The following is a 72,089-nucleotide window of genomic DNA, read 5'->3' as shown; positions in this document are numbered from 1 at the left end:
TCTAAGACAACATGAGATTATTGAAGTGAACGGCAAACGTCCACCATAAATCACTTTTTTTCTTTTTTCTGTTTGCAGTTTCCAGTCTATAGTGGAGCTTATATAACCTTGTAGCAAAATGACAAAGCGGTACATTTATTGTGGTGTTTGCTCAGGAAAAGTCATTTTCTTTCAACCAATCAGCAGAGAAAAATAACAATACATGCAGGATTATATTATAATGACATGCACCCATTTTCCACCATTTATCTTCTTTTGTACCAAGTGTGCAACAGCCCATTCCAGCCGGCAAAATATCATTCTATTAAAATCATTTTTCACCACAAAAGCAAAAGAAAACAGTTTTCTTTTGCTTTTGTGGTGAAAAATGCCGTTTTAAAACTCCCGGTACCGGTCCACAGGACACTTGTTGCCTTGTAGCATATCCGTACGTGTCCTGAGTTCAGCGTGTCAAAAGAAGCCCTACAAGTCTACATACACACAGACCTGCATGTACTGTGAAAGAGTAAATGGCTCATTAAATCAGATATTGTGTTTTGATTGCTTCGTCGACACAATTAAGCAATTAAAAAGATAATGCGTCATTTACGGTAACAATTTCATTCCAGGAGACGGTGAGGATATTATAAATAAGAGTTTGCATTAGACTATCGACCAGAAATTAGCGCACAAATGTGGAAATTGTGCATGCATAGAGTCCATTTGTGATTTAAATTCAGTGAGTTTAATTGTCTAAGTGACATGATTGGGCCAGCCAAGTGTCAATCACAGTACAAACAGTACTGTTGCCATTGGTAACTGGGCTTTCACTTCTATGTATAGTGCTTTTCCACCCACAAGGCACTCAAAGCACTTTCACACTGATCCCTCATTTACCCACTGATGATGCAGCATCAGAAGCAACTGGTTGTTCAGTATCTTGCTCAAACACTTCAACATGGTCACAAGGGCTGGGGATTGAACCCTCAACCTCTGGGGTGGGAGATCAGATGACCATTCTACCACTGAGCCATAACCCCTGCGTGGTCCTAGTGCTTGTACATTGTTTTTGTACGGGAAAAAACAGCCGAACAACTGCCTAATATGAAAGGCCCCGTGTCCTCGACCCGTAAATTACGTTTATGAACTGTCGTCTTCTAAGATGCAGTGGTGGGTAGTGACAAAGTACTTATTAATTTGTCAGTTTTATTTACATAACTTTTTCAGGTACCTGCACATTATTTATGTTTTTTTTTTTTTTAGGGGGTGCGGGGGTACTTTTACACCCTACATTTCAGAACTGATACTGTATCGGTACTTTCTACTCCTTAAAAAGGACGTTTCAGAATATGCACATTTTTAACTCCACTAATACTCACTACAGTTGAATTAGTACTTCTACATTTACCAGAGTCATTTTCTTTTACACACTCATTGATACGTCAACTACTACTAGTACAGTAGTACTGTCTGAGTACTTTTGGAGCCTCTGCTGAGTTGGACAAGAAGCCATGCTCAGCCAGTGGATGACATAATTTGGTTTATATCGCCCCCTCGTGGACGTAAAATGCACACCTAATTTTGCTTTAAAATACTATTGTTGCTCTATCTGGATGTTGCAAGATATTATTTACACCCGAAGGCCATTCGAACCATAACCATAAGTCTCTGTAAAGACTGTGGTTTATATTGAGGAAATAACTTTGAACCCCTTTCTTCCCAGTTTTCTGAATTACATTTATATGCTGTACTGTGCACGCCTTATATCTTGTAGTGTTCATGTATATTGGTGTTTTCAATAAAGTAAAAAAAAATAAAATAATAAAGGACATACAATGCATCACGTCAACTATAACGTCACCACAGAAGGGCTCAAAGGGAGGGCAGTGTTTTACCTTGGTGTGTCTCAAAATAACGGAAGGTCTGGGGATATGAGAGTATTTGAGCTCCATTTTTGCACAAAACTCCTCCTCCTCCTCATCCTCCAAGCTGGAGGAACGGCAAAATGGATCATCTTTGTCCTGAGGGTTGCATGTTGAGTTAGTTCCATTTGTTTCTTGTGTGGAGAAACAGCCAATGGTCCCTTGACACTTCTGTTGAGGTGAAGGAGCGTTCGGCTGGGACGTCACGGGGTCATGAGTTCGACACTCATCAGATTCTGGAGCAAGAGCTGGCTCGCTGTTAGAGTCGGAAGGGTAGCCGAAACAACGACCTAGAGATGGGCATGGAAGTCCGTGCATGATGGGAGATGGATGCTCGATCCAGTGGCCCAAGGCGTGTTTCTAATGTAAGGGTGGCAGTAGCTCATCTGTAAATAAAATTAAGTCAAATAAAATGCCAATGATGTTGCAGTGATTAACTTGCCTGAGTTCCATGCAGGCCACCAGTTCAGCTGTGATAGGCTCCAGTTAAGATGGTGTAAATCATTGTTATCCAGGCTTCCTCTAATGATATGTGAAACAATACCTGCCAAACTACAGTTAAATTGTATTTAACGTTTTAGTACAAAGTATTTGCATTCACAATGATTTGCTTGTTTTTAAACTTTTATTTTGGTACAATTTTAAAATACATTTTCGTTTAATCTTTACCATTTTATTGAACTTTTAAGTGCAATCCATTTTCATTTAGTCATTATGAAATATATTTTTCCAATCCTATTTTAAAGCGTAGTCTGTAGTGTTAATATTCAAAGCGATGACATTAGAGTAGCTTTAAGTATTAAATATACTGTACATTTTAGGAATCATGTTTGATGAACACTACTACCCGAGTGTATTTTGCTTTTGGTCTTGATGGTGGTACTCCAAAAAGTTTGACAACCATTGGTGTAGCAGTTCACTTGCCTGACTTCCTGGCTTGACTGCGGACCAATTCAGGGTGTAGCCTGCCTTTTGCCCAAAATCATCTGGATTAGGCTCCAGCTCCCCACAACCCTGAACAGGATGCGTATGCACTACATAATATAAAATAAAAATAAATAAACAAATAAAATAAAAGGTGTGTCTAGCGCTCTACATTGGCCTGTTAATCCAGGATGGTCCTCGGATGGCTATGAGGTTTTTCTCCCAGGCAGCTGTCCACTTGTCCCTTGGCAGATTTGCCATTCGTAGGGGTATCCGGATGCCACCTAGTCCATCATTCTCTCAGTTTGGTACATCAGGAACATTCCCAACCATTAGTACGAAAGTAAGAATCCCACATCCTGTCATGTCCTCTCAGAATCTTGGTTTGTGTGTGTCTGTGTTTTCGTTTACAAGTTTCTTATTACTCCATCAGGTAGTTTCTGTTCTGTTCGGACAGTCCGGCAAAGACCACGTGGTTCCACACATGGAGGGGGACACTCCGATTACCGTCCGATCTGGGGTCAGTTGATAACATGCTTACCCTGCACTTGGACAGCGGTAATAAATGATTCATCCGACCGCAGAGCAGTGCAAAGAAAAGCGTAGAGGTTATCATAAGGTTACAGATGGTTGAATATGGAGGCGGACAAGGGGCCTCCGGTTACAGGCGGACTAGGTAAGTGATAGGCAGAAAGAGAAAGGAGAAGCGGAATGGAGCTTTCCTCGTTTGGTGGCCCGATTACGCAGTGTAGCTTTTCAACAACAGACAGACATGAGGTCATGCATAAAAGGTACTTACTCATATTGATGTTAAGGGACAAAAGTGCTGGGAGATGCTGCCTGTTGTCACTCAGCTGAAATGCAAAACAACAAGATAAGATTGATTGAGAAGTTGATTGATATGCTGTACTCCTATACTCCTACTATTGTTACTCCACCTTTTACTCCTTCTACTCTTCCACCTTTCTAGTACTACTCCTACTCGTAGTTCCCCTATTACCCATTGTCCTCCTCTCCTCTTACTAGAACTGTTAGCACTGCTTCTACTTGTTGTAGTCCTCCTACTACACTTTGTCCTCCTCTTCCACCTCCTTCTCCTCTCTCTACTACTACTACTACTACTAGTAGTACTCCAGAAACTTCAACAACTCTTTGGCCTTCTCTTACTTCTACTTATTCTACTACTCGTCGTCTTACGACTACTAGTACTACATCTTGTAGTACTCCTAACTACTAGTACTACATCTTGTTGTACTCCTAACAATCCTCCTCTTACTACTACTACTAGTGGTAGTACTTCTACTCCTACAACACTCTTCGTCCTTGTCGTCCTTTTCCTCCTCCGCCTCCTCCACTTACGACCACTACAAGTACAGTAATTCTCATCCCCCTACTAACACTGCTCCTTCTGTGCCTTCCACTACTCATTACTAATACTGCTCTTACTCTTAGTAATACTCCAACTACTCTTCATCCTTATCTTTCTTTCACTTAACATCCTACTAAAACTCCTTCTAGTCTTCATCCATCTCTTACCGCTACTGTAGCAGCTTCTACAACTCCTCGTCATTCTTCCACTACTACGACTCCTTTGTACTGATTATGATTCTATTACAAAACTTCGTCCTCATGTTGACAAGAACAACACAATCAGTATGGGGTTCCCCATAAATCTGAGCCATATCAGCATCAGTAGTTAGTTCATACTTAGCACAACTGAACTACGGTTTTTGTGGGACTTGTCTGACGTCTGGTGGTCAAAGTGAATACTGCAATGACAACAAGGGGGGTCGTCAATTTGAGGGACTGATTCAGCTTTTATATTTTCCAAATGAGGACGATAAACGTCTGTCACGATATTTAGTAGTCACCGTTGAACCCTCTTTTCTTTAAATTATAACGATAATGCTGCATTTTTCAATGGAGTCTGTCACCGTGTTTTATTTGTCATTGTTCGTCGTAAGATAATTACTTTATTTTTTCATTGTCAACGTCACCGAAGCGTCACTCGACTGTGGTTAGCCACACATGAAAGTCAGATACTGCAGCATAACCGGTAACATGCTACACTGCGTTAGCGTTTTGATTTCAAAATAAAGCACAAGTGGTTTTATTACAACAAAAAAGGACATTTTCAAGTAATATAACACTTTGAACTTCGTTACACTATTGGACATGATATGACGAAACAAAACAAAAGGGCGCGGATAGGCTAAAGTAACGTGGGAACGCGGCGCTTGTTTTTTTTATTTTGAAAATTCCTACTTAGGAATTCTATTTTTTCTTCGTTAACTTGACAGACGCGGAGCTCCGCGGGAGAGCGCTGTCCAAAGGATAATCGCAGGTGGCGAGCCTGACAAATTGGCAGACGATAGAAACATGCGTTTGAATGCCATATAAACAACAACAAAACATTTGAATTTACCTCGGTTATTTATCGCCCTCGCTCCTTGAATGCTCAACAATGCGCTCGCCGGCTCGGTTCGTCGCCAGCTGGGCTCCCACCATCCACATCCAACACCTCCTCCTCGACGTCGTCCTCCTCTTCCTCTGTTGCACGCTGACGATGATTGACGGGGCCGAGAACCAGCGGCCCTGCACGGAGGTAAGCGATGCGTCTTTATTCACGTTAATTCATGCTCTATTCGCGCTTAATCGCTCACCCATTCCCACATTTCATTGCAAGGCTGTGCACTGATTGGGCTCCGTGTGACGTTCAATAATGTCCCTTGAGGAGGAAAAAAAAATCACATTTCCCGTTTTTCTGAGGTCTGAAGTTGATAACAATAACACAGAGGTGTCCAGACTTTTTCTCTCAAGGGCCACTTTTTAATTCGTTCTGTGACCACACTTGTCACTCAGGTAATTCTTTCATATCTAAAAACAAGGTTTCCTATTGAAATTAATAGATAAGACAATCTGTTCTGTTTAGCAAGCTGATCATTTGAATCAGGTGTGTTGGAGGAGGAAAACATCTAAAACATACAGGATAGGGGCCCTCGAGGACTGTATTTGGACACCCCTGCTCTATATAAAACCAAAAATCTCTTCTTTCGCCGTTCCATCCAGCGTAGAAAGTAAGTTCGGCTGTACAATGCAGCCAAACGACATGGGTAATGTCAATTGCTAATTTTGGTATATGCCACAGGCTGATAATAAATAAACAACAGGGGCTGCAAATGGCCCCTGGACCCTAGTTTGGACACCACTGCCAGAACATGACTCATGACTGCTTCCTTGCTCCAGTGTGTTGAACTTGGGCCACTGTGTGCTTATCAGTTTCCTGCATGGACTGTTTTTCCCTGTCCAACTGCTCTGGATCAGCTCAACACCTCCTCTGAAGCCCACACTGGTTTTGCACTGGTCCCTGAGACAGAAGGGCAGCATTCCTGAAAGCAATCACTGCCTGCTAGGGCTGAACAATTATGGACTTAAAAATAAAAAAAGATTTCCGATTAGAATCGTCCGCCGCTCCTTCAATGAAAAGGAAAAGCAAAAGACATTCAAAATGAAATCTTTTAGGGTGTTTTCGGGCTTCATTCTGTGTTTTTAAGATATAGCCTTGTCTCTGTTTTAAATAATTGAAAAATGTGGTCGTGCTACTCCCTTTTGGTTGCAAAGTCCTCGTACAAATTCAAATCAGTGACAGTGCAAAAAACTGCCATCTTAATCATTTGTCGCCATAGATGTGAAGGCGGAATGCTGTGCTTCAAGACAAACAAAAAGGAGTGGTCATTACTTGTAGCGCGAGTTTGTCTCGGTGGAAGCGCTTTGAGCTTGTAAACGCAGTTGCTTCATCTTTTATTGTTCAGTAAACCAAAAAATATATAAAAGGGTTGAGGGGGCACTGGAAGGTGTCCTTTACTCTTTGCCCCATTAACCAGACCCCAGACACCTCATTAGGTACATCAAAAACATAATCATGTTCAATTTTGATGCGGTTTTATCGTATGCCTGGGTTATTCTCAGCATTTCAGCTCTAATCAATATGCTTTCATAACAGACAAGGCACATCGCAATATCTAATTTGATGCTGGTATGTCAATGCTGTACTGTAACAGAATGATACAGTTTGTACATTTCAATATCAATATTTTACCTCACTTTAATATTGATATTTAATGTTGGTGCATCAAAACGATGATACAGAACCTCGTGATATCAACTTTGAGGCCAGTGAGTCAACACTGTATCATAACAGACAAACATAAGATGCATTGCAATATCAGTATTTTGTCCCACCAGACACGTTGTGACTCATGATGTCATCATATTTGCTGTTTTTTGGATACTGTATTACAACACCGTGATACATTGTAATATTGATATTTTGTTGCACCCCTATTGATAAAATTTGATAATCACTGCTGGTGTAGCTATTCAGAATTGTCTCAGATAGATAACGATACTTTACAGCGTGATAACAAATGTTAAGCCGGTTAATCAAGACTATATCATAACAGACATGATACTTTGTGATATTAGTATTTTGTCCCATCCTGAATATTGATCTTTAATGCTGCCGTACTGGAACTGTAATAAAACAGACAATGATACCTAATGTTCTGAGTGGATGTGCTCTGTTTTTGTGTTGAGTCAGGGTGTTTTTATTATTTTTATATATTTTTTTTTTGCAGGAGGACTACTACTTTGAGTACACTGAGTGCCACAGTTCCGGCTCTCGGTGGCGGGCGGCCATCCCGCACAACCCCGGGGCCTGCGTCGGCCTGCCCGAGCCGGTGCGCGGCACAGATTGTAGTAAGTCACTGGCATGTTTTGTTGTGCGTCCATCTGTCTGAGATGCATGTGTATGTGTTGACACCTCCTTATCGGCAGCCCAGAATTTTCCAAAACGCATCCCGACAGACTCTATTTGGAGCGTTTCCAAAGCTAGAGGCCAATGAACGCAGAACTAAAAAGAGGAGCTGCTCTCCTCTTCGAAGGGAGATTTGTAAAAGGAATGGGACTATTTTATGATAAGTATGTCAACTAATTGTCAGTTAATTTGAGATATTATTTATATTACGAGAATGATTTTATGTATTTTTGAGATAAAAAATCATGTATTCTCAAAATAAAAAGATGTATTTTTTAAAGTAACAACATTCTGAGATTAAATTAATATTCGGAGAATAATTTTTTTTATAGTTTTAATTCATACTTGGGCTAAAAAGAAAAAAACCCAACATATCTTAGATATTAAAGTCATAATGTTACCGAGACTGAAGTCATATGTTTTATCGACAAAAAGTCATGTTTTCAACATTAGCATTAATATTAATAGTTTTCTATTAATAGAATAGTTTTAATGTTATTAGAATAAGAATGTTTTATTTCAGGATAAAAGGCTATTACTTCATTCAAAAAATAAACACAGTGATTACAGCATATGTGGGAAATGATGAAGCCGGAAATAAAGCTTGTTAAATAGCTCACCAATCTTGTGAGACCAGTTGTTAGACATGGCCTCTAACAGGTTTGTCCTGTGCTGCATCAACACTGCTTCACTCCCTCCAACGTTTGTTTCTCCTCGCAACCGCACAGTGTGTTATCTATACGGATTTAATGAATGCCAGTAAAAATGAAGTTCACGTCTACGCACATCCTAATCCTTTGCCAGCCAGCACCAACAGTACGTGTGACATCTTGGTAAAAAGTTTTTGTCATCTCATAATCTTTTGTATTGTGCATGTAGCCTTTTCGTGCAAAGCCGGCGAGTTCCTGGAGATGTCGGCCCAAGAGTGCACCCGCTGCGCGGCGGGAAGCTACTCCCTGGGCAGTGGCATCCGTTTCGACGAATGGGAATCCATGCCGGCGGGATTCAGTAGCCTAGCAACCGCCCTAGAGGTTGGCGACCACAGAGACGGGGACCTCACATGCAACAGGTGACGCATGGGTCAAACTGACCCGTTTAAAAAGAAAAAATGCAATTAAAATAAAAAAAGATCTCATGCTGGCCTTATTTTTGTTTTTTTTCTTCTAAATGAATTTTGAAACCTTTGAAAAAACCTACAAGCACATTTCGAATCGATAAATCTCTATCGTAGGTCAGTTTTAATCATTAAACACATAAGAACATACTTTTCAGGAAACCAATTCCTGCCACGTCATTTCTTTTTCAATAGTTACATTGTTTCCTATGTAGTAATATTGTAATTTATAGATCATCAAAATAATGCAAAATAAAATAAATGAAATATTTCACTCTGTGTAGTGAATCAATATATGACTGGATATAAGTGTCGAGTTTCCAAATTATATTTTTTTAGAGGCTTCTATATTTAACCCTCCTGTTATGTTGTGGGTCAAAATAACCCGCTTAGAAATCTGTGAAAAGAAATGTTCTGAGCATGGGATCTAGGTGGTTGCAAAAATTCTAAAAATATTTTTTAAAAATGTATAATATGGGAAAAGAACAAACTCAAGCCCATAAGAATACACTTAAAAAATATATATTTTCTTGACATTTGTAAGCTTTACAACGGGTGATTTTGAATTGCAGCATCGTAGGAGGCTTACAGTAAATGCTTAAATTCTGCCTTACAACATTTTTTTAAAACTTTACTTGAAATAACGTATTGGATATCAACATTAATTTGTATTTAAAAATTAATTTCTCCCTAATTGATTAAGAACATATTTCATTTCAAATTAAAAATACACACCATTTGCTTGGCCAACATACAGTTGGCTTGTTGCATGCCCACTGTAATGTGCCAAATTCAGACTGTATTAAACAATCTATGCATTTCCGGTATATTTTATTCATGTGAGCTGTGACACTTATAATCCAGTGATAATTCATTCATCTCCCCCCTCCCATACCCTCATGTCTCCCCAGCTCTTCTTGGGTGCCTCAGGGAAGCTATCTGGCGTCCAACCGGGACGAGTGCACGGTGTCGCTGGTGTACTCGGTCCACCTGAAGAAGCAGGGATCTGTCACTTTTGAGTACCAGTACCCGGACAACAACCTGCTCTTTGAGTTCTTTGTGAGTAGCAAACGCACACATTTTGTGCATTAACATTTGTGCTCAAGGGCCACATTGGATTTTTATGAAGGACAGATAGGCCAGCTCCTTTGTTGATGAGGTTTTAAAAAAAAAAAAAGGATTAACCATACGTCAAAAATATTTAATTCTCATTTTGTATTATTTATAATTAATTTAATTATAATTAACCATTCATTTAAAAAACAAAATACTGTCAATGTTTTTATTTGTATAATTTTCATTTTATATTATGAACACAGAATAAATTCACCAATTTTTAAATTATGGATTGCAGATCCAGAATGACCAGTGCCAAGAGATGGATCAGGCCTCAGAAACTAAATGGCTTAAACTCACCAACCAAGGAGAGTGGGCTACCCACACGGTAAGTTGAAACATTAAACGCGTACCGATTTTTAACATCTTAACTGATTTTGACAATGTGAGACAAAGCAATACACGATGAGGAAACTGTCAACATGTGTGCATACTGCTGTTATAGTGTTTGGTGTACTCAAGTGACTCAATTTCCTCCTCAGAACACACATCAAGGAAAAATCCCAGGAAGAGGAATCACTCTAAACACAATAGAAGACAAATTGCTCAGGATAATCTTTTAGAGACATTCAATAATCAGGTTTTTGCAGATTTTGATTGGAAGGGGGTGTCCATAGTCAAAATTGACCAGATTATCTGCACGTGTGTACCTCGGGGTTTCCGATCGTAAATGTCAGCCTGGACCATTTTCAGAGCAGATTGGGGAGGATAAGTCAATTTTAACGCACCCCACACCACAAAGAATTCAGGATAATTTTTCAGAGCAGTGATTCTCAAAGTGTGGTACCGCAAGTGGTATGTAGCCTCCCTCTAGTGGTATGCAAAAGAATCATTCAATTAAATGTGCAAAGTGTGTGTAATTGTTTTAAAAATCCTGTTCAGTGCAATTGTTAAGTATAGTTCAGATTAACTTTTAAGAACAATGTATTTGCTCAAATTTGTCTCACAGATGATTTTTTGTTTTGTTTTGTTACTACGTTCACCAGGTGAACCTCCAGTCTGGCACAAACATAATATACTGGAGGACCGGTGCCATCACGGTGGGCACTAAATCAGTGAAACCGGTGTTGCTGAAAAACGTCCAAATCGAAGGTTTATCTTTTATCTTCAACTTTTCCTCTTGGAATGATCACTCAATCAAATGTTCATCCATTCCCCATGTACTTTTTTGCTCCATCTCCAGGTGTGGCCTACACATCCGAGTGTTTCCCTTGTAAGCCGGGCACGTTCAGCCGAGTGCCGGGATCCTCCACGTGTGAGCCCTGCCCTCGGGATACCTTTTCGGGCCACGGGGCGAGCTCCTGCTCCCCCTGCGACACGACCACTCAGTATGCAGGTGGACACACACGCACACACGCACACGCACACACACCCACACTCATGGACACACAGCGCCTGATTTGCTAAAGGTGAAAATGGGTGCAAACTTGATTTCTTATGCTAACAGATGTGGAAGCTGATCTACTAACCGGGAGCGCACAGGTTTGCGTTTACTCAAAACGCTTTAAATTGCAGTGCTGTTCAGTTTTGCACGATCTGTTAGGGCTAGATGCAATGTGATTTATCAAACCTGAGACCAATAGGCCTGACTGATTTAGCATCTTTAATTCATTGACTGCCAGCTGCTTTTATTGAAGCATTCCCCATATTGCAAGCCGTTTTTGAGCACTTTTAAGACCCACAAAATATTAAACAAGCTGAGAAGTGACTATTGTTAGCAAAAAATATATTTTTGGATATACTACTAAGAAACGTAATGTCATCAACACTAACTCGCTGCATGGTCATCAGTGGCACGGACATCAGTGGCTTTTTTAAAATTTATTCTTTTATTTATTTTTTTGTACAATGTTTTCATCATACACACCAAGAACTGCTTCATCTTTTTCACAATCGTGACACATACTCTCTTTATACCGCACATATAAAGACTCTTTTTGAGTGGGAGGTCCCTAAACATGTTGTACTTCCAACATGTCGGCATTTCTCGCCCTCATAATCAATATGACAAGCTGAGATTCCCCGTCTTAGTCTTTATCTTCAACTCAAACAATGTGCCGATGTGAAATTCAAAGTGATGCAATGCCGCCATCTACAGGAGGCGGGGTCAAACAAATTTTTGTCGTGGGCCACATCGTTTTTTTCGTTTTCAGAGGTCCGTTATGACTGCGAAAGCACATATGGCACAAAAACTTACTCACAAATGTAGCCGTCGCTGGCAGACTGTTGGATCCCTTTTATCAAATAGAAAAGTCCATGGAAGTGAATGAGTTGATGCTGATTACTTGTGTCATTTTGCAGATGAAGGATCTGGAAAATGTAAAAACAGACCTCCATGTTCCAAGAAAGACTTTTTCAGCATTCACACGGCATGCGACAACTACGGGAAGGTGAGGAAACCTGGCGACCCTTAACCAATCACCTTCTGGAAATCCTCACACATTTTACCCTGTAACTGCAGACGCAGGTGCTATACAAGTGGATCGAGCCTAAGGTCTGCCTGGAGAACTTGCCCGGAGCCGAGGCGCTGCCCCCCGGTGGCGAGCGCGAGCCCTGCCCTCCTTGCAACCCTGGTTTCTATAACAATGCCACGTCCGTCTGCTTGCCCTGCCCTGCCGGGACCTACTCGGATGGAATGAAACGTACCATGTCACCATCGCTTGTATTGCTTCCTCATGCCTTTTCCACTTTTTGTTCATCTGTTCACTTTTGTCTCACTCGTCAGCGTGCCAGCAGTGCCCGGCGGGCACCGAGCCCACCCTGGGCTTTGAGTACAAGTGGTGGAACGTTCTTCCCGCTAACATGAAGACGTCTTGCTTCAATGTGGGCAACTCCAAGTGTGACGGCATGAACGGTGAAGACAGAAAATAACTTTTTTACTTTAACTTTTTTTAATCCACTGTCTTTTATATAGAAAAGCAGAGCTATCTAATAGATTGTTTAATTTTTTTCAAAGATAAAAAATGCAATTAAAAGCATTTTAATATATTCTTTAAAAATAGATTTCCTCACATTTTATAATTGGACAACATAACGGGGCTTGAATCCAAGATATATTGCATAATTCTATACATTGGGAGGGTCTTTCCTGCTCTGACCTCAACCCCATCAATCACTTTCGACAGAGCTTGTGAGCCTTGTGTCCCAATATTTTTTGTCTACATAGTTTGTATTTTGACAAATGGGTTTGAATTTTGAATTGAGTCAGAAACCTCATTGTGTCTTCTCATCTTCCAGGCTGGGAGGTGGCCCGCGATCACATCCGGAGCGGGGTGGGAAGCTCGGATAATGACTATCTCATCCTCAGCATCCACATTCCCGGCTTCAAGTGAGCATGTCGCACTTGTCACTCACTGTCGCGTCTCCGCTTGTCTTGACTCTTTTCCTTCCTCTGACTTCCACCAGGCTCCCGACGTCCGTATCCAGTCACACAGGCACAGAGTTTGGCCGGATTACGTTTGAGTTTGAGACGCTGTGCAGCGTTGACTGTGAATTCTACTTTATGATGGTGAGGGGAAACTCCTCTGTCAGTGTACATCAGGCATGTACAAACGTGTGCTTTTCTGCAATGTCGACTTGTTTTATGTATATATATATTTTATTGAAGGATGTGAACCGGAAGAGCACCACCGTGGTCGAATCATGGGAGAAGAGCAAAACAAGACAGTCGTATACACACGTCATGACCAAAAACGCCTCCGTTTCCTACACGTGGGCGTTCCAGAGGACCAACCAGCCCACCGGCGTAAGTCGGACAATGCTGATGTGCTGGATGACTTTCAAAGGCCCACTTTAACTGCCTCATCATTGTCTACATTGTTTACTTTTCAATGGAAGCCTGCTTAGGCAGTGAACTAGCTGAGACAATTTAAATGCTTTATCACCATATTAATTAAATTAAAACTGCTGATATGGCTACAATACTATTGAGAGAAAAAACGTTTTTTTGACTTGTGTTTTTTACTGTATTTAAAATTGTTGACATTTATAGCCACTACCATACTATTTCCATTCATTGCATTTTTGTATTTACTGTGTTATTCATCTTTTATTTAGTTTATTTTGATTGATTGATATTTACTTTTAAAACTGCTGTTAGGTACTTTTTATATTTAGTTTTTTGTATTTAATTTAATTTATTTGGGGCTTTTTAAATTGTGCTTATTTTCATTAATTACAAAACTGGTGCTATAGCTATTACTTTTTTGTATTTTGAATGTATTCTTTTTTTTATTGTATAATAACAATACATACTGTACACACATCGCACAAACGCTTGTGTGTGTGTGTTGTCCATCGCGTAGGTCCGTCACTACGTGAACGATGTGGCACGCATCTACTCCATCTGGGTGAGCAACGCAGTGGACGGGGTGTCGTCCGAGTGTCGCGCCTGCGCCCTCAGCGAGCAGCAGTCCAGCTCGGCATGCGTGCCGTGCCCACCGGGTCACTACATCGATCCGCAGAGCAGTCGTTGCATCGAATGCCCTCCCGACACATACCTGCTCCCCCAGTCCACACTGGGACCCGACGCCTGCAAGCCTTGCGGACCGGGCAGCCAGAGCAGCAAGGTTGGTTGAGAAATTGGTTGTCCCTTCATGTGAACATACAATGCAAACATCTGTTTACATTTTAAGACATGTTTGTGCTTACACAGTAAGCACACAATTAGAGATGCAATGATTACTTGACAAGCAATCGATTGCATTAATCGATAATTATTTTTGATAATCGATGAATAGTTTACCTTAATTTCCTGACTACATAGCTCACCTGATTCAAAGCCACAACAGCTAAATTTAGCCATACAGCAAATATGTCCGCCGGTGACGGACCAACCCGTCACTGATGGATGAAAAGCCATTGCTGTCATTTTTAAAAGGTGTCCCGTCATTTGTTAATCGTCAGTAAAACTGGTGTCCATCAGTGACGGACTGACAGGCCGGTCCGTCAGTCTGACGGAATGCCCACCTCTGTCACTTTGTCGCATAAGCACATATTGATGACTAAGGCTCATCCACGTTTGTCCCTGACATACGTGCTTTGTGCTTCAAATTCTGTTCCAGGACCACCGCTTATGCTACAGCGACTGTCACTTCACGCACATGGACGGCAACGTCACCATGACCTTTGACTTCAGCCCACTGGGCTCGGTGGGAACACTGATGAACGGGCCGAGCTTCACCTCCAAGGGAACCAAGTACTTCCACTTGTTCAACATCAGCTTGTGCGGAGGACCGGTGAGAGAACACGACAGCGCGTACATGCTCGCCCTGTGAATCTTGGACAAAACATTATCCCCCCCATAATTTAAAACAGTCCTCTTCTGTTTTAGTAAAATGTGTGTGACATGCAGCATGTTCTTATATTTTGCAAGGGAGTGACTGCATAGGCCAGGAGTATTTCAATAAAAATTGCACAGGGCCACAAAGATTTTTTTTATTGGGTCAAAGGTCAGGCCACGTGTTATAATAAATCCTTCTCATTCAAAACAAAACAAAAACACAAACTAATATGCAATATCATTTCCATATTGTGTCTGAGGTGTCTAAACCTGTCCTACTTCGCTCTTCATAATCGGCATCACACGCTGAGATTCAATCCCTAATCTTTATCTTCATCTGAAAAGCTGTGCTGATCTCAAATCCAAAGCGATGCAATGCCACGATTGACAGTGATGTATTCATCAGCAGTTTACAAGCTTGATATTCACAAGATGGATTTGACCCACTTCCACATCTAACGAATGAAAAACATATCTGACTAATACCGGTATATTATTCGTTCGTCAGTTTTCTAGGATTCTAGTTGCCAAAAATAAACGTCCACGGCAGTTAATGAATTAATATCCTCTCTGCACTCCCCCCTTAAGGATCATCTGGCCTCGTGCAAAGACAACGTGACCGACCTGTCCGTCAGCGATTCTCTGAGCGAGCGCAGCGACGGTGGTAACGCTGTCAAGACCTTCATCTGCCAATCAACCATAATCCCAGCTAGCGGAAGAGGCTTCAACACGGCGCTCACCTCGCAGTCCATTAACCTGGCTGACACCTTCCTCGGTGAGCAGCAGAATACACGATGTACGGAACCGCGGCTGGCCGTGATGTACATGCTAATACTTGATCTCATGTCGAACAGGCGCAACGGTGGAGAGTACACATGCCGGTATTAAGGCAAGACCGGAGCTGTACCCCCACTCCTCCAACAAAGTGCCAGATGTCAACTTCTACTTCCGGTAAGCCTTTTAATCACGTTATTCATAATTTAAAAATAGAAATGATTATTCCTCAAGGAACAACGCTCCCTTGAGAGTGTCGAATCCGATCCATCTTAGGTACAAGCACATCTGTTTCAAAGTTCTTCTTGATAAAGGCATTCTGATTAAGTTGAAGTACAAAAAAATATATAAAGAAGAGAATTACTTGCATTTAGTAAAATCACAAATTTTTGTCTGATGAAAATTTGCTAGCTTAATGCAAGACACAGTCTAAAGTGCCATAGACGGGCTAATGAAACAAGCATTGATGTTGCAGTGTTATAACACTTGAAACATTAGAAGTGAATCTCTTCTGTACTGTAAATTGTTTATTTTGTGCACTTGTCACTGCGACTGTCTGAAATAATATTCTGCGTCCCTTTGAGCCAATGAGAGGTGGATTTCAATGAATAAGATTATCAAAACGTAAAAAATTAAAAATCATACAGATTTGTTTAACATACAGGAAAATCCTTTTCAGAAGGACAATTTCCTACTTTTATTTGAGTTAATTGAAAATCATTTTGATTTTCATATGCATTTTCCAAATTTGTCAATGATGAATTTTGATTTTTGTTGTTGAAGTTGTTAGCTGTAAACTGCAATAAGCAAAACTCTGACACATACAACCATGAAATAGAGAGAGTCTAAAATCATCAATCCCCTGTTTTCTCAAACGTTTTTTTGCTACCCGGCAGTCATGTTGAAAATATCTTGTTTGCTGTGGTGTACCTAATGCAGTGACTGGAAAGCTGATTTTGCATTGAAAAGTGCTCGTCGTATTTGTTGCCAAGGTCTTTGGAGCCCACCTCGTCTTGCGACTCGGGCCGCAGCACAGTGGTGTCGGTCCGCTGCAATCCCGTAAAAAGTGCCAAAGGAGAACTCTCAGTGCCCAGGTAAGAACGTCACCATGGCTCACTTACAAAATTCCAGTATTTTTTTTTTAAGTTGGCAACTTTGCATGGGAATTAAGAGGCTTCTATGGGAATAAATTGATGCTCATTTCCCAGTTATTTGCCATGGAACGTTTCAAATCTGGAAAAGTTAAAAATAAATTCCCCATCTTAGCTTCCCATGAACAGTTCCCAGAACTTTACGTAAATATACCGTCAATGTTCCACCTGTGTGCGGCCCTTGCTGACGTCACTTGTCTGTTGCAGTACGTGTCCCGCGGGAACGTGCGACGGCTGCACCTTTCATTTCCTGTGGGAGAGCTCCGGGGCGTGTCCCACGTGCACCAAGAGCGACTACCACCGCATCGAGGGAGCCTGCAAGGCGGGACAAATGGTTTGTGGAGTCTGTCCAGTCCGAAGATATTTTCTTTCCGTTATTTTTACACACCATCCAACCATTTTTGGAGCGCTTATTCTCATTGTGACATGCTGTTGGCCAAAATACACCAAGGATCAGGAATTATAGTCTTGACAGTCTTTAAAGGCCTCTATGTTATGACTGCATGTTTTCATACCATATGAGATTTTACTGTACTATCTTTCATATTAAAAACGCTTTGGTGTATTTTGGGGGGCTGGAACGGATTTGTATCATTTCCATTCATTTCAATGGGGAATGTTGATTTGGGTTTGAGGTAAGCGATTAAAAAGGCAATTTTGTGCTTTTTTTCATAATACATGTGTGTAGTTGAAGGGACGGACTTGAGCGCATGATGTGTGTTTTGTGCAGGATCTGTTGTATGTATGGACAGAGCCCAAAGTTTGCATGGGAGGTGTGAGCCTGCCCAACAAGGAGACGTTGCCATGCAAAGGGATGGACCTCTGGGTGCAACTCTGCGCCGGATTGGGCGCCTTTATCACCGTTCTACTAATCTCGCTCACCTGCTACTTCTGGAAGAAGAACAAGAGGTACACCGTCTCTATCTGACTGTCTATTTTATCTATTTTGTATACAGTACTTGCCGTGCTCTTTGTGTCCCTTCATTACACACTTTATGTAAAGCTGTTTGTCATTTCACATAATAATCATAAAGCATTTTCATTAACAGAATAAAATACTTTTGCCGTTGCCAGTTCTTTTTCCACTCACAGCCTTTTTAATTCTTTGAGTCCGTCCCTCCTGCTCTTGTCTTTTTTCCGGCTTTGCAATGATTCCTGTTTATTCCTCGTGTTGACTGTGTGTCGTCTGCGCGGCAGGTTGGAGTATAAGTACTCGCGCCTGGTCATGTCAGCCAACAGCAAGGAGTGCGATATACCAGGCGCCGACAGCTGCGCCGTCATGGAGGGCGAGAACGATGGCGACATGGATGACGAGGTGGTCTACTCCAAACCATCGCTGCTCAGAAAACTGAAAGCCATAGCATCCAAGGTGAGTCGCCACATGCTGTACATCTGCTCGGAAAAAGTTTGGGATATTCAGTTTTCAGGTGAAATTTTAGAATGATCACTTTTGAAGACAGTCAGCAGAGAATCTTGTGGCTGAGATGCTCTCATATGATGTCATCTCATGGGGCAGTGTCCTCTCCTCTCAATATTCCCAAAATAATAACAAATGGAGACAGGCATAAGTTGCATGTTCGTTTTGGATATTTTCACTAAATTCGCTTAAAATTTTCGAAACATTTAGATAGAAACCCCATCATGGCCTCCATGGTGGTGAATACACTACACTTCAAGTAGCATTCTTACAAAGGGATTACGACGAGTAATTAATTAACAAAGGGAAAGATGGAGAAATCATGCTAATTGCTTAGCTAACGTATTATCGTGAAACATACAATTTCCCACTACGCAGCACATTATAGACGAAATCCACATCATAGCGGGGAACACCTTGTTATTTTATGTGTCCACCTGAATGTTTTTTTTCTCTTAAATGCAGAAAAATGGGGAAAGCTATGAAAACATGCAGCTAAACTCCTCTCATTCCAAAGCCTTGGTGTGGAGTTAAAGCCACGGAGAAATAAACACAGAGAGAGACCCTCAGGAGACTGTCCACTGGTGAAGACCCCTTTAAACCAGTCACCCATCTCTATGAGCTTTGCTGGGCACATACGCACACACACACACACACACCCCCACACACACACACACACACACACGCACCCTACTACACACACACACATGCACATGCACAGTGGCCTTCAAGTGGGTACGAGTGGGTAAAAGCTCAGGGTAAGATGGGGAACTATGTCATTTTGTGATTTTCTTTTTGATGGACTAAACTACGATGTAGGCATTTTGTGTTATGAACCCCATCCCAATCCGTATTCCCCTCCCTACCTCACCTGTGGCCACTCGTCATATGTGTGTATTGTTTTTGTTTTGATCCAATTGTTGTACAGCGAGGTGGACGCTGAGGTTGCATACTTCAAATAAATTATGACTTATTTATGTATAAGTGGACCCCAATTGGTTGCTTTTCATTTTCTTTGGAGGGTTGGAAAATACAATAAAAAAAATTGCATATATATTTTTAATGCATTGAATTTGTAGAATGTATTTCAAAATTTTTAACGGGAAAGAAAAATTAAAGAAATGTACTATGTACAGTAGTTAAAAATATTTTCAAGTAAATTTATGTAGTTCAGTTAAACAATTTTTTAATAAAAAGAAGGTATAATTAAAGCTGGGTTTATTTGCATATTTTTCTCTAATGTATAGGATTTATGGAGTATACTGTAATAAGAATATAGTATAAGGAATATACTTAAGAAAATAATGGATCAAACAGAGATATATTTTTACAAATGTTTCTACAGAATGCAATTTATGGATTAAAATGTTAAATTAATAGGAATGTATAAAGATAAACAACTGCATTTTTTCAAACACATCTTAATTAAATAATTTACAGGCAGCTAAAAAATGTATATTTAATACTTACTGTATGTAAACTTCTGGTTTCAACTGCAGGGAAATTTGCACAAAGCATTTTATCATATAATTTGTGAACTAATTTAAAAATGTCTTCATTCAAAAATAGGACTAATTAAAAGAAATATCCGTATTAAAAAAATAGGGTTATTAAAGTTAAATACAAAATAAAGATCTCTGTATTCCTTCAAATATATTTAGATTATTTTTGAAAGATTACAGTACAATTTTTTAGAAATGTTGATTAAAAAAATATAATCATTGAATAGTTTTTAAAAAAATATTTAAATAACTTAAAGTAAAAACAAACAATGCATGAATAATGCTTACTATGAAATGCTATCATTTTTTTGATGGATTGATTTATTGGATTAGCTTTAGCAAAAACAAAACTGTCAAAACGGAATATTACAGGGAAACAAACCAAACGAATTTAGGCTTTTGAAATGTATATGGATCATAATTTTTTTTTTATAATACATTACATAACTTATTTACCATCCCCCCAAAATACAAAAATAACTGGCCTCAATGAGCCTTGTGCATTTCACTCAACACTACTATGAAAATCAAGCCCTTATAATTGAGTTCCACACCCAATTACCGGTAGTCCATATTCTATTTGTGTAATGACCTCATCCACCAGCAGAGGCCGCTCTGGCCAGAGAAAACCAGCCTCCTCTGCCCTGCAACAGAGGAAACTACAGGGTGATCCCCCCCCCAAAAAATGGGTCCCGAAAGAAGATTTGGATTTGGAAAATTGAAATGGATTTCTGAAGAAAAGACCAATGAGTATAAATCCCACATTTCGGTAACATTGACATATATCACTACTTTATTTATATACATTTCCAAGTTTTTTTTTTTTTTTTTTTGAAAATCAAGTACAGTAATCATTGTATATTTATACCTTTCTTCCTTTTTTTGGGGGGGGGGGGGTTCACAAATTGAGTATAGTAATGTTTCACACTTTTTCTCACAGTTGGCCTGGATTTTTCTTTTAGATTTTGATTTTTTTTCACAATATTTGCATTATTATCTCTTAATCTGATTGGATCCATAATATGTAATTTTTATTTATTTTAGTAATATTCTCATATTTGGACTTTTTTTGGTAAAATGCTTCTTTATTCTCATAATTAGACTTTATCATAATGTTTTTAACTTTTTTTCTCATATTCCTACTTTTTCTAAATATTTCTGTTTTACTCACTCCTCCTTTTTGTATTTATTTTTTGCATAATATCATATAGTTGTGTATTTCATATTTGAATGTTTTTGGAAAACAATTAAAAAAAAAAAAAAATAGCAAGCACACTGCACTCTTAAAACTTCTGGGTCCCCCCCAGCAGTTTTTTACAGAACAGCCCAGACCGTTGGGTCCAATTGACCCAAAAAAGGGTCGGTTCAATTTTTGACGAAAATTAAACTTTTCGGGACCCAACAATTTTAAGAGTGTGTTATTTATTTTATGGATATTGTAACAGTTAGTTAAAAATGACTGGCACTTATGCTGTGAGGCTAGCAAACTCTATTGTAGTCACAATTTGTCTCACAACATTCCCACTTTTATTTTCTAAATGTTCCATTTTTTTCTTTCTTTAAAAAAAACAAAAAATCTCCTGTTCTTTGTTGTTGTGAGAGTCTTGCAAAGTGGAGAGAGCATTTTGTCCTCGAGCGGCCAGCTCACCAGCAACTGCTTTAATTGGAGTGGCGTCACTTAGGAAACAGATTAGAGCCAGCCGCTTTGGCATCTTCCAACACATGCATTCTCAATAGAGCCCCTGTGTGGGTGGGTGTGCGTGTGTGCGGGTGGGTGTGTGAGAGAGAGAGTAAAGGGCTGGTGAGGGGCTGCCATTGTTGCTGAGGAGACATATCTATCCACACACTCGCCAGTCAGCATTATTTCTACAATTTAGCTGAGATTGAGAGTCATTTCACACACTCGACTACTTTTTTGGTTGGGGATCAGCACTTGCGCACATGCATTTATTCTTCGGATGTCACAGTTTGGTGATTCAATAAAAAAAAAAGTAGCACATTTGTGGTTAAGCTTGAAAAATTCAGCTTAACCACAAATTTGACAAAATTGAAATCGGTTTTCAAACCGATTTGTGCACAATTGCAGGTTGGCCTTGAATCTAGTGATGAATTTTACACAGCATATTTCAACTTTATTCTACTTGCACTTTATTGTTACAATTTTGGGTATTTTATTATAGTAAAATTCATACTTTTTCAAAAGTCTCATGATTTCAATCTAATGAATTTTGGTGAGCTTTTTTTTTAATCTTGTAATATTTCTACTATTAATATTAATATTTCTCTCTTAGAGTATTTGAACTTTGTCACCTGTAGAGTTTCACCTTAATTTTACTCACGCTTTTTTGTTCCAGTACTCACTTTCTCACAGCCATTCCTAATTGTGCCTTTAAAGAGAAAAAACCTCTCCCGCATCCCCAATGGCGTCCAAGTGCTTCTTTTTCTCTCTCATCTCAGGAACGAGAGGCAGGCTGGGGTCAAAGAAGAGTGTGAGACCATTTGGCCCATTCAATGAGTGCATAACAGGGGTTAAGTGTCCCGTTAGGAGCCCCCCCGCACCGAGCCAAAATCGCATCAACCAGTCATCCGGCGAGACCCCCCAAATCCTCCTGCACCCCACCATTTTATTACGTCTTCTCCAAATAGACATGCCGGATGCGGTCGTCCATAGCAACATCGCCATCCATGCGGGGTGCATTTTTGTAGGAATGGCTGAGCCTTGCACTAACAAAGCCTGCTTGTGTGTGTGTGTGTGTGTGTGCGTGTGCGTGATGCTTTGAGCTTGCAAAGAAGCGCCATGACTTGTGGGAGTGCTTTCCATAATCTGGCAGCACCATGTTGCGCACTTAGACACATGCACCTACACGTGCACAAAGACGCATACACACAAACGCATTCACACACTTACAGAACATAACCATATACACACTTACACACGCAGAAAGATGTGCTCACATACACACGCATACACTTGGATGTACAGAAAGAATTACTCAATGACGTGCACACACACTTACACTTAAACATGCACACACACACGTACACAAGATGTAGGTCACCTAGTCTTGCCACGCTCTGGCATCCATAAAAATTCTTTCAATGTATCTTTTAGTGCAAGTGGTGGCAAATGGCCAATTACCAATACTGCCATAAATAGTTGTACAGAGAGGATCACATTACTTAGCAAAAGACAAGCTGGGACGCAAACCTCCATTTTCAAGGTTGTGAAAGACATTTTCCCACAGGTATGTCTAAAATGTTTGCCTAGTTTATGTTTGAACATTTAGCATAGCAAAAAGTAGACTAACAGCTAGCTTGCTAGCTAATTTCAGCTCTACTGCACGCTATCCATTTGACAGTCAATCGAGCACGTCTGTGCCATTTTCAAAAGTCACGTTGTCGGAGCCTTATTAGTTAAGCGTGAAACAGACAAGTCAGAGGAGTCAGGTCAAATGTATATAGCCTTTATTGACAAAAGAGTCTCAAAGGGCTTCTCATGCCAATCACGGCTGACCTGTTTTCTGAAGCTGAGCCGTGTTTGGTCGTTACCTGAGCCCTGAGCAGTTGTGATGTCATCTTTAGTTGACAGAAGTGAAAAAATTGCTGAGATGGCTAAAAAGGGGTAGATTTTGCTGCTTAACTCATATTCCACAAACGCAATAGTAATCAGAATGCCGTGTTTCAACTGGTGATCCTGCTGGGAACATATTTTTGAAAAAAAATATGTTTTGGCTGATTTCCCCTTTAAATCTTTAAGTAAAACTAAAAGGAGAAAAAAATGCATTGAAACAGAAGTTAAGTCAAATACTTTCTTTTCATTATGTTCTATGCCCCCTGCTAGTCTAAACAGGTTTTTTTCTGATTAATCTTGCGTTGATTAAATAATAATCAATCAGATGAATCCACACTAGACCCAAAATTTTTGACTTGAGTTGAAGGACAAAAGCATGGACCGCATCACAGGGGCATATTGTGCACTACCACACCAAGCCCCAAAAACATTTTTACAAAAGCCATAATGATTATAATGTTAGATTAAAATGTTACGTTAAAGACTTCCTTTTTCAGATGCATATATGCCCATCCATTAAGAGCCATTTTACAGGCAAAGTTAGTGGTATACGTCTGCGATAGTTTTTAATCTCATCGATTTGTTCATTTGCAGTGCAGGTGCAATGCATCGCATACAAACCAACGGAGTGTCGGAATGGTATATTATACCTCTTATCCAACCACGATCAAAATCATTCAATCTATCCTAGCACGATTTACCTGGATTGGTGTTTTAAACAATGAAAAACTGGAATGAACGCAATCCAAAATGAAATAGTAACGAGGCTTTTTTTTGTGTGTAAGGAGTAGAAAGTACAGATATTTCCCAAAAAATGTAAGGAGTAGAAGTACAGCGTAGGCTGAATAATAACTACTCCATTGAAGTATAGATACCCCAAATTTCTACTTAAGTAAGGAAACGAAGTATTTTTACTTCGTTAGTTAACACCTCTGCCAGTTTGTCACGTAGCAGCTTCTTTTAGACTAACTCTTAGCAAGTTCAAAGAGAAGAAGGTTCCTAAGTGAAACTGTTCCTCCCCTTTTCTCAAGCCCTTCGTCAAATGACATTGAAAACTTTTACTATACTGCATTGCAATTGCTTGACCATTTGTATGTGCTTTGTGTGTAATTTTTGTTGTTGTGTTGATTGTATGTTTGTGTAAGTGTTGGTGTTTTTTTTTTTGTATTTTAATGTTTTTGTTGAGTTGTGTTGTGTTTCAGTTGTTTGTGTTGTGGTTTATTTGTCTGGTGTTGTATGTTGTTCATATTACAGTACATGTGTTGTTTTGCGTGTTGTTGTATTTGTGATATGTTGTATTTGACATAATTCTGTTGTATTTTTCTTGTTGTGTTTGTGTTGTGTGGGGTCACTCTTCTACCATCCAGCTGCTCCATCCAGTGCCCATTTAATACACGCTATTACACTGCACACTTCAATAATTTCAACGCAAACATGGACCATAAACACGTCAACGCTTGATGTGCTTTTAATTGCAAGATGGACAAGGAAGGAAGAGGGAAAATGCTAAACTGGCATAGTGTAGGTCACTTTTTTGTTTGTTTTGAAATGTTTAAAAAGTGACCTTTGACAATCTCCAACCGAGCTCTATCACACATACATAATAAGGCACATTGCCATATAAAAAAAAAATCACAGACACACAAGAAGACAAATCAGAAAAAGAAGCAGCTAGCAATCATCTGTCTCCTCCAACACAACATGTGTTCATCCAAGCACAAGTTTCATTTCAATAGAGCCACTCAGAATGACAGTGGGCTAACTCCATTTTTGTAAACCTTATACTGCTCTAAATGAAAGTATGGTTCCAATTTTGACATTCGGGGGCAGTCCGATCTACACTTTTCCTGATTCACCAGTGCAACATTTTACCGAAATCCTCAAAAGTGAGTTTCAGATATTGATAGGATAATCAGAAAGTAAGCAGTGCTTGAGCTTGAGTGCCATTGCATCTTAGTGTCTTTTACAAATGTTTGACCTTGGACCACTATTTCACTAAACATTTTGTTTTTCTAATCCAGTTTGTTTCTCTTCATTCAGGCAATTTAGCTGATACTAACTGGGATACAATCTATGAAGAGGATAGCAGTACCTCAGTTAAGGATAAAAGTGTTGTTTTAGTTCATCAAAGTCAAACATTTTTCCAAAAATTGGAGGTCAAATAATAATAATAAGCATCCACAAGATGTATCCATTGTCATATAAATTACCAAGTTATAAATCTTACAGGGTTTATTTAATGCAGCCATAAACCTTCACAAAGAGACAAAAAAATGGACTTAGCCCACTCTAGTTCTCAGTGGCGCAATATATTATTTTGCATTATATCCAAGTGCACTTTTAGAGCGGTTCATATTTAAACGTATGTTTCTTAATAGCAAAAACGTTGTTGTATAATATTTCCGTAGGCCCCTGGGCTCAAGCTCAGGTAAATCCGTTGGTAAAGGCGGCCCTGATTGCTTGGGTGAACACACGTGTGTAACTATGGCCATTTCAATAAAGGGATTCTATGATTAAACGATTTCTTTTATATAAAAACAAAAGTATCAAAAGCAACATAATCTATGAAAATTTACATGTAATGTTGTTTTTTTGTTTTTGTTTTGTTTTTGTACATGTTGTCCATTGCGCTCACATTCAGTCCTGCTCAAATACTGTCCCACACATTGTGCTGTTTCAACCGTGGGCCATTCAACACAAAAAGGTACACACTAGAAATGCATACGTTGGAGTATTATTATCATTATTACAATGAGAACCTACAAAAAGACCATGAGAATAATCATCATAATAATAAAAAGTCAGTGGGGTATTGCAAGGGTCCGCTTCCTTACCACCATCATGAACCTATTTACATCATAATAACAAATCTATCAAAAGAACAAAAGGCTCCAAAAGATCCTCCTAAAAATGTTTTTTTTGTCCTTTTTTGTAGTCTACTTACAACAATGTCCATTCCACGTATTTACAAACCTTTTAGAAAATAATTTAATTATAGTTACACACTTTCTACACTGCATGGACCGGACGGTTTGGGAGACTGCAACATTAGGTTGGCCAATGAAACCTCATTGGCTCGTAGGGTCTAAGTGGGCGGGGCTAACAGTCGCAGGGCATCGGGGTTGGTGTGGGGAGCACGGTCACAGAGACGAAGTGGTGGAGTCGACAATCTCTCTGCCGTTGCACACGGTCGGGACGTAGTGGGCGCTGACGGAAGCTGCAAACAAAATAAAATCGCATTTCAGAAATGACATTTGCTATTTACAGACAATTTTCTTAAAGGGTTTCCTTGATTGGTGGTAGTGGTAGCTAACCTGGGAAAAATGCCTAAAAGCTGAAAAACATATCTTTGTATTGATTTACTGCACTTTTAGCTGACCCTAATATTTAGCTGTCCCTAATATTTTCCACCCAACTTATTATTCTGTAAGGTATGACAGTAGCTGCAATGTGGCTCGTGATGAAAATGAGTTTGACACCCCTGGTAAATATTGTCAACAGCAAATTTAATGTGAAATCAAAAGTCAGGGGAAATTATGCCACATAAATAGATAAAGCTATAATATGTAACATTTGCCCCTCCAGCCCATCCCAGGCTGTAATTCTGCATCAGGCACCTTTTTGGGCAGCTAAAGCCATGGATAAATGTTGAGTTGATTATTGGCAATTATTATTTTAATTTTAATAATTATTGGCATTTACAAAAAAATACTGATCTCTGCGTGAGTAACTTTTTACAAACGGGAGACAAGGGCCCATACAACGGCAGTTGCGAGGTAAATTGCATGTTTCAATTTGCAATTTCAGTACAGATTTTCTGCCAAAATAAAAGGAACAATCCTTTCAGCAAGAAACATGAAGTGCAAACATTTTATTTGCTTCAGAGTGCCGCAAAGAAATGGCCCTCTGGCCTCGAGTTTGACACCATACCGTGAGAGGCGTAGGAGGCGACGGCCGCCCCGCTGACGCTGAAGCGGTTGAGGTTGAGTCTGTGACTGGTGACGTTCTTCTGGGGCTGGAACATGATGATGTGAACCTTGGGGGCAAACATGCACCCCAGCACCACGAAGCCACTCAGACTCACCGAGATGCACATGGTGGTCGTCTGGACCTGAAAGCACATCCGTCATAATGTCAACAATCCTTTAACAGGACATGAGTATTTGATTTGTTGATTTTTTTTTTTGCTCTGTGTTGGCAGCCTGAGTAACTCTAACTGGAAAGTTTGTTGTTGTTTTTTTCTTGTATACAGAAAATGTTCCAAAATGACTGAGGCACTAGGCTAACAATTTTTGTGTTTAACTGTCCAGAAACTTAGTTGACCCATATGTTTTTTTTTTATTCTAATAAGTCAAGTCAGCTGTCAGGATGATGTCATTGGTATCAATTTTTTGAACAGGAGAAATTATGTTATTATGTTTGTGTTTAGTGAAAGGTGGTAGGTACTCTGTAGTCACTGGACGTGACATAGAAGATGGGCAGAAAGGCCAGCCAGATGATGCAGGTGGTGTACATGGTGAAGCCAATAAACTTTGCCTCGTTGAAGTTCTCGGGGCACTTCCTGGTCTTGAAGGCATAGCTGCGTGGGAAACAATCATTTCATATTTAGAAACCAGTGGTGGCAAGTAATCTAGTGCAAATAGTTTATTTATTGTATGTAAGTAGATTTTTCAGGTGTCTGTACTTTACTTGATTATTTATTTTTCTGATGACTTTTTACTCTGAGGGGGCGGCCATTTTGTCACTTCTGTTGACTGAAAATGACGTTACAGTTGCTCAGCTGTGATTGGTCGTTACCTGAGCCCTGAGGTGTGTGATGTAATTTTCAGTTGACAAAAGTGGCGAAATGGCCGCCCCCTGAGATGGCTAAAAGCGGGTGCATTTTGCTGCTTAACTCATATTCCACAAACGCAATATTAAACAGAATGCCTTGTCTCAACTAGTGGGCCTAAAACATATTTCGGAAAAAAAATCTTTGGGTTGACTTCCCTTTTACGTGAGTGTATAATCAGTAGGCTACTTCTACTTTTACTTGCCTATTTTTACAAAAGTGTCTGAAAAAAAGAATGCCATTACTTTTTCTACTCCTGTCAAAAACAAATGAACAACAATCAGGGGACGACTCTTACACAGTACACAGGATGACCAGGAGTACGTCATAGCTGAGCGACAGCAGCATGCTGGCGTCGCGCACGTTGCACTTGAGGATGACCGTCTGCCGGCGCTCGGGCAGCGTGAAGCGCCGCGTGCCCGGAACTTCCAGCAACAGCCACACGGACACCATCACCAACTGCACCGAAATCAGGCTCAGGCAAATGAAGACCTGCGACGCAAGCAGAGTTAGGATCTCATTGAACTGTGTAACCTAATGTCACAATTTTGGCCTCGGCTGACCTGAGAAGACGGGCTGATGAAGCGCGGCCTGGCAGCGCCCGCTCCGTCCTTGACGCCGCCGAAGATCCGGGCGATGCGGTTGGTCTTGGTGAGCAGCGCAGAGTAGCAGACGGCGAAGGATGTGCCCAGGCCAAGGCGGCGCAGGGCGCAGATGGCCGGCGACGGCTTGGCCAGGAAAAGGAAGGTCATGGCGTACGACATGAAGACGCCCATGAGGAGGATGTAGCACAACTCGCGGCCCGACGCCTTCACCAATGGTGTGTCATTGTGACGGACCAACACCCACAGCACCAAGCCCGTGCACATGAAGCTAAAGGGGTAGATTTAACATAGCATCCATGCATATCAGTTAGCGTTAGTGGATGCAATTCCTATACCAGGCATGTACACTTTTTTCCTTCAAGTACCACATCCAGAATATTAAACATACCTCTATCATAACCAAGTGAGCACCGTGATCATTTTCTAAAGGTTTTAAACCGTCTAATCTGCTTGGGTCAAAGTGAGAGCGGACAAGATGCATCACTGCCGTCATCACTCACCCCACACAAGCAATGGTAATGGGCCCGATGGCCCACGCGTCTTCCCACATGATGTAATCCTCGGGAAGCTCGTAGCAGGATGTCAGGTCATCGGTGGGCCACTGACCCGGATCGCAGGGCGAGCACGTGAACTCGTCAGCCAGGTATTCATGAGGCTCGCATGCGGTACAGATCCAGCAACAGTACTCGCCTGGGATGCATACAGAAAAAAAAAAAGAACGGCGATAGGATTTGATCTGCTCTCCGTCTGATAAAGTGTGTTGAAGATGCAAGCAACGGCTCTCCCACCTGCCTGCATTTTCTTCATCTCGTTGCGCTCGCAAGGGTCGCTGCACTGCGAGGTGGGTGCCGCCTCCCTGGGCCACTGAATCAGACCGCCATTAAGACTCAGACTCTCAGCCCATTCGCCAACCGGCGCGTAAGTGTAGCGCTCGCCAGAGCGCTGGTAGCTGAAAATGTTGTAGCGGCCCACGCCGTCGCCCTGGGAGTCGAACTTGACGGCTGTCTCGCTGCTGGCGGGGAGGAACGGGGCTGAAGAAGAAATTAAATGATGAGTGGACAATTACAAAGAATCACGCCATGAGACAATTAAAGCTGCGAGCAGTGATGACCGGGCCCTTGCACCTTTTTGAATCCTCAAAACGACCATGAAACTTAGACGCCATATTCCGCCCACATTAGGCATAGGCAGAAATGCTTTACAATTTAGCATCACCTGTCTGTCTAGGAGTATTGCTTCCGATTGGTCCGTTTCGTCGGAGTTTGTCAAAATATGAGCCCTGGAATTTGGAAATGGCCAACTTCCTGTTTTATTTCTGGTATGAGTACTTGAGACTTTTCTTATGCGTAATGTTATGATAGACATCACCGAATTTCAGTCAGGTGTCAGGTGCTGTTTTTTTTAATATATAATTCAGGGGGCGCTACTGAGTGAGATTTTGAGCGTTATATTCTCAACCCCTAAAATAAGTGAAATACACATCTCACATGTTTATGAAAATGTGTGAGTTTGGGGACTATTGAGGTGCAGGGGCTGATTTTGGGTGAATTTCCTGATAGGAATTTGATATAGGCCTTTTTTTTTGCACCCTGTTATGATCAGTGATGCCGGGGTAATGTGTTAGAAAGTAACGAGTTACTCTATTATATCCACCTTTTACAGTAACAATTTACCAAACTACTTCTCTCCAGCAAATAATCTGTTTGCAGTTACTTGAATCACAAACCATTACTGCATTGCAATTACCAGCATTGACGAGCAGGCAACCTATATTTCACTGCAATTTACTGTCCACCAGCAAAGGCAATTATAGCCAACTGCCTCCTGGGTGTAGCAATGATAATCATTTGACAACCCTTCAATAAAGATCACATGTTGTTTAATTACGGTGATTACTCACGCATGTATGTGCAACAAAACTAATAGTTAACAAATAATAAATTATAGGAGGAGACCCTATTCCTACCTAAAGACAGACAGAAAACAACTGTACATTATACGATCCATAAGGAAGGGAAACTACAGTGAAAGGAAGGTGAGGAGATTCAGATTGGAAATCCAGTCAATATTTTGAGTTTGAGAGTATACACGAATAAGAATATACACGTGACGGTGTTGTGAGCCTGCAGAGGATGTTCTGGAATTCTTTCGAGTAACAGCAGCGATATAGATGATGCGCTTGTGGACTTTGAACCAGTAGAACCAGTCGAACGTGATATATGGTTAAGAAATTCGTTTGTAGACAATGACAATATCGACGTCTTTGAAACAAAATAGAGGTTGGTATATCCCCTCGATTTTTAAAATTAAAAATAGTGCTTCTCTTACACTGACACTTTATTTTTACTTCTTTGATTGAAACAGTAAAGATTAATAAACTCGGACCTGTGTGCAAGCCACATGTCTAAGGTCTCAAAATCTTTTGGAATTATGTTTCTGTCTACTACAGGGGCTGAGATATTAATTATTTTGTAGGTGTTGAATTTCTGGGAAAACTTTAGGTTTCCAAGGGAAATTCCAAAGACGACCTTAGGTTTTGGGGAGCTGTTGAGCCGGGCGCTTTTGGCTTTAATGGGTTAAAGAGAAAGACCCACAAGACTGTGTGACAGTAGGAGATCCCAAATTAAGTTATTATATTTATAAACAATGTACATTGTGCATGTTAAGTTTTGCCGCTACAATACTGTTTTAACAGTTAAATGCATCAGGCCAAAACTTTATTTATTATTTTATTAAATATTACATTAAGTAATGTCTATAAAGAGTCTTATTTTATTTTCTAAAAACAAGGTATCAAATTATGTTATGTGAAATCCAGAAAGACTGATTTTTATATGAAAAATATTTACTAATGTTAAGTAAAAAAAAATAATTTATTGTATTTGTCATTAAAAACATTTTTTTCTTGAATGTCACTGATAAAAATGCACTTTTAATTAAGTACTGACAAACATCAATTTTTGCTAATAAAGTAATTTGTAATCTAATCTAACTTAGTTACTTTTTAAATCAGGTGATTGGTTAAGTAATAAGTTACTTTTAAACTCAAATAATCAACCAAGTCACTTTCTCAAGGTAACTGTGGCAACAGTGATCATGATCTTGATCTTGATATTTGGCAGAAAGTGCCCTCTTTTTCAATTACGAGCAAGGGTTAAAGGGGAAGTCAACCTAAAAAAATTCAATGTACCTTCATTGGTATAAACATGGCATTCTGATTAGTAAGCAACAACCAATCACAGCTCTCCTGTTTTCTGAAGCTGAGCCATGATTGTTCGTTACCTGAGCAACTGTGATGTCATTTTCAGTCGACACCAAGTGGCAAAATGGCCGCCCGCTGAGATGGCTAAAACAGGTGGATTTGACTGCTTAACTCATATTCCACAAACACAATGTTACTCAGAATGTTGTGTTTTGACTAGTGAAGGCACAAAGTACATATTATTGCAAAGAAAATCTTGGGGTTGATTTCTACTTTAAGACCTTTTCGTGCATCATGTTACGATAGACATGACCACTGAATTCTGTGTCAATCGGAGAAACTGGTGTCGGGGGTTAATTCTTCTAACTTTGCAGACGGTGCAACTTTGGCAAGACCTGGTGCTCGGGTCCTAATAATAAAGTCGTGCCTGTGTTCTGCGAGGCTGAAAAACTCACAGCGAGACGTTTTCATCAAGTATTTGCAAAGAGGCTATAAACGCCTGCTATGCTTGGCCATGTCTGCCTCTATCAATGGCCTCCAATCTGTCCCCGAGGCAACATCGGCACAAACATCACAGCTCCGCAATGAGATCTGACAACACCTCATACCGAAATGCGTCGTTAACAAAGGGCCCGTAAAATCATGGAGGCGTGGAGGCAGAGCACGAGATCCCTGGGCATCGCTCTTGCTGCCCACTCGCTGATGGAATTGGCTTTGGGGGCTCCTCTGTGAGGGCGCTACATTGAGGAAAAGCGCCAAATTGGTTTGTACACAAGTTGTTAGGAGAGGATTAGCGTGGACCCGGAGGACATTGAGCTAGATTGGAACATTGGCGTCGAACGGGAACGGTAATGGAGAAGCCCACCAGGAAAAGGAGGACCTAAGAAGTGCGGGTTTGGAAACAAGGTAATGTCAGATTTGACACAGTAACGACTCGCCGATTTGACAAAAATAACGTCAAATGATGACGTGGTAGCAGCCAGGACAGGTCAGAACATGACCTTTGGCCTTGCACCTTTCATGAGAATCCATTACCGATGCTCTATTATTTGCTGGCAAAACACTTAGTTTGAAACCCTAACCGGTACCTCTGTATTATGAAAAATGGATGAATTATAAAAGCAGTAGCTGCAAATATGTCTCATAACCAGCGATTTCCTGAAAGCATTTGTGAAGTGTTCCTAATTTTGTGTCCCTTTCCAGCTACTGACGGTTGTCGTTTGTGCCAACGGAGACTGCTGGCTCCAGCTTGTGTGTTGGACGACGCAAGCTAGCTGGGACTGGGCTGTGAGTGGCATTTAAATTGAAATCTGTGCTAGTGTCGAAAAGCTGCTCCAACGGTGGCGGGAGTTGGGACTTTTATGAAATCCATAAATCACGGGGACAACATAACCCTCGCGTCTCCGTCACAGGAAATTCTCCTTGTCAAGTCTATTTCAGAGTTTGGGGGGGTAGGCGGTAAATGTTGGGGTGACAGCTAAATGAAAATGATTTAAATAAGCGCTGATAATATCTGCAGACGAAGAGGAGGAGATATGAATCAATTAAACTGCCAAGTTTGCAGATAATAAAGTCTGTTAATAACACTAAAGCAATAAGACAAGCCCGGCCCGCCTCCTATTAGACATTCATACACACCACCACAACAGTTGGCCGTTGATTATCATAACGGCGTCTATCAGAATCTGTGCTGAAGCCTAATTAGTGTGTGTATAACGAAAACTAAAGAGAGGTCCCATTTTATGGAACATTAGCCATAACTAACACCAACGACCTTGCTTGACTGGATTGTTTTGCACAGCAAGAGGTGTGTAACGGCTACCGACAACCTCTGAGACTGACAGATGTTGAGCTGTGTTCAATGTGACCAGCCGTCATAGTGTGTGGCAGCGCTTTGGGCTACGGCCTGATGCCAAGGGCTGATGTTAGTGCTAACCCTGAACCTGCGTCAAAATGACTGGCCGATGTCAAGTTCAACACACACACATATATATATATATATATATATATATATATATATATATATATATATATATATATATATATATATATATATATATATATATATATATATATATATATATATATACACATATATATATATATATATATATATGGGCGGCACGGTGGTCGACTGGTTAGCACGTCCGCCTCACAGTTCAGAGGTCGTGGGTTCGATCCCGGCTCCGGCCTCCCTGTGTGGAGTTTGCATGTTCTCCCCGTGCCTGCGTGGGTTTTCTCCGGGCACTCCGGTTTCCTCCCGCATTCCAAAAACATGCATGGTAAGTTGATTGGATACTCTAAAATTGGCCCTAGGTGTGATTGTGAGTGCGGATGTTTGTCTCTGTGTGCCCTGCGATTGGCTGGCAACCAGTTCAGGGTGTCCCCCGCCTACTGCCCAAAGACAGCTGGGATAGGCTCCAGCACGCCCCGCGACCCTTGTGAGGAGAAGCGGTATAGATAATGGATGGATGGATATATATATATATATATATATATATATATATATATATATACACAGTATATATATTTTTAAGTAGGTAAGGTAAGTACGTTTTTTTTAATCCATCTGTGTGACCCCTTTTTGTGCAAATATCCCATTTTATAATATAGAGTACAAATGTGTTTTTTTTACTGAATTTAGCTATTGCAGCTTTTAATCAGGTGCGTTTTGTAGTCCGGAAATTACGGTATACGTAACATGGTAGGTAGTATAAAGTGTCGCGATTGTGAGAAAAGATGATGTGGCTCATGGAGTGAATGATGAATGCCATGTCAAAAAGCCACTGACTTTCAACCTGGGCTGTGCCGTAAGCATTTCGCATGGTTAATTTTTTTAGTTGTCATTTTAGTTTAGAGTATGTTAAAAAAATATTTTGCTATTGCAAACCTTTTCTCAGTATTGTGTTTGTTATTCTATCATTTAGTTGACACAAAAACAAAAAATATTAGCGTCAAAGTCACTGTATCGTTTGACATTCTTTATGCTTTTAATAAAAAGCTATTTGCTCAGTTTTTTTGGTCAGAAAACAGAATTTTTGGTGAAACGTTCAACCCATGTTCTACAGCGAATCATTAGAAACATTAAAAAAACATTTGAGGGGGTTTTAACTGAGAAAGTTGCTTTAAGTGATATGAGTTACAAATATGGTCGCAAACTAATTTGTAAGTCAAGGTCCCTTTATACCATTATATCATAGTGAGGAGCCCCTAACGCAAGATAACACTACATCAGCCAGCAGCTAATGTTACTAGTATAAGCCGTATCAATAGTGCCAATAGCGGGAAAATGTGTGTTTACATTAGGCTGCAAAGGTGAACCATGCTTGCAGATGGCGTTAGTCTCGCCCCAAATGACTAAGCGTGACTCTTCCACACCGCTCAGAGACTTGAAACTGCATAACTTTTCATTTTATGATGGCCCTTACCTCCATTAAAACAAACTAACCAAAAGCATGTCTAAAAGCAATTTCACTAAGTTCGGATTCAAAGGTGTTTCCGAGCTTTCATGCGCTCTCCAGCGTGCGGGTAACAAGGGAACGACACTCTTCTATTCAAAAGAAAAGCTGCTGGTTGTAAAGGAATGTGCTAAAAAAAAATTAAGGTCAGAGGTGCGATTGTGATATCTGAGCATACAATGATAATGTAGGATGATGAAATTGTGGCAAAAAAAAAAAAAAGGGTACCATGAGAGCAAGCGGCACACAATGTCCTACAGCAAGTATCCAAAATGAGAAAGTGCTTATTATTCAAGATTAGGGGTGTGGTGAAAAGAGGCTTTTCCATTCAGAATGAGTAATTAATTATGTTCTCGAGCATGTCAGGCTAAGTCTTGCCCAGGGGGGATTGTGGGTATTAAAAGAGGGCAGCGAGAGAGAACAGGAGATAGCGAGAGACGACGACAAAAGAATTTAGTGGCTGGAAAAAGTCATCTAAAAGTGAAGAGATTAAGGTGACCAGTTTGACTTCGCTTTTCTTTGTGTGATGCAAATTTGAAATGGTAATTAGGCAAGAGGGTAGACAACATTACAATACATTACTAGACTGTACCGCATATTAGGGCTGAACTGCTCATTGCATTTGCAGTAAAATTGCGATATAATAAAAGGATTGATTATTGATTGTCGCCAGTTTACCGGCACAGTGAATACATTTTGAAGTCTGTAAACTGCATCATGAGTAACTCACTCACATATGCTAACTCCAATAATTGAAGAAAAACCCAGATGGGGTTGATTGTGTAAATAAGTTTCTCATGTCTTGCTGTGCAGTTCCTCCTCAAAGCTCCTCTCGCCAGCACAATGAATACATGTTTACATCCGTCAACCGCATTATGTGGTGCAAAACCCAAACAAGTTAGACATGAAAATAAGACTGCATTTGAATTGAAACTCACCTTTTAAACCCTCTTAGTTTAACAGAAATCTATGTGTCATAAGTGCTCTCGCACAATGAACACCTGTTTAAATCTGTCAAAGTGAGGCAAAATCCAAACCATCTCAACTAGAAAATAAGAGAGTGATAGAGCTTAATGCAAAACTTCATTACTATAAACTTGATTACAAACGCTGCCATGATGGTTTTTTGGCTAATAATTTGGATGCAAACATTTTCTGCTATACTGAGAAAGATTTATTGGTAAATAGAACCCTATATTCGAACTTTATTTTCAAAGATAAGTGGCGGTGAAGTGGCAAGACTGGCATTGTCTCCCCGTGCTTGCATGTTTTTTTTTTCCAGGTATACTCCGGTTTCCTCACAGATTCCAAAAACAGGCATGATAGGTTAATTGAACACGCAATATTGTCCCTAGGTGTGTTTGGGAGTGTGAATGGTTGCTGTTTGTCTATGTGTGCCCTGCGATTGGCTGGCAACCAGTCCAGGGTGTACACCCTCGTGTGGATAACGGATAGATGGATGGAACATACTGCATAGGTCGTTGATTTTATCAATGTAACAATGGGTATATAAGAATACTATATATAAGTGATTCTGAAATGACTGTATGGTACAAGTGGTACACATGTACAGTTCAGTTGTCTTTAACCTGTAATTTCACTATATTTGCATGAAATCTTTCAGAAAGGTTTTATATAAACATTTATTAAGGTGCAGTTTGTATTTAATCTACATGAAATACATTTTAATAAAATCCATTGTAAACACCGTCTTAAGTTACCAAATAGAATTCCTTACAAGTCATGGCATGAGTATATGTAAGCATACACCTGCTCCACATAAAACATAAAGAACCATCAATGCTCCGCAGATGCTATGACCAACATTTCATCGACAAAAACCTCTTTTTATATTTACTCCAGAGGGTTGATGACCTTAGTACACCTGTGGCCAATGCACAGAGCATAAAAGGGACACGCTTACAGATCTGGACCTGGGGATGCACTCATATGTCACAAACGTGCACACCCCGAAACACACGGTTGCTATATTTGTTCTCCCTGCGGAGTCGGTCCCCCGGGGGGAAATGAGCAGCAGCGGCAACACACAAGGGTGGGAAGACTAAAACAAGGTAGAGCGATGCATAGACGGAAAGGTGCGCTAGGAAGCTAGCCGAGATACGAGAGACAAAAGGCTATAAGAGGAGCCAGGAGGGGGGCCGAGCTGAGAGACAAGATAAGGGCAAAGAAAAGTGGCGAGAGAAAAGGGAAAGAATGGGGACAGGAGATACGGGTGGCGGCGTTCAGTTGAGGAATGCTCGAAGGATGGCTGGACGGACAGATGGAGAAAAGGATGAAGCGGGCGACAAACCGACTGACGCAGAGAGGTGGCGAAGGCAGGAGAGCAACCTTGTGAAGTCTGAGTGGGATGTGCTGTTTTTGAATGTGCGAGAGAACACTTTCTGGGTGTGAAAGGGAAGGAGGAGGGAGTCTGAGAGAGAGATGTGGAGGGATGGAGGGATGAGGAAGAGAGCGACAGAGACGGAGGGGGAGCAGATGAGGAAGGTTGTTCTCGAGCATCCAAACGTCGCAGTGAGCCCTGCTGCTCAATATGGCCCTGGAGGCACGCCGCCTCTGCTAATACACACACATGCACATTCTTTTATCGCCCAGATTCCAAATTTCAACTTGGTATCATTGAGAAAGTACGATTTGAACCCAGAAGCTCAGACGTGTGAGACAGATGTGCTAAACATTAGACGCGTACTATGTAACTAAAACGCACACCTTCTCTTTGGGGAGAATAAAACCAGTAATATGCCATGCAAATCACTTGTGTGAATCTTTAAGCGCAACTCCTCCTCAAAGCTCCTCTGGCAGGCACAGTGAAAATGTTTAAGTCTGTCAAGCCCATAATATAAACACACACAATTGCTTTGGGCGAATAAAACTCTGACATGATATTTGAATCACTTTTTCATGTCTTGGCGCGTAGCTCCTCCTTGAAGCTCCTTTCGGTTGTTGGTTCTCCTGGCTCTGTGCCTTGAGCCCCTCCCTGCGCGTGTGTGTGGGTGTGTGTGCGCGTGTGTGTGCGGGCATGTCATCTGTCAGTATCAAGGAGACGAGTGGTGCTGGGGCCAGGTGAAACCAATCTTCATCAGTGTGCTACTTGCGCCGGTCCCTGACTCCACTTGGTCGCCAGATCAACTCACCCATTCACGAGTTTGCGCATCCAGCCATTTTTTCTTGTTACCAAGTAGTTTTGCAAATCCTGACTCTGTCTTGTTCCCTGCATTCTTCAGATTGTTTTTTCCCTGCTCCTTGCCTGCCAGCCCTGTGCCCTGCAACCAACTGGATTCCATTCCATTCCCTGACCTGGGACAGCCGTCTTTGGACCACTGCTCCCTGCTTACAGCTTTGGTTCAATAAAATAATCACATTTCCTACCACCCTGTCTCCCTCTCTGCAATTGGGCCCTCCTCATCGATGGCCCAATGAATACATGTCTAAGTTCACAGACTGCATGTTATAGAAACCGCAAACCAGTTAAAGTAGAAAACAAGACTTTGGCAGAAATAATACTCAGCTTAGTCCCCATAAATAAATGACAACAGGTCAGGCTTATACATATTGTTAATTTGGTCCTGACAGAGATATAAGGACACGTTCATCTTAAACACACTTTCTAAAGTTGGCCCCCATAAACATCGGACAAAAATGATAGCTGAAACACACATCATCACGTTATAAATATAGGATTGAGCTACAACATCACTTTCTTAGGCCTTAGCATGCAACTCACACTCGAAACTACACTTGCTAGCGCAATGAATACATGTTTAAGTCCATCAACCACCTTGCGGTGCAAAATCTAAATAAAAAAATCTGACTGTGACTGAGTTAATACTCAGCTTGGTTCCAACAAATATATGACGGAAAATAAGGCTAAAACCAGTGGTGGGCGGGACTTATTTGACATAGGCTTTCACTCAGCACCAAACGCTATAAAATGCAAATAAATGTGTGTGTGTGCGTGTGTGTGTGATGCGTTTGCTGCACATCAGAGGAGGGGAGTGGGTGGTTGATAGCTGGTAGATGTGTGTGTTTCTGTGTGGGTTGCGTGTCTGCAATTTCATGCTAGTCTACAAAAACAAGCTGCCTTTGTAAAAAGCAAACAAACAAATACAGCTTCTGTCTATGTGTGTGTCAAATTCCTATATATATATAAATATATATATATATATATATATATATATATATATGTATATATACACACACACATACTTGTGTGGCCAGCAACGGGGCCCTTCACGTGATCGACCGGATGACTCTCAACAATTGGCAACACTGCCTGCTTGATTACCATAGCAACCGGCGAGATGAACAGAATGTGAACACACACCGCATGCAGCAGCAGCAGCAGTGCGCCGAAAGCAACACACACTCATGGACTGTTTTCAAACGGCGGCCTGGGAATTTAGCCCCCTTCTTAACTCTTTTTAATACTTCCGTTGACTCCGGTGTGTGAACAGCAATGAAAAAGTAGCATTTTAACAATTACCGACTGCATCACACAAGTCACTCCATCCATTTCCAATTTTGTTTGTCCTCATTAGGTTTGCGGGTGAGCTGGAACCCGTGCGAGCTGACTTTGGGCCAGAAGTCGGGTACACCTGCCACTGGTTGCCATCAAATCTCAGGGCCAAGGCAGTTACACCGCAGATGGCCATGGCCGTATGTATATGTATACGGTTTGACTCAGATGGAGAGGCATATATATGTGCAGCATGGCAGTGAGTCACAGTGAGCTCCATAACAAACTGCAATGGCAGAAAAAAACAAAAAACAAAAAAAAAAACTTCTAGTTGAGGAATTTCAAGGTCGCCTACATACGGAAGATGCAAGTGTGGAAGCCTGCTTTGGAGGATATTTGTGTTTGGAGCACACAACATGCATCTACCCATACAATAATTGGAAAATGTAATGGGGAGGCTTTGTGTTGAAGTGCTGCCTCCACGAGTGAAACTACAATCGTAATCACTCCTACCCTTTTCCAGGGAAGTGTGAGAGGGTCTTTGGATGGTTTGGTGATGATCCACTAGTTTTACTGGGCAGCGTAGTGATGAAGTGCTGCCTTCACCAATGAAAATTCAACGTAATCACAGCACAGCGCAGTGTAAAAGAGGGCTTTGGAATTGGAAAAGCTCCCTTGTGCTCCTGTTAGCGCTGTTTTGATGTCTGGGTGCAAGAAATAAGCACCTCCACACCTGTGTCAGTCCCAGAGACGCTGCAGTTTATTTATACCGCTCCCTCTGTAGCGCTATCTGTCAGTCAACACGATCCCCACTACCGCCCCCCCCCACACACTCCTCTCCAGCAGCCCCGCCGAGAGCAGCAAATGCGGCAGCAGGCAGCCCGCTATAGGAGCTATTATAAAGCACAACCAATCTCATTAGTGCAATGGGGGAAGAATATAGCCCCGCGGATTAGCCGCCGCTCTCATTGCTCAAAGCAACTTAGTAGTGGCGTGTCGCCGGTAATAGTTGTCAATAGCCGGCTGCTGCTTAACAATACATGGAAATTAAGCCGATTGGTCTCAGGACTTGGATGCTGAGGCTGAGAAGGACAACAGCTCGACAACACTCCGTTATCTTACCTTCCCCTGTCCTTACATCAGAGGTGGCAAAACTACTCACACTCTGTATTTAAGTAGTAAACATTCAAAAAAAAGTTTAAAAAATTGTAAAAGTCTAAGTATTGATTCGACCCGTTTACTTACAGTAAGTAAAATGTATAGACTGAACTATAAATGTTATTTAATATACAAGTAGAATAAAAGCCCCTTTCGTAATTGGTAAGTAAAAGCTTGACTTGGCATTGGCCTCACAATAGAAGGGGGCGGGGTGAACAGTTGCTATTTTGCACGAGACAGAACTCTTTATCCATCCATCCATCCATCCATCCATCCATCCATCCATCCATCCATCCATCCGTTGGGCACCGACACCCTGGAATGGTTAGTTGCAGGGCACATATAAAGACAGACAACCATTCACTCTCACATTCACACTGAATGCCCTATTTTTTTCAGTCTAAAAATGGGCGTAACTTCATTTTAGTGCCAGCGCAAGCCTTAGCGCGTTTGGGGCCGTGTTGCGCCTTTCTGGGCATGTCGGCGCATGAAGCGGCCTCGCCCCGTGTCCTTGACTTCTTTGTAGTCGCCGCGCAATCTTACCTGTGAAGCTGACATTCAGGATGAAGTCCCGGTAGAGTCTGCGGCCATCCAAGGCCTTCATGCTGTCGCACAGCGTGCTGGTGTTGAAGCAGAGGCTGCGCTGCATATTGTGCAGGGCGTAGGCCATGGCGTACACCGCGTTTACCACAAACATGATCTTGGACTCAGGCTCAAAGTTGTTCTTATCCATGGATAGGTCCTTGTCGCAAGGGGGAAGCGCCGTTTGCCCTCCGCTGCCGCCCAGTGAGCACTGGAAGCGCTGCTCCCAGAATTCCCTGAACCAGGGGTTGCGGAGGTTTTTGTTGGGGTTCAGGCTGAGGAAGTAGCGGTTGAACTCTGGCACGTGGTTGGCGGCCAGCTCCAGCGTGATGGCTCCTTCGGCAGTCACCTCGTTGCCCTTGACGATGCTCTCCTGCGCGCCCCAGCCGTCGCTGGCCACCCAGATGAAGGAGGCGTTGAGTCTGGCGGCGGCGGCCAGGAGCTCTCGGGCGTCGTCGCTGCGCAGGAATAGGACGGCCACGCGGGCGTTGGGCTTCTGGAGGAGCTGGCGGATAACGGTGTCGTATGACTTTTTGGCGTTGGAACGTCCCACCTGTACGAGTCCAAGGTTTGGAACCAAATGTCACATGAATAAAAGTCCACCAATGCAAAGAAAACATACCAGGTCAAGATGACTGTTAATAAGTTATGTTTCTTTTGTTGTTGTTTTTGCTCAGGCCAGATCAACACTGAAATATTGATACAAGCCTTCCAATTGCAGTGATCGATATCAGGATTAAAAAAAAAACAAAAAACGTGAATCAAAGTATACATATCAATATGTTGATTGGTCCATGATGTCAATGATCGGATTCGCAGAATCCGACATTACAGCTAACACAAACTTCAATCCAGGGACATTCTGTGCTGCCATCATTAATAATCCATTGTTTCTCAGCATGTATAGTTGCATTTTATTTTCTGTGTATTGGATGATTATCAGCGTTATTTTAATATTATTTCATTATCAGCGAGAATTTTTAGGGTTTGTTATAATTTTTGCCAACTGCATTTCAATGAGTGTCAATTGGCTTTTCAAGGGCCCCATCAATAGCGGGGTCGACTGTACAGTAAATAACCAAGTTGTTTAAATAGATTGGATCAATTGGTCCATCTTCTAATTGGATCGGTTATAAAAAAAAATTGTGTAAAGCCTAGTATAAACTATCAATATCGGTAAAATCAGTACCTCTATTTCACTTATCGGCTTGCTATTATTTGTGATACTGCCCATCACTCAATTATTTAACTTCTGAGAGGCAAAAGAAAAAAACATCTTGTTCAAAAACATATTGGAATAAATCATTAGGGTTGGTTAGCAGCCCTTTCATTCTCAACGGTGCCGTTTGACGCTCTACATCATGCAGATTAAAAACGTACTCGATGCTTCCTATCATAATCATACTATATCTTACTTTTTCTGATGTGGCAATGCAGATGTTCCTCATGCGGGCCTCCTGTTCGAAGGCTTCAATGCCCGTTTCTCCGTAGTCGCCCTCCGATGCCACCGTGGAGACGTAGGTCCAGTTGAAAAAGCGCAAGATCTCAGCCATGGCTTTGGCCTGATAGAAGTCAGGCGGCACAGTGCGGGCGAAGTAGTCGTAGCGGGTCTTGTCGCTGAGCTTGGCGCTGGTAGACGCGTAGCTTATTTGGGGGATCTGGAAGAGCCTGAGAAGGTTGGCAACCTGGATAAACAACAGATGACAGTGACGACAACTGGATCATTGGCAAGATCTTGAAGATTTTGTGTCAAAAGATATAGCAACCGAGTTATAAAAGCTAGCAAAGGACTGATTTTGTGAAAAACATAAGTTACTTCTCCGAAAAAGTGGGTGAATCACCCTGGCTGTTTGACAAGGTTGATTTCACTTTGTGAATGTGCAAACTGCAAACAGAGGCCCCTGGCTAATCCGCGCGATAAAGAAGTTGAGCTAAATAAAATGTGTGTACCTTTCCCTTCCTTCACAGCTCTCTAATACGGCCCAATGGGAACTAGAACAAAACAAAATAAACCCCCCAAAACATGGAAAACAACTCCTTTGCAGTACAACATACACAAGAAAATCCCCCAATGTGTCTTTTTTGAATCCTCCAACAGGATTCCTTATGCTGTTAGATGGCAAGTAAAGATGCACATACAGAGGAGCTAATGATGTGTTTCGCTAATGTCAAAATACATCAAATATGGAATTATTCAGTGCTATGGACACGTACAAGCACACGCCCTGCTTGTGTTCCTCTACTCACTGCTTTGTATTGGCCAGCACGTCCTTGTGTGTTTGTGTGTGTGCGGAGTTTTTTTTTAATTAAGCGCGTTAATGAAAGTTTGATCAAAAATTACTGCTGGCCCATCATACAAAAAAAAAAGAGAGAGAGAAGCTTGGAGTGTAAAACCCATAAAAATGATCCTTTAATTAATGCATTTTTTCCGCTTTTCAAAGATAAAATGTCAATATATTTGGAAGGTTGCTGCTGACGGCAATCGTGCATGATGGAATTCGGTGAAGATACGAGTTAAGTGCGAAGACAGACATGCTAATCCAAACACACACACACACATACACACAAACGGGTCATATGATACTCAGATTTTACAGATGTTTTCTGTAGTACATTGTCTAGTTAGCACAAAAAAAACAATATTAATTCAGCATTATGACCTAGTGGTTAGCATGTCTTTATCACAGTTCTGAGGTTCTCAGGAATCTCTCCTGTGTGTGGAATCTTCTTCCCTTTGCTTTCACTGTGGCGTGGTGCAGTTGCTGAGGAAACCGCATGGTGAACGGAACTCAATTCTTTTAGAATTGGTGCTGAGCCAATTGAAATGTATCGAGTGGCTAATATGGATTGTTTATGATAACTCACACTAACAGTTCATACAGGACTGACTCATGCATCATATGAGCTTTCTGAGGCAGTGGAAGTATCATAACCAGACACACACACACACAAACACACGCAGATGGTGCAAAGACATGTAAACAGCACAATCAAACATGCCTGGATAGATGCAAATAATACAAGGCCATTCTTTGACGGAATCTCCCATCTGCTGCGAGCCACCACACAAAAATTAAAAAAAGAGAGACAAAGAACAAAATTTGTCGAGGTAGACAATGAATGGATTCTTTTTTTTTTTTTTTCAATTTTCAAGTTAATGGGATGTTTGTAAGGTGGGAAACACATGAACATAAAAATACAAAATAAAAAAAGAGAAAAAAATTGAAATAAGTGTTTTTCACAAGACAGTGACAATATATTTTCATCTATACTTTTTTTCAAGGTTACTTTTTTCCCCAGTATGGTGGCATTTTCTTTCTAATAATATTGCATCTTCATAATTATTGGGTTGATGTTGATATTGAAATGAACACACACAGAGGCAGTCAGACACATATCGATGGCTGCTTATGACGCCGTGGGCAGGTTTTAAGCTTTCAAGCCGGACTTTGATTTAAATGTCAGGGAAGGTCAGGGGCGCAATGCTCCATTAGCTGCCCCCTGAACAAGCATCACATGCCCACTTGAGGAGCCGATACGCTGTAGGAAAGTGCTGCTGATTTAAAAAAAAAAAAAAAAAAAAATCAAATAAAAAAATTGGTTCAGTGTGGAGAGGTGCGGCATTTGTGTTTTCTGTTTGAAATGCAAGTCACACGCACCCACATGTGCAGAGGACACCTGCGCTATGATTTAGCGTTAAGGCGTTGAAAACATGCACGATTCAACGGGAAATATGAGAAGCCGCACCGACTTGGCAAACCCCAGACACGTGGGTACAATAGCCGCATCAAGTTGAGCAAGGAGAGCGGCTCTTGGCTCAAAAAAGGGAGGGTTCCCAACAGCAGAAACAGAGCTGTGGCGTTTCCACCAGCTGCCCCAGGACGCAGGAGGATGAGAAGAGCAAGAGGAAGAGGAAGACGAAGAGGAAGAGGAGGAGGCTGAGGTCAGCACAGTGTCTCCAAATAGCCAGCAGAGATGCCTCACAATGCACACAACAGGTCGACAAACAAGTGGGCTATTGGGAGCCAACTGCTTGATCAGCCCTCCGCGCTCTCTATCTCTCAAGTCTATCGAAGCAAAACCATGAAATGCAGGATGTGCTCCTGCACAAATAGAGATGCTTGAAGTATGACATTAAGGGAATCAAATGCACATTTTTAGAGGATAAAAGTTTAGGAGGGAAGACGTTTTATGAGTGTAATGAAGACATTTGAAGAGGAGGTCTTAATAGGAGCAAAAAAGGGTTGATGGGATGATAAATTTGTGACCTGTGAGAATAGAATAAAAGCAAAAAGTTGTTTTGAACAAAGTTGTAGTAAGACAAGAAGAGTTAGCATTTTACAGGAAATAAGTCGGATAAATAATACAAGTAAAATGTTTGGATGGTGTAATAAATGTGTGATTTATGAGAATACATATTTTGCAAGTTAGTTAACAAAGCTGGAGTAGAACAAGTTACGTTGGAAAATAATTCAGTTGACAAAATACTCGTTTTGATTATACGAATCATGAAAGAACTTAAGAACTTAGAAAAAAATATTAGAAAACATTTTGCTGAAGTTAAAAAAAAATATTAAGATGCAAAAATACATGCTTTATAAAAAAGATCATAAAAAATGATCAAATAAGTTTTAAGACACAATTTAAAGATAGATTAAAGTCATTACAATACATGAAAAAAGCAGGCACATTTCAATGTTACAAGAATTTTATTTTAGAATAATAATATAATATTCCAAGAAAAACATTTAGTTTGACCCATATAAAGTCCTAATATTACAAGAAAAACTTTTTCAAGCAGAATTTTTCTTTTTAAAAGGATAAAGCTGTAATGTGAGAATCAATGCCTATTTTTACAAGAAAAAAAACGTTTCCTTATTTCGCGCAATTTTTTGTTCTGTTTTTTTCCCCTCTTTAATACTCCATTATCAGCAGATACAGCACCTTAGCGAGCCTTGAAATTGTGTTTATTCCACGCAATCAATGACCCAGCATGCATTCAAACGCAATGGGCAACAATTTTCCCCATAAAGGAGTAAAATGAGCCCGACAGTCTTTCGTCATTTATTGGCCGTCATGCTAGCCAAACACAAACACAAAAACAATCCTGGCGCAGGCTATAAAGGTGACAGGTAGAGCGACTTTACACTAACATTTGTTTACATGTGATGTGTAAATTCTGAACACAGCCACAACACTAGTTTGTAACTAAGTACCTATAACAAAGTAACTCAGTAACTAATTGCAACTAAATAAAGGTAACTGTAAATGTAACTAAGTAACTATACAATACAATGCAATACAATTTTATTTGCTGCCACGTGTGTAGTGTCACGGTTTACCTGTATGGAGACGCTGCTGAAGGAGCCTCCGATGACGCCAGCGATGGCGAGCGGGCTGTCATCCTGCAGTGCGTAAGAGCCGTCCGGACAGATGAACTCAGAGTCGTCCACCTTGGTTAGCGATGCGCGCACAAACTCCAGCGCCTGCAAAAAGCGCCGCTCATGAGAACTGCACCCAGGGGAGTCAGTCCATACTGAGTGTTATTAGCTTTGTAAAGGCAAAATGTCTCATAAAACTCTTGCTTTGAATCTCTTTAGTGAAAATGACGACTATAGAACACCACATCCAAAAAAAAGGGAAAAACTTATTATACCGTATAATAGGTGTATACTTGATATAAAATGTTATTTTGATTTATGTAATTACTACTAATGTACTCTGTGTTATTTTTTTATGATTACAAAATACTGCAAACATGACTATTATTAGCATAATGTTTAAAAAAAATGTTTTTAATTATTATTATTTTTTAAAACTTCAATCATGTTTGAATCTTATGTTCATATTAATTAAATTAAAAATGATAATATGGCTACAATATCATTGTATGTTTTTTGAATTGTTTTTTTCAATTTATTGATTTATTTCTATTTATGTATTCACTTTCTTTTAGAGTATATTTTTTATTGTTGACTACTACCATGTTATTTTCATTCATTTCATTTTTGTGTTTGCATTTGCATTTATTTATTTGTTTATTTTGATGGATGCAATTTTATTGTGTGAAGGCTGAAAGCATTTACATACATTATTTCTATTTTTTTTTTAATTTATTCCAGCCACTTTTGCACATGCATCTCCTTCCACATAATTCATTGATTTCTATCATTCCAGTGCCATGGGGGCTAGTATTTTTCTCATTCCAAATATTCTTTTTTTTGTTAATTTTCCATTCATTCCCAATGAGGCCCAGTTCCCATCAAAGGTTATTTATTATGCATTCCAATGGCACATTTAACATTCACATCGTTCCCATTTGGAATTTAAATAAATTTAAAAAATATCATTCACCAAAAATTCAACATTTTCACCATTACAATACCCACAAACAATATTTAATCCCAAAGATACTTTCAACAAAACTATTTCACATTGGCCCCATCTGTATTCTAAAATGTTCATAAAACAGCTCATTCAATTTGTATGCCAAAAATTCAGATTTTCCCAAAATGTTCCCACACACAAAAAAAATCACTATTAATTCTCATTGACAAATTCAACAAAACTGATTGACGTCGTTCAAATTATATCATCTAATTCTTTACAAATTCTTCATCTAATTCACTTCACATTTAGGTTTCAAAGTAGGGTTTTAAATTAGTGTTAGGGTTTCAAAGTAGGTTTTGAAAGAAGGGTCAGAGTTTCAAAGCAGGGATTTAAACTAACACTAGGACATCATGGTGAAAATGTGTATTGTAAATCAAATGAAAGATTTAGGAGAGTTTCATTGTGTGTGAACCAACCTGCTCCAGTGCGTACGTATCTCGCGAGCACGTGTCCAGGATGTGCACGCCAAGGGAGACGCCAGGCAACAGAATGGGGTCTCGGTTGATGGCGTCGATGGCGAACAGCATGGCCTCCAGTCTCTGGATGCCTCGATCCTCGTTGACACGGCCGCACTCCTCCATGCCGCCGCCTTTCTCGTGCACGGGGAACAGGCCGCCCAGCACCAGATCACCTTCCATGCGGATCTCCCAGCGGGACGGCGGTGGGTCTCCAACGGACAGCAGCATGCCTCGACATATCATCACCACCACAATAGCGCGGGCCACCATGGTTGGTGGTTGGGGGTGGGGCCGGAGGAGGGCGAGGAAGGTTAGGGGTGAGGGGCTAAGGGTGGAACGGCGGGGCTCACTTGGAGGCCCATGAAACGATCGAGGGGGACAGGCAGAGGAGTGTGCGGTGAGGGACACACCATGAGGACATTAGCCCTGAAGAACACAAAACAAGTCATCCAAATCAGTTAGGGAGAAGCAAATACCCAGACAGGCCGCTGCTCGAGTGAATTAAAAAAAGAAAGAAACAAATACAAAATAAGCAATTAACTCATTCACTGCCGTGGACGCTCATATTCATCAAGGGAAATCCAAGCATTGACTATATTTGAAACAAATATGTCCATCAAAAGAGAGTGTGGCCTAGCTTGTCTGTGAAATGAAGCTTCTACATAACCGTAATGACAAAAAGACACCAGTAATGCAGTAGGATAATTTGTAAGATAGAATGCCAGTGGGTAGCTTTCTGTTAAATGTAGATGCGCTGTTATTAGGTTATTTGAATGTTCTTACCACACCATCGATGTAAACTTCTTTAGCCTGTATACAGCATTGCTTATTATGTGTTAGCTTTAAGCTAGAGGACTTTTGTGAGACGAAGCTAACAGTTTTGTTCAGGCTACATTATGTAGTTGTCCTTATATTGTGTTAGTTTTACAGTAAAGTTCAACTGGAAATGGCAATAAACAGCTTGTAACAAGCACATATGGACTCTTTTTGAAGGACCGTTCACAATCTGCAAGACTAGCATATGTCATGCTAGTAAGGTGGTATGAATGTCTTATTATTAGCCTACTTTCACAACTACAATTACAATACTGATACTGGTATTGGTGCATCACTAGTTAAATGTGTTTAAAGCGTATCGGAAGAGTAAAACTATGTAAAGAATGGTCTCTCTATATTGCAGATTTTTTTCAACCGTCAGTATAGAGTATGGGTCAGGAACATATGCCTTGCAAGGAACTGGGAAGTCACTGTACAGAATCTGAGAAATTATAGATGTAGTGCATGATAGCGTGCTGTAAAAGTCTATCGTCCCTCTCAGGGTACAGAGACAAATGTACCCCTAAAGCTTCAAGGATGTACTCGCTATCAGAGAGTAGGGAGCGATACATCTGCTGCCATGACTAACACGGATTTGGAATTGTTTGGAGATTGCGCCTTGTTGATCTCCAGTCAGCTATCCTTTAGATCACACGGTCAACCTTCTTCTTCTTCTTCTTCAGGCCGTGTGTGTGGGTGTGCGTGCGTGTGTGTGTGTGTGTGTGTGAGAGAGAGAGTGCCCCTGGTTGTATCTGGATAAGCCAGCTTAGATGGCTGCTTGATACATGAGACTTCTCATAGCACAAATCAGAAAAGCTGCTCTAATCTGATCTCGCTCGCAACACTTTTCCACTCCCCCCCGGCGAGTTTGTGTGCATGTGTGCGTGAACACGTGTTTGCGTGCGTGTGTGTGAGTATGACAACAAGGACATCTGATACTAGCAAGTTCACGACTCAATCGAAGTTATCGGCGGCTGTGTTTGGGCTGCCGTGTTCAGTAATGTGATCCCCGACTTTCACCTCAAACATTAAAACAAGAAAAACAAAGAAGCGCAAATAGGTTTAATCGAGCGGAACTCACCAGAAACAACTTCAAAACATTACAAATCTGCTGACTGAAAGTGAAGCGATACCTGTTTAAGTATTTTAGGCGAAATCAGAGCACCAGAAAGGTCAATAAATTCGTTGCAAGAATAAGAATCACGAAGTAGCCAATTCTGCATCATGCAAATACAAGTACAGCTGTCATTCCTGTGACAATTGCGGGCGGAGCTAGGGCGTCGCAACGAAATGAGGGCTACTCAGTGTTGCCAACTTCGTGACATTTTTTCTTCCCCCCAACTATTTTTTTCCCCAATAAAAGCAAACTCCTGTGATGTTACTGGAGTAAGAGATATTCACATTCCGCGTCCAGACTGCAAATGAATTTCCCTTGCTCAAAGCCACCACTGTAGAAGTAACGGAAGGGGCAGCACCTTGACGCACCCGGAAGTTGACATGCCATTGAACACGGAACCCACCAACGCCGAAGTTTTGCGTGCCATGCGACGTCGGCCAGCTCAGCCTGCTGGAATGTAGTGCCCCGCCTTCATCCTATCTCTTGCATTGAAGAGGAGCTACTGCCCAGCCTAACTGCCAAATCACTGGTGCAAAAACACAGTATGGGTATGCGGTATTTTGTAAATTAGTCGCATTTTTGGAATAAAGACGCTAGCAAAATATTTACTTGGTTATTTAATTTCACACTTGATAGGCGGGCAGTCACTCCAGAGACACACACTTTAAAGAAAACGTTTCTTGAGCTTTTTATCTGAAAGTGGGTCTTATCATGCTTTGGAAGCTTGACAACAGGTTCTTTAATGTATCGCAAAGCTGAATTTCGGAATCAATGAGTTGTGGTGCATAAAAGGTCAGAATCGATACAATAAAGGGGCTGGAATGGCTCGAATTGTATCATCAACTTCCACGTGTTACACAGAAAACTGATCATATCGATTCGGCCCTGCTCGGCGGTCTGGCCGGCATGTTAATGACGACCAAGTGTAAGTGCAACATGAAGGTCGCAATCAGCCGATAGAATCAAAAGGTCACACTTCTTCCTCCCCCCCAACTCACCCTGCTTGCGTAAAATACCAGCATTCAGCTGAATCATACTTTTGATCTGAATCTTATCGAATGGAATTGGTCACAGCAACAGCAGTTCACCAAAAATAATGCTTTAGTGATTTGCAGTAAAGCAGAAGTACAGTGGTCTAAGCTACCCCTCCCACTGAAAAGCCTTCACTAAGTGACGTTTAATAATTGCTTATAGATGCAACGAGATATGCAGCAAGGCACAAATTGTTTCTAAATGAAGCTCCTCAATTCATTTATTTCAGCATGGTTTCTTGTTATCAACAGCGCTGGGCATTGTCAAACCGTCACTAAGTTCCCGTCTGTATTTCCGGCCGACCCACATGATCCCAGTCCGTCCCCCGTCGGCCACAGCCAATCGGTGTTGAGAACGTCATTTTCACATCACATGCAGGTGCCGCACAAGCAGACACGCAGCTAAATTAAGAGAAAATATCAAATAAAAACAAGCGACACACACACACACGCACAGACAGCGTAGTGATCGGTGAAATAAAATCATCGTAACATGATAAAAAATAGATGGACTAAAGTATTGACGAAGCTCTGGTTATCAAGATACCACAAGAGAGCAGCAAAGCATTACAGTAAAACCCAGCATTAGTTCTATGGAATTTGCCAATTTTCCGCTTCAAAACGAAGCTCCTCAACGCACTTTAACATAGTTACTTGTCAACAAGACACTTCTAGATTGCAGCAAAGCAATACACTAAACCCGCGCTTATTCTCGGTTCAGAATTTGTGAATTCCCTACTCTGAATGAAGCTCCTCAACAGGTCCGTGACAGGAAGATGCCAAAAGATTGCAGGCGGCAAGGCACTACAGTAAACCCTCACATTATTCATGGTTCCGAAATTGCTTATTCACAGATCGTTTTTGGAACCTGTCCTCTGTTCATGGCTGGAACACTCGCCAATTTTTGCGTTTATTTTTCTGCTTAGGCCAAAGCCATGCCGTATAAAAATATTGCTTGCACCACAGATACACATCCACAACATTAATTGAAGCCAGGATTATGAAGTACTGACCCCACGAGGGAAAATACTAAATGTTTTTCTTTTTCCTTTTTTGTGTGTATTCTTGCAGTTCATAGTCACTTTTCCAGAGTCCCCATTTCTGTCCATTAACAGGCTGTACTTGGTGCAGAGTGAGCAGTGACAATTCAAAATTACTAAGTACATTTGATGGGCTAATTTCAGCTTTGCTATGACAAGAATGAGGCGTTTTCCATAATGATCTTGATTTTTGGGGTATGTTGACGAAAGCACGTCACAGACATGACAGCAAGGCACCTTCGAAGTGTTTTGAATGATGATAAAAATGTGCAATATGCCTTCTTTCGAATACAAATCCGACATGTTTGGCCAATAGGAGCAAGCTTGAACGTGAATCTCAGTTTGTGTGTGCGTGGGGCAGGTAGGTGGATGAAAGCTTTCCTTTGGATCCAGGCAGCAGAGATTTTTCTTCAGGCGGCTGCCATATCTTTACCACTCTACTCTGTAATATGACACACACGTAAAGACAAACAGCCGCCCCCACATGCACGCACACACACCTCTGCGGCTTCTCTAAGGAGTTGACCTAAAAGCAGACTATTTCTATGTCTTGCCACCTCCCTCTTCTTCCTCTGCACTCTCTCTCTCTCTCTCTCTCTCTCTCTCTCTCTGCTACAGACGTCTGAAATGCTCAGCAAACATCATAAACGACCGTTTCAGAAAAGAGCGAGGCGCTAATAAGACATTTTGAAGTGAGATTTGTATGGCCAAGTCGCTCTCCGCTTCATCTTTTTCCTGTCGCACACCCACAGCAGGCGAGTTGTTCGATGATATGCACCCAGCATTGAGACTCAAAGAGTTTTGAACTTTTACGTAAGAGATGTCAAGGTATTGTTATATAAAAGCGGATGAGACTCTGAGCAATGCGCATTCCTCGAAATGGGCCAAATGGTGTGTGCTTCATTAGATCTTGGAAAATAATACCAGAGCAAAGCAAGGAAAATGCACCACTTTTTTTTATTTTTTATTATTTTTTTTTTTAATCATTGCAGAACTTGCAGTTGTGAGATTCAATTCCACCATTGAGCTTCTATTGAGTTTTAAAGTGTGACTACTTCCTAAACTTTTTGCATTTTGCAGAGAGCATCTTTCACTTTAGGATTCATCTTTGTCAGTGTTGTATAGTGACAGGCAGAACAATTAAATGTTTACATGATAAGGTAATGCAAAAAAAAAAAAAAAAAAAAAAGAAGACTGTTAAAAATATTAAGGTTATGATCATAAAAACTGATTCTCAACCACTATGCCGCGGCGAGCGATTGTGACTCCATTATACTGATCGATCCGATTCCTTATGGATTCCCTTATTGATTCTCCTTTGGTGAGGGAATGAATTAATACGAATGATTGTTACACTAATGTAACAGTTGGATTAAGCGCATGTTGATTGGTCACATAAGAGTGATGCACAAGTATGATGTAATAGAGAAGCCACTTTTGTTGTTTTGCTGTCTGTGAAATAACAGAGCAAACACAATACTCGTCACATCAAAATTAAGAGAGAGCGTCGTTACACGGCTGAATGGTCAAGTTGGTAAAGTCGCAGAACCAAAATACACTTCTTGCATGTGACATCATCGCACCCTATTCTTAAAAAGACCTGGTTTCCGATTCCCATCCCTAGTTGTGGCACATTCGTGTGAAATATTCAAATTGTGCGATATTTGTTATTTGTTGTTGAATTTTTCATGGCAAATAATCTATCTTTGTTTACTATCTATTCCAGCAACATGGCAGGCAGAACATATATATATAGGCTGTATGTACATTTTGTGACATTTTTCTTTGACAGACTGCCATGCAAGTCTAAAACTGCACAAAATGGAGAACATTGATTTGATATGAAATGAGTTACGAACTTGCGTTCACAATTAAACCTGTACGTCAATGTACCCCTGTGTGGTGAAGTGCCTTACCCGAATGAAGAGGGAACGGAGCAGATGACCGACTGCAAGTTGCACCATTCCCACACCTATTGAAGACAAAAATACAGAACATGAGTAAACAGTCAGAAATAAACAATAGAGACAATCATGAGCTGGAGACGAGCAGTTGACGGACATGTCAAGTACACACTCCCTTCTCATGTTCCGCCTACTTCCCCCCCCCCACCACCGCATCCTGTCCTCGTGTAACAGCCAGGGCTGCTTTGCAGGACACGCATCCGTGCAGGGTCGATGCCCAGACCACCACAGAGCACGACGGCCAGTAGATTTAATTGCAACCTACCTACAGTAGGTTTTGCTGCTCTGTTTTTTTCTTCAACTATTTTTGGGTCTTTTGAACAGTGTACTATGAGGACACGAATAGACAAATAATGGGCTGCTCAGCTCAGGTTAGAATGTCTTTATGCACTGTATACACATGCACGTATACAATTGCTTGTGTGCACAACTTAGAGGGAATATTGGTCTTCAGTGAACACAACATCCATATTTTTGGAGTGTGGGAGAGTTTCGCAGTAAACGGAGAAAACCACTGGAGAAACCATCAAACTCCAACCTAGATGATATGAGCCGAGATTGGACCGCAGATCTCCTCAGCCGCGAGGTGAAGGTGAAGTGATTGACTGACAGTAACATACATTCTGTATCTGGCCATTGTCTTGCAGTTGAGGTCCAATCGAATGAATTCCCTTCATTTTAGCAGCCCTTAAAAAAAGCCAACCCCATCTGTCGGACAACCACACCGTCAGCCGGATGACGGCTGGCCTGTGAATTAACCATCTGCACGTGACATCTATCAAACTTAAATGTCATGTAATGACCCTGGGAGCGATGGCGGTGGCATGATTCAAATGCATGACTGCTGGCTCTGGCTTGATTCATATCCACACTGCGGCGGTGGAAGAACCAGAGGTGCTACAGGGTGTTACAAAGTGGAGTCACAAAGAGGTGACTACATTTACATGCAGTCAATAATCCTTTTAAAACCAGAATATTTGCGGTATTCAGGTTTTTATAAGTCATGTAAACGCGCGGAATAACCCGAATCTGCCCTTATTTTAAGATTCCGAATATCATGCCTGGGTTACTCCTTTTCTAACTTTTCTATATATTTTTAAAAATATGTTCTATGCAGGCCCACTAGTTGAAACACGATATTCTGATTACTATTGCATTTGTGGATTATGAGTTAAGCAGCAAAATACAGTCGTTTTTCACCATCTCTGGGGCGGCCATTTTGTCACTTCTGTCGACCGTAGGGACATCACAACTGCTCAGGGCTCAGGTAACGACCAATCACGGCTCAGCTTCATAAAACAGGTGAGCCGTGATTGGTCGTTATCTAAGCCCTGAGCAACTGTGATGTCATTTTAAAAACGATTGGATTTTGCTGCTTAACTCATATTCCATATAATCATACTGCCTTGTTTCAACTAGTGGGCCGGCATTGAACATATTCATGAAAAAAATATGCGGGTTGAATTTCTCTTTACGGTAAAAAAATCTCTACGTGTGTAATACTGTTGGACTGTAAAGTGAAGTAAACAGCAGTGGAAGACGACAATGACTCAGTGCCATCAAAACTTTGGATTTGTAAGGCTGGAGAGGAAGCGCCCGAGTTGATTGTGGTTGTTATCATAATTGCTCTGGCCAATACAAACAGTGACCCACTTCTGCACCCTTTGGTCTAATTAGGATCATAGCCAGCTGACAACATTTGGAGCTCTCAGACCCCTCGCCGCCTGAGCTATGGACAGGCAACTAATGTCTCATTGCTTATTTACCTGCGAGATGACGACACACACACACACATGCTCACACATACTTTTCTCCTCCAATTCATCAATTATTTAAGAGTCTGATCTCTCTCAGTGAGATCGCAGGCGTACATCCCACTGGCCTTTCCTCCCCCCTCCGTGAATGTCTGCGTATGAATGGTGCTGAATGTAGAGGAGGGGGTGTGGCGGTGCACTGCAAAGCCCTGGTGTGTGTGTGTGTGTGTCTGTAAGACGGAAGCAGCAGCAATCTTCAGGCGCTGTTCATTAAAGCAGAAGAAATAGCAAAGTATTCAAATAAAACACCCCCCCCCCAAAAAAAAAGCCTGAAAAGCAGAGAGCACTACAGGAAGTCTCCAAGGTAATTAGTTTAATGTTATAATTATGGCACATCTGAAAAATTGTTGCATACATGGCATGTTAATCCCATAAATGTTTTTTTTTTAACTTATTTTTAACATTTGCAAGACGACTTTTGCAGGACATGGACGCACGATCGTGAGGTGCAACGTGTCAAATATGGACGACGACATCATCCAAAAGGGGACATTTTTCCGTTTACGTGCCAATGTCATGTACACTACGTTCCATCCCACAGTAGCGACACAAAGGTGTTAAAAGTTACGTTCGCTAAGCGAAAGAAAACCGGGACCTTGGGTTAGGGTTAAAGCAAGCATTTTTGCCTCTTATTTGGAGAATGGGCAAGTGACAGAGTTTGAACAGACACTAAGGACTTTAAAAAGTACATTTTCATAATTTTATGTGTGTCTAAAATATGTTGAAGAGTTAAAACTTAAAAAAAACAAAAACAAAACATATTTCTTATATGGTCTCTCTACAGAACGTATTTTCACCGATCGCGGGTGGATCTGGAACGTATCCTCCAACATAAACGAGAGTTCACTGTAATTTGTTCCTGCAACTTTCTTAAGGCATTGGATCGATAACAGGTCCAGGTTAAAATCTCAGTTGAGGAAGCATGCTATTGTTAGGCTAATTGACGACTATCACTTGGCCATGGATCGGAATGTGAGCATTGATGTTTGCTTGTGATTGAATGGCGACCAATCCAAAGTCAATTAGGACAGGCTCCAGCTCACCCTCCACCCAAATGAGGACTAGCACTGTTGAAAATCGATGGAGGATAGATGTGGAACAGTCTCTTTTATCATTATCCTGCACACGATTTCAGCATTACTTCGATGAGCTGCTGGACACGAGGAAGAATTCCTCGTTATTGCGTTATAGTGAGGGGCGTTATAAAGATACATTTGAATTAAATGGCCGTTAAACCCCTCCCCCAAAGTTGGTGCTGTCCCCTGTATACGGTAGAAACTCCATCAAACATACAATGAAGTCAACCATGAGTTTTTACCCGGTAGACTGCGAAGGCAACGGTATCCAAAAACATGAGGCGAAAAGACAAGATCAATAATCCAACAGCGCTTGTGGGAGTCAGGCAAGAACAAGGAATGCTGGAACATGACGATAATGTAAAACGAACTGGTGATGAAACAGAATGAGACGCAAGGTTAAGTATGACGTACGAGAAGAAACTTTCAACTCATTTTGCTTCTGTATAGTACATACGTATCGTGGACGCTCATAATGCTTTGCCAAGTTGACTACGCGCATACCTCACTCGTATTTTGCCATGATATGAAGTTTTAATTTAAGGGGCATTCGTCTGCTTCATCTTCTCAGCATTCTCTTTCTTAGGACCCTTTGTTAGAAGCAACCTCGGGAACTGATGGTGAAAGGATGTTGTGAAATTGGCTGTCACCATCTAGTGGTGGAATGCCCGTAAGTCAAGGTGCCTCCGTATTTGCGTTCAATCATCCATAGTGCTTGTGTGTCATTAGGTGTTCCATTTCAAATATTTCAGTCCATTACATGTACTGTATGCTTTAGAAGACACACACCATTGGAGGTGCCACAGCATCTGCGGGAGCTTGTGTGCAAAAATAATACCTCGTAAACTTTCAGCTGTTCCATGATCCTCTATATTTCTATCGATCAAACATGTTCAAGGTTGCACACTTTCACGATTGGTGCTTTGTGAAGAGGATAGAGGGCTTGTCATAAAACAACAACAACAAAATGTTTTTCATTTTCACAATAAAATACGTTTTGAAAAAACAGAAGTGAAATGAGAAGTGCTATCACTAGACTATTAGGTCTCACAAATGTATAACATGCAGGCCCACTAGTTGAAATATGGCATTGTGATTAATATTTCGCTTGTGAAACATAAGTTAAGCAGCAAAATGCACCAACTTTTAGCCATCTCAGGGGGCGGCCATTTTGTTACTTCTGTCGACTTAAGATGACATCCAAGTTGCTCTGGGCTCAGATAACAACCAATCACGGCTCACCTGTTTTCTGAAGCTGAGCCATGATTGGTCCTTAGCTGAGCACTGAGCAACTTTGACGTCATCTTCAGTAGAGAGAAGTTACAAAATGGCCGCCCTCTGAGCTAGCTAAAAACGGGTAGATTTCTCATATTCGCAATATTAATCAGAATGCCGTGTTTAGACTAGTTTGGGTTGACTTCCTTTTAACTCATTCACTGCTGTGGATGTTTATTTTCGTCAAGTATGCGCATGCAGGGAAGAGGGTCTCGCCTAGCTTGTCTGTGAAATTCAGTTTTGTAAACCAGTGCAATGCCAAACACATCCTTGTAAATCACGGCCTTGCATTGCTTTGAATATGAAGTCAGCACAGCTTTTGAATAGAGGAAGAGATTAGGTAGTGATTCTCGAGTTGTCCCATCCATTATGAGGGATGGAAAGGCAACGCATTGAAAGTCGAGCAAATTAAAGCATGACTCATATGTACAGTCTATGTATGGTATAAGCAAAGCATGTGTTCTGATTTGTACAAAGTGTATGCCACAATTATGAGAAAAGATGACACAGTTGTTGGAATAATGACGAACGCAATGTAAAAAAAACTCAAGCCATGTGGTAAGTCAGCGTTACACAGGGCGCATTTCTTAGTTGTATACTTGTAAAATACATTATTATTCCCCTTTCTCAGTCTTGTTTTTGTTTTGTCATAGTTTGAGGTGTCAAAAAAGTATCAAAGTCAACATTCTTCTTGACATGTTTCTTTTCACAAAAATCTTGTTTTTTTTTCCCAATCTTAGGTAAAAAAAAACATGTTATTGGTTAGACCAACCCATGTTCTACTATAAAGAACAAGAAAAAGCTAGATTTCTATTTTTTTGTGTATACTCATTCTTGTTGTTCGGTGCTTATATTGTCACAGGACACAATTCACTTAACTACAGTATTTTTTTTTCTTCTTTGACTTAACAACACGGAAATGTACCACGAGAGTGTAAAAACACAGCAAGGGAACTTAATATGTCACAAACATACACTGCCATCACTGCTAATTTCCCATTGCTGAGGCTGTGCACTGCATAGTCCGGAGAGAGGTGCTGTGTGGAAGCTACAAGGCCATGCACGCGCGCGCACATATGCAAGCGCACGCACAAACGCGCACGCACACACATGCGCGTATTATCATCACCAAGGTGCTCCAACAGGAGCTCATGTAAGCATATTCACTAGCGCAGAAGTGCTGAAACACAAGGCCATGTTGCAGACTCGCCCCCTCTCACATAAAACTCGCAGCCTTTGAACACACACAAAATACATCGATGCAGAACATACACAAACACGTAAGTGTATCGTCAAGGTTTAACACACTGCATCAAATGCCCAAGTCCACTCATACACCTTTTTTTGACCCACCTTCACTCCTCTATTCACAGACACACATACACACAAATACATGAAAAAAAAAGAAGTACTATTAGCCAAACAGCGTAATTGCTCATGTTATTTTTAACTTACTGTCACATTAGCATAAAAAAATCTTGATGTCTTTGTAGATTGTCAGTCATTCAGGTCATACAAATCTACAAGACAGAATTGAGGCAACGGGACTCTTGTTTGTTGAATTTGTTATGTTTTTTTCTTATTCGGGTAAAAAGTTAAAAATTGACATAGGCTACTAAGCTAACATTAAGACAATATGCCGGGCAAAGCTTTGGGTACAGCTGCACAACCTCAAAAGATCAGTTTATACAAATATAATGCTGAATTTTTAGAGGTAGTATTACTTTAGCGACATTTTTTCGTACAGAATGTGCCATGAATCAAAAACAGGATCTCATGTATAGAAAACTTGGTTTGGGATGTCCATGGCACATCAAAATATTGCTTTGGAAGCATTTAGTGCCTAACATTGATGTTAAAATGAGGGGAGGAGCTTAATTTCATCAAGCCATAGCATTGTTTAAAATTTAAAAAATGCTTTGCCACCATTTTGTGGCAGCTATGGGTAATTACAAACCGTTTGGTTTTGGCGTTCATTTGTCGCGGATCTTCTCTGGTGGGGCTCGGTTCACTGCTCTTTTTTTTTTTTTGCTCTTCATTATTTTGGATCGCTTTTTCTTCCAAACTCTTGTTATGCAGCTTTGATTTTAGTGGTACACCCCAGGTCAAAAAATTTGGTACAGGATGATGAGCTCCAAGCCAAGAGTTGTATCAGAAATTCTGTATTTCATAAAGATAATAAAGTTCATTTTTAAGGGATTAATTTAGTATCTCTTGAAATCGCTATGCTTGTCAATTGTAGGACAATGAATTGGCAAATATGCCCCAAAACTCACAAATTGAAAGTATCTTAGTGTGAATGTATGCATTTTAAGGAGTCCTGAATACGATACTCCAAAAACTCGCCGATGTCCCCCCTTGCAAAGTTAGAAAAAATGTACCCAAAAAAGCAGAGAAATAGATGAGAAATTGGATAAACATATCTATCATTAAAAGGATCCACGAAAAAGTCTCAAGTACGTACGCCTGAAATTTAGCAGTCAGACAGCCATTTTGAGCCCGAATCGGAAGCAGGTATCCTTTACTGAGGGTCGACACTAAATGGTCAAAGTTTTTTGCCAATGTCGCCTAATGCGTCCATAACAGTTTGATGCTCATTTTGATGATTGCAAAAGGAGATGTGGGGTACTGTTCTAATTAGGGCCCCAACACAAATTACACCAATCACCATGAAAATGTTTCAAGAACGCATGCTGTGCTCGGGCTTCCTCCGACATTCCAAAAACGTTCATGTTAGATTCAGTGAAGACTCAAAATTATCTTTAGTTGGGAATGTGAGCATGACTGCCAGTCCAGGGTGTACCCCGCCTCTCGAACATCGTCAGCTGGGATAGGCTCCAGCACATCCGTGACCCTAATCAAATTAGTGGTACAGATAATAGAAGGGAGGATGGATGTTACAAGCATGTTTTTCCTTCCAAATCCCTTTTTAATATAAACTGAATAACAGATGAACACTATATTTGACTTTTGACTTCTGATTTCAAATTCATTTTTTGTTCAAAGAAACATAAGTATATAATAGCGATGAAACTCGAGGGGCAATTGTGTATACAGAATAAAATGATGAGGTGTTTATACAGCTATGTGATCGTATAATGTCATATAAATGATGAAAACAAATCTGGCGTCGAGGGACCGTTTCCACATTTTGTTTTATAATGGCGGAATTTTTCCGAGACGTGCTGGCGTACCAAATGTAACAGTCAGTCCCAAATAGGAACAAAATCAAATTGCATTCATTTAAAAAGTAAGGAGAAAGCAAGGTCACACTTCCACAATAAGATGCAGCTCTCTTCCTTCGTTTGATTTAAAGTGTGTCACATTCTAACAGACGGCAAAGTTAAGCCTATTGCAAGGGCGGCGTGACATAATTCATGCAGATTTGATGCAACCGCTTGCTACTTCTCCACCTTTACTCACCAGAAAAAAAAATGGAGCATTTGTTGACGTGGGTGCACTTTTAAAGGATTTGGAGGCAAGACTGCGCGCGGGGGTCATCAGATAGTCCACCTGTACGCACAAAACATGCGTTTCCATGCGAAGTTCAAACACACGACTGCATCATTTCAACCTGTCATATGCTGCAGAGGACCACCGACGGAAACGTGTCTTTTTGCGATCACCAGAAGTAAAACAAATCAAAGTTCAACACCAATTGCAGACACAGACAGACAATTTCTTTTCTCTTTTATCCAAGACGAGAGAGAGGGGAAGGTTGGGTTTTTTTTTTTGTTGTTGTTTTTTTTTTTTTACTCACCTTTCCGTTGTCTTGTGGTGAATCCCTTCTCTGCTGGAAGTTTGACTGGGTCTACTCCCGATCCCCGGAGGAGTCGCGCTGAGAGAGAGGATGCTGCCGCTGTGTGTGCGTGAGTGCGCGTGTGTGCGTGTGTGTGGGAGAGAGAGGGAAAATGTGTGTTTGTACATGAGAGTGAGGGTAAGAGAGAGAGGGAGAGAGTGAGAAAGAGGGAGGGAAAAAACAGACGTGGTGAGCTGAAGCCCGCTGCCAAAGGATGCTTCAGTCTCCTAGCAACAACAATCGATCTTTGCGCGGAGACATTTTTATTGGATAAAAAGAAAACTTAGCCATTCCAACACCCCCACCACCGCCATCCTTCTATGTTTACCACTTGGATCAACAACCGCCAGCAGAGAGCAAGCAAGAAGTAAAGAGATGTGAAATTTCTCCTCAACCATCTGTCTACTTGGGAGCCCTCTACAAATTCCAAAATATGAAAATCAATATATTAAAATCGCAGGCAGCAATGCGGCAAATCCATGGAATCATCATCAACCTTTGACGGCATGCTCCGCCCACTTTGGATGGCCTGATAGCTTTGTGCCGAGCTGAATAGGAAATCTGCTTCTGACTAGTCAATTGCCTTGAAGGAGTTGATCAAAGTATGTTTTCTGAATTTCACCAGTGAAGAGGTTGCTTCAAACCTACATGGCCAATTTTGTGTTGAATTTGGAGTATGGGTACTTGAGACTTTTCCCGTGTCCTGTCATGATAGACATTCCCACCAGGTTTCGTGCCAAATGGTCAAACTGCTGGCGGGAGCAAATTATTACTCTGAAAATCTTCAAAATGAGCATATTTCGATGCCATGATCCGCCCCTACGTTACAGCCAGTATGGCATTGACAAAATCGCTTGATCATTTTTGCATCACCCACCTTTCTAAGATATTTGCATCTTATTGGGTCAATTCCCAAGTAGGACTTGGTAAAACAGTTTTGGAGTTTGTTTCTATCGGACGAAATATTTTTTTTTTTCAGTGAAGAGAGAAAACTCTTATCTTGCTGACAGTTTCAGCTGTCACTTCAACCAACGTCAAAGCTGTCACACTTCTGTGTGATGTGTCTAAAAAAAACAGCTGATTGGGGCGGGAAACCTTCAAAATAAGGGTCCCCGACCCAATCAAAACTGCGCTACCCACCCCCGAGAGCACCCTCGTCCCTTTTGATGGTCGTATCTCCACGTCTTATTACAATGATGGTCTCTTTCATCCATCTTTTGAATTTGTTGGTTTCCCCTTCACCCATTCCGTAATGTGATATATATTTTCTGCAGTGGTCTGTTAAGACTGACTTCTTGTTTTCTTGTTCAACTTTTTGTTTTTGTGTTCTAATGTAACATCCTTTTGTTTCGTTTTCGCATTCTGTTTGGTGCTCTTTTTTGGTGCTGAATCTACACCCAGTTTCCCCCAATATATGTTTTATTACACGGTTTTCATGGAATTTCGTATTCGATGTTGCATTTCTTGTCCGGTGTTATACTGTATTTCAAGTTGTTGTCTGAATTTTGGTGTGATTTTACTACTTAGTGTATTTGTGCATTTTCTCATGATACATTGTATGGGTTCTGTTAATGCTTGGACATATGGAAATGTTATTATGTCCTTATTTGAAAAGACGGATAAAGGAGGCCATCGGATTTAATTTAAATAAGAAGACGTGGAGACAGGACCGTCGACAGGGGTGAGGGGGCTAACATGCTCCTACATACCTGGGACACCATCCTTCAATGGCAGCGAGGTCGCGGGGTGGATGGGAGGCTGGTGTAACGCAGTTTTGATTGGGTCGGGGAGCCTTATTTTGAACGTTGAAGGTATTTTTTAATATCTTTCCAGGTGGTGCTAATGAGTGAGCTTTGAGTTCGTTGTGGTAAGGACTGTTTTGAAAAAGTTTTCGTTTTCAAGCATGTTGACTTCCCCAAAAATTGCCTTTCTTTAAGCTGCCAGCAAACACGCGATTCTGCATTCAGACCTATTCTCTCTCCAGATGACCATACAAAGCTATCATGTAAACAAGTCCAAAGCCTGAAATGGAGAGGAACGCGCACCCGCAACAATCTGTGAGCATGAACTTGTTTGTATGACGGCGCACTGATTAGAATGCAAGTATGCACGTCTGCAGTGCCTATTGAACAGAAAATCCTCTTCATGCATGATTGAGTCACAGAGTCTCCTCACTCAGCTCAAACACACACACGAACTGTGGAGAGGCCTGATTTCTCCATTGTAAAGTTAGTGGAGTGCATAAAGATACACCGTGTGAGTGCTTTCTGATTGCAGCTAACGACCAAAGGCGCATATTTTTCTCGCCTATGTGTGTGATTGCAAATACTTACAGGATGGACAGGTTGAAGAAAAATGCCAAATTTGAGGAAAATATGCATTCATTTTCAAGTATATTTCAGTTATTGAGCTGTCAATATGCACCGCGTCACGCCAGACAGAAGCCGATTTCACACAGAGATTACACAATCCCTTTTTTACTCGTTTTATATTGCGACTTTTCTTGTAACAATTACATTCTGCTTGTAATTTTGTACATTGCTGGCAAACATCAGTAAAGAGAAAAAAAAAGTAGCAACTAACGTACTCTAATGCCCTCCACTGTGAGCAAGGGGAGCCACATCTTTCGAAGCATTTTCAGCTGTTTATCAAACGAGACAAGCAGCCAAAAACACAAATACAAAATGAAAGCACTGTGCGGAGCATGGAACAGATTTCCTGTGTGGGAAATGGCCAAACAGAGCTCGCAAAGCCACGCCCCTTATAGGCACACAGCACACAAGTGTACTATTGTGTTTCTCTGTAACTTTCAGTTTTATAATGCTAAATAAAACCTGCTCATATTTTCACATTCTTTTTTTTTATGCTTTATGTTTTTATATTTATATTGCTACTTTTCTTTACTAAAAACACATAACCCCAAAAATTGTGTTTTTTGGGGGGGAGCTTAAATGCAAACTTGGCAATTCATTTCATTTCAACTGTGAACATTTATTTTATATATGTACCACTGTAAACGTCAATTGAGTTACAAGCTTCATTACTGAACAAATGAAGCTTACAACCATCCCCAAAAAATATCCAACAGAATTTTTTGTGGAGTGCTTTTCAATAAGAAAAATAGCACTGTATTATGTAGTTTATAAAAACACAGTAATGACATAATAAAATAGAATATAAACATTGAAACAGTTTTTGCCAACTTTTTTTGCATCAATTTAATGACCATTGTGCTTCTTGTGTATGTGCCTTTGCCACCTGGGGGCAGTAAATACAGACACACAGATATACCGTACATGGTCACAAGTTATGATGTTAAGTATGTAAGTCTGTAAGCTGCCATAACATTAGTTGATTTTCGCTGAGGAAAAATATTTGCCTTTGGGTATTGTTAAATTATCTGCCAACAGGTGTTGCTCTACAGTTTTTTTTTTTTTTCAAATATCCATTGCTTAATAAAGCTGCATATACACGGATGTCGTTCTACAGCCCGTCGTCTGTGATGTTTTGCATTCTTGGTAAACATTAAGCTAAACCGACTTTAAAAAGACAAAGTTAATTTGGTTCAGTTGTTTTCTTTGACAGGAAATGTTAATTGGGATTGCCATTAAACAGCTTGAAGCCTGTTTTGCGACGAATTGTTCATCTGCCAAGTCAGGTCGCTCGCATTTGGTGGCGCCACTGTATCTGGCAAAATGACAAAATCTAACAAAAATCACAATTTGTGGAAAAACACTCAACCCGAAAAATTAAACATTTCCACATGAATACAAAATCCCCCAGACCTAATTACGGCCATAAAACCTTCAACTCCCTCTCCTTCAAAATGGCAAAAATGGAGTTAGCCCACTCTAGGTCTCAGTCCCTTAAAAGAACCATTGCTAAGTATGCCTACTTGTACAGTATAAATTCATGATACAATATATATTACTTTGTCCCCGCCTCTTTTTGTGCTACCGCACTTTGCAGGGGAAAACTGTGTGTGATCAGGCAGTGATTGATCACTTAAGTGACCAGGGAGGACGAAGAGCATCTACTTCACGCTTCAGTGACTTACATGTGTGCAAGCACGGAGTGGGAAGTGGGCGCGCACACACATGCACGCGCACGCACGCACGCACACAAGCTCACGCTCGCACAGTGTCAGTCACAGCTTTCCCCCGACCGCATCCCAGAGCGAGCAAGTGAGATGCTGGCCACTCTAATAAGGGCTTCATTGTCTGCATGGCATGCATATATGCAGCGAGCCCCAGAAAGCCAGCTTTGTCCAATAAGGGTCCCTCAGCGAGGGGGCTTTGTGCCCAATACTTCCCCACAGACAGACGGGCAAAAAAAAAAAAAAAAAAGATGGAAAGAAAAGAAAAGAAAGAAAGACATTAATGCAGGAAGCTATACAGATGATAGTCAATCAAAATGGACCATTTGAAAACCACATGGCATCGCTGTGCCCATGTGTGTGTGTGTATGGGAATTCTGTGTTTCGGCTCATCGCCGGTTCATGTTGTGGGAAGTAGGTCCACCGGGTCCACGTACTTCCTTTTCCGATTCCCCACAGATGGTTCGCGTCCGTGATCTAATAGCATTAGCAGCGCTTCATTTCACTCGCCCTTCGTCTGCGGCCCCTGCGATGGATGTCGCGCACGCACATGCGCACACACACACACACGCACACATTCTAACAGTGCGTCAGTGTAAGCTCCCATCGACTTTTGCTTTAGTAGTCAATTGTGATGTGGCCAAGTTGACAAAAGTTCCCCCGATAGCGATGACAAGTTATACTGACGGACTTATGCCACTTATTCGCCGTCGCGAGAAGTGACGCCACCGGCGGCCATCTTAAGATGCTACTTTTCAAGCGCGCCTAACTTGAATCGGCGTTTTCACATTATTTTCTGTCTCTACGGGGAATATGTGTGGGGTACGCTTATACAAATAAGCGCTACATACACATTTCATGAAATGAAAGGAAAGCCCATCAAGAAAATTTGCTGCGAAATGCAAACCTAATTTCTGGCAGTCAACATTTACGATACTGAAATAATATACTCTGAATGGTCGACGCAAACAGTGAAGTTCATTCTTTGAGAGGCTCTCGGTAATCCAGACAGGGATACTGGCATAAATCACACACCACTCTCAGTTCTTTCAGCAACGAAACAATAGACGTTGTTAGTAACAATGGCAACGTAAGATGGCTGCCCTCTGGCTTCAGCCGTGTGGCGCAAATTGTTAGACCAATCATAGATAGGTCCGCGGTTACTGTACTGTATTGGTAAGACTTGTCGGCAGGTGCTGGATCTTTCTTAACACATTCACTGCCATTGACGTATTTATTTGTCTTTTCATAGTCCAGCCATTCAATCCCAGGAATTTATTGATATTTTTTCAAATTTTTTCAAACGTTATGGTAAAAAAGGGTCTGAAGATGTCTGGCAGTGAATGAGTTTTAATACCCGGAAAGGTCATATCGACGATGCTGTGGCCTTCATTTGCGATTCAAATTTCAAATCAGATCAGTACACTAGTTGTGAACATCTTGTGTGTTCGTGTGTGCACGACTGCACAATAGTTGACTGTACTGTACGGTGGCAGTCTATGATATTGTTTTGGGCTATGTGGGTCTCCAAACAGGGGGTCTTGTAATTAACTTGTGTACACAGGCATGGCTTAACACACTTCATAGGACATGCGCTGACCTGTCTACTGTTCATCTGCTCATGTTAGTCATTTTCACTCCTGGAAATAAACACAAAACTACTTAAAAGCTGTCAAAGTGTCACAGAACCAATCTCAATTCTGGAGAAAATAACAAATAATAATATTAACACCGCCGCCCACACGCGTACCCCGAAATCGAGTGTACAGCGTGTGATATGCGGTCTCCTCGCAGCTTTCTGACGATGAGCACAATTCATTAGTAATTGGCCGCAGCAGCCTCGCTCATGAAACATTAACAGGCTCGTGGTGAATAATTGATTAATGATATGAGGCGGTCTGCAGCAGCATTCTGACAATAAGAGCAGCAGCAGAGCAGAGCGGCCACATCGCCGCTTCATGCACACCACCCGACACACACGCACGCACGCACACACACACGTGACTCAATTGCTCACTCATTTGTAATCTCTTGCAGCCATTCACATTGCGCTCTCACCTCTCATTCACCTGCTCACTGATTCACCGATTCCATTTAGATGCACTTTACGTCTTTGGCAGCGTATAGTACTGTTTGTTAGGTTAATTTGGTAGTGAAATCAGTAAACGAGGCAGTTGAAACATGCACTGAAGCAACCAAGTCCTAAAATACTGGCCTGTTCATTTTACACCCACGCATAGTATTTTCCGGGTCAGTTTGGCCCAAGAATATCTGTATAATTGTCTATAATGATCTTTATCAAGTTTGCACTCATTCACTTCCTTGGATATTCGTCAAATTGGAATCCAGTCGTTTACTACCACTGATGAAAATATTCGTCGGTTATGTTTTTTTCAGAAGGTCTCGCTCAGTTTGTCTGTGAAATTCAGCTTTGTAAACCACTGTAATGACTCGCGGATTCCTGTGGATGGCGGCATTGCATCGCTTTGGACTTGAGGTCAGCTCAGCTTTTGAGTAGCAGATCAAGATTAGGCGGTGAATCTCACCTTGTCACTTCGATTATGAGGTAGACAAATGCCGAAACGCAGGACTTAGGACAAGTTTAGGCAGCTCGCACTCAAACAGAGTATATTCTCAAAGTTAATACCTTGTTGCAAGAACTGAGTAGCCTGCTCGGATGAGAGATGAATCGACTTCTAAGCCGTCAACCACAGCAGTCCACTTGCCACCGATTGCCAAAGATGCCCCGAAAATGAAACGACCTCAATGAATGAGAATATTCGTAGGCATGAACTAAGTATCTACAAAGTATGGTATAAACACCGTATGTGTCACAGTAGTTAGTATAAAGTGTGTGTCATGATCCTGACAAAAGATGCAGTTCATGGAGTGAATGGCACATGACATGTAAGAAAGCCACTGACATTTAACTGGATCCATGCTAGCGTCGTTCAGGGCTTCTTTGTTGGTAGGTCTCGACATTTTTTGCCACTAAAAGCCTTTTCTGAATCTTGTTTTGTTGTTTTACATTTTGAGGTGTCGCACGAGCAAAATTATTATTATTATTTTTCAAACTAATTTATGAAATAATATTAAATACTGACGGCAGCTCATTGTTGGACTCACCATGTCTCGTGGTGGACCAAACAGGCCCACTACCCGAAAAGGCTTGATATAGGACCCTGAAGTTAGATTTTAGATACAAGTGATTCGAGTTACTACTGAGGTCACGTAAAAAATTACTTTTCAGTCAGGGTACCAAAAAGGCTAAATTCTTTGGATAAATCTTTTATTATATTGAGCAGGTGCATCTAATGTCAGAGCCAGTGATTTTACACTATAACAGAACATTCTGAATTCCATTTTAGTGTCACATTGTGTGAGCTGAACCATCACTTTGAAATGTACATCTAGTGACTTTTCATTTCATGTACTATTTATACTGATATAGTCCACCGACCAAGACACTCCTCAGACAAATACAGTGTAATGTGCATACATACGCATTCCCATCCGCGTGACATTGATGCTGGTCCTGGGAGTGAACTGAACATTCGGATAACGACACTTTTGATGATGATGACACTGATGATGATGATGATGACGGCAGGAAAGATGAGAGCTGAGTGTCATGCTGATGCATGAGCGAGCTATTCACAGAGAGGCAAAAAGTGAGACGATGTGTCCACTGTCAGCGCTGATGAAACGAACCGGGACCAGTCACAGGCGGCGGTCTCACCACTTTAAATCGACTAATAATCTGTGTGTGTGTGTGTGTCTGTGTCCGGTTTTGTAAGGAGAGGGCTCCGTTCACAATCACAAGTTTTAATATTTAATTGATACATTTTACTTTCATTATTGGACCCAAAAGAGCACTGAAGTGTGGTACTTCTACACATGCGGTGAATCCTTGACATAAATCACCACACAAGTTTTTTTCAGTAACAGAATTTCTCCCTTGTTTGTTCCATACTGAAGCATAACTAATTGATGAAGACAATAACGCTGGCCAATGGCGGTAAAATAATTTCTAAACTACGGGCCTCTGTCCATGAAAATTGGAGAAGGAAAAAAAAACAGTAAACAGAATTTAAATGAGCTGGGGCTGATTCGTGGCATTTCTGTTCATTTCAATAGGGACAGTTGATTTGAGATACAAGTGATTTGGGTTATGAGCACAGTCATGGAACAAATCAAACTCATACATGAAGGTACCACTGTACTACTTTTAGTACATTTAGCAGAATTTTTGTACCTTAAAATTTGGCATGGACTTTTTTTTTTTTTTTTTTTTTTTTTTTTACCAGAGTCACTGATGGTGTTGTGGTACACTCGCCTGACTTGTGTGTTTGTGTGGGATCGGTTCCTGCCCAGTGACTGGCTGGTGACCGGTTCAAAGTGTAGTCTGCCTTCCGCCCATTGTCAGCTGGGATAGGCTCCAGCACCTCCCTGTGACCCTGTACAGGATAAGCAGTGTTGAAGATGACAGATACAACTTTTTTAGCATTGTGTATTTGGCTTTACTTTGAGGAAAAACAACTCTATTCATGTAAATGCGGAAGATTAATGACTTTGACTTGATATTCAGCATGTATTTATGAGACCTGTTTTAAAAAAACAACAATGATACAAAATAAAAGTGAAATACAGTGATTGTTTTGAATGTCTCCTTAATTTCCAAACCATGTTTAAATAATGCCTAAATTGTGAAGAAAAACACAATTTAGGCATTATTTAGGCACAATGGAATTAAATAACCGTAGCTTGATATGTGGAATTAATTTTCAAGCCTTGTTAAAAAAAAAAGAAAAGAAAAGAAAAGAAAGAAAAACCATTAACAGTGGATTGGACTTTCAAAGCACTTTGAAATTTGACATGAATTTCCAAGCCCTATTAAAAAACAAAATATTACAATGAAAATAAGTGGAATACAAGGACCGTCTTTCCCTTTGGCAGGAATTTTCAAACCACCTGTCAGAAAAACAAATATCTTCATTTACCAGTTGGCATGTGTGGTTAGACAACACCTACACTATAACGAAAAAAGTGGAACATTTAGTTTGATTAGAAATGTTGACCCAATTTGAATTTTTTTCTTCCGTGATTAAATGTGATACTTGTTCCCTGTTACAATCCTCCTATTTTTAGCGTATCTGGTCATTATCTGCTCTGAGATCCTGTTATCTCTGGCGACATGCATGCTTGAACAGTGCCCAAATCATCCCCCGTCCATTAATCTGCCATCTGCTTCATTATCACAGTTGCTATTTGCGAAGCATTCAGCTCAGGTACGCCGACCCTCCCAGCATTTCTGTGTCGCCGTGTTCAAGGTGGCG

At 41.0% G+C, this 72,089-nt stretch overlaps 3 protein-coding genes across 5 annotated transcripts in view; 1 reads left to right on the top strand and 2 right to left on the bottom strand.

The window, feature by feature from the left end:
* The window catches only part of fam107b (family with sequence similarity 107 member B), a 38,271-nt gene extending 36,037 nt beyond the window's left edge, over positions 1 to 2,234 (bottom strand). For both annotated transcript variants that reach the window (XM_086028831.1, XM_086028832.1), the window contains exon 1: positions 1,875 to 2,234. In XM_086028831.1, the coding sequence (XP_085884957.1) occupies positions 1,875 to 2,219 (345 nt within the window). In that variant the 5' untranslated portion in view covers positions 2,220 to 2,234. The remainder of the gene's footprint in view (positions 1 to 1,874) is intronic.
* A 2,870-nt stretch (positions 2,235 to 5,104) lies between these two features.
* elapor2a (endosome-lysosome associated apoptosis and autophagy regulator family member 2a) lies at positions 5,105 to 19,483 on the top strand. The gene is made up of 22 exons (XM_086029143.1): positions 5,105 to 5,430; positions 7,463 to 7,583; positions 8,521 to 8,710; positions 9,667 to 9,814; positions 10,110 to 10,199; positions 10,858 to 10,963; positions 11,055 to 11,207; positions 12,173 to 12,261; positions 12,333 to 12,513; positions 12,597 to 12,725; positions 13,109 to 13,199; positions 13,277 to 13,379; positions 13,479 to 13,616; positions 14,176 to 14,439; positions 14,935 to 15,108; positions 15,741 to 15,927; positions 16,007 to 16,103; positions 16,919 to 17,020; positions 17,285 to 17,411; positions 17,808 to 17,986; positions 18,275 to 18,446; positions 18,960 to 19,483. Exons 1-22 carry the CDS (start codon positions 5,290 to 5,292, stop codon positions 19,026 to 19,028), a joined length of 3,051 nt encoding a protein of 1,016 aa, XP_085885269.1. The 5' UTR covers positions 5,105 to 5,289; the 3' UTR covers positions 19,029 to 19,483.
* Positions 19,484 to 24,938: 5,455 nt separating this feature from the next.
* grm3 (glutamate receptor, metabotropic 3) lies at positions 24,939 to 62,815 on the bottom strand. Of its 2 annotated transcripts, XM_086027976.1 has the most exons (14): positions 62,619 to 62,815; positions 62,282 to 62,371; positions 54,646 to 54,701; positions 48,684 to 49,151; positions 47,220 to 47,363; positions 43,293 to 43,562; positions 41,839 to 42,430; positions 29,792 to 30,034; positions 29,504 to 29,693; positions 28,962 to 29,271; positions 28,697 to 28,890; positions 28,014 to 28,146; positions 27,498 to 27,678; positions 24,939 to 26,784 (listed from the first exon to the last, which is right to left on the bottom strand). In XM_086027976.1, the coding sequence occupies exons 4-14, from the start codon at positions 48,993 to 48,995 to the stop codon at positions 26,708 to 26,710; spliced, it is 2,646 nt and encodes an 881-aa protein (XP_085884102.1). In that variant the 5' UTR covers positions 48,996 to 49,151; positions 54,646 to 54,701; positions 62,282 to 62,371; positions 62,619 to 62,815; the 3' UTR covers positions 24,939 to 26,707. The 2 variants fall into 2 exon arrangements, with proteins under 2 accessions (XP_085884102.1, XP_085884101.1); XM_086027975.1 differs by lacking the exon at positions 62,282 to 62,371.
* Positions 62,816 to 72,089: the final 9,274 nt, after the last annotated feature.

This window comes from Filicampus tigris, chromosome 4 (assembly GCF_054856515.1).
Source record: "Filicampus tigris isolate MCC_2025a chromosome 4, RoL_Ftig_1.0, whole genome shotgun sequence".
Classification (NCBI taxonomy): domain Eukaryota; kingdom Metazoa; phylum Chordata; class Actinopteri; order Syngnathiformes; family Syngnathidae; genus Filicampus; species Filicampus tigris.
This window is presented reverse-complemented; position numbering and strand designations above follow the sequence as displayed.

Bases quoted from the DNA above. Each gene is read 5' to 3' on its own strand.
- elapor2a (XM_086029143.1), top strand. From the start codon at position 5,290: ATGCGCTCGCCGGCTCGGTTCGTCGCCAGCTGGGCTCCCACCATCCAC. The intron at 13,617-14,175 runs GTAAGTCGGACA...TCCATCGCGTAG, and splicing joins GGACCAACCAGCCCACCGGC to GTCCGTCACTACGTGAACGA. The intron at 17,987-18,274 runs GTACACCGTCTC...TCTGCGCGGCAG, and splicing joins TTCTGGAAGAAGAACAAGAG to GTTGGAGTATAAGTACTCGC.
- grm3 (XM_086027976.1), bottom strand. From the start codon at position 48,995: ATGGTGGCCCGCGCTATTGTGGTGGTGATGATATGTCGAGGCATGCTG. The intron at 47,364-48,683 runs GTTGGTTCACAC...CGCTTTTTGCAG, and splicing joins ATACGTACGCACTGGAGCAG to GCGCTGGAGTTTGTGCGCGC. The intron at 28,147-28,696 runs GTAAGAGTCGTC...TTTCCCACGCAG, and splicing joins CTGGTCATCCTGTGTACTGT to CTATGCCTTCAAGACCAGGA.